The 56752-nt window shown below is 39.2% G+C and overlaps 6 protein-coding genes across 7 annotated transcripts; 3 read left to right on the forward strand and 3 right to left on the reverse strand.

Annotated features, from left to right (window-relative positions):
* The first annotated feature begins 19112 nt into the window (after positions 1-19112).
* Positions 19113-21621, forward strand: LOC140816954 (uncharacterized). 2 transcript variants are annotated; one of them, XM_073176476.1, is made up of 3 exons: positions 19113-19604; positions 19768-20310; positions 20382-21621. In XM_073176476.1, the coding sequence occupies exons 2-3, from the start codon at positions 19942-19944 to the stop codon at positions 20913-20915; spliced, it is 903 nt and encodes a 300-aa protein (XP_073032577.1). In that variant the 5' UTR covers positions 19113-19604; positions 19768-19941; the 3' UTR covers positions 20916-21621. The 2 variants fall into 2 exon arrangements, with proteins under 2 accessions (XP_073032577.1, XP_073032576.1); XM_073176475.1 differs by lacking the exon at positions 19113-19604 and having other exon boundaries at positions 19612-20310.
* Positions 21483-23324, reverse strand: LOC140816062 (uncharacterized). Its single transcript, XM_073175129.1, has 3 exons — positions 22635-23324; positions 22416-22544; positions 21483-22274 (listed from the first exon to the last, which is right to left on the reverse strand). The coding sequence occupies exons 1-3, from the start codon at positions 23322-23324 to the stop codon at positions 21483-21485; spliced, it is 1611 nt and encodes a 536-aa protein (XP_073031230.1).
* LOC140816063 (uncharacterized) lies at positions 22946-26806 on the reverse strand. Its single transcript, XM_073175130.1, has 2 exons — positions 25680-26806; positions 22946-25569 (listed from the first exon to the last, which is right to left on the reverse strand). The coding sequence occupies exons 1-2, from the start codon at positions 26804-26806 to the stop codon at positions 23502-23504; spliced, it is 3195 nt and encodes a 1064-aa protein (XP_073031231.1). The 3' UTR covers positions 22946-23501.
* Positions 26807-38898: 12092 nt separating this feature from the next.
* LOC140816064 (uncharacterized) lies at positions 38899-40016 on the forward strand. The gene is made up of 2 exons (XM_073175131.1): positions 38899-39332; positions 39668-40016. Exons 1-2 carry the CDS (start codon positions 38899-38901, stop codon positions 40014-40016), a joined length of 783 nt encoding a protein of 260 aa, XP_073031232.1.
* A 3202-nt stretch (positions 40017-43218) lies between these two features.
* Positions 43219-45264, reverse strand: LOC140817239 (UNC93-like protein 1). The gene is made up of 2 exons (XM_073176879.1): positions 44034-45264; positions 43219-43961 (listed from the first exon to the last, which is right to left on the reverse strand). Exons 1-2 carry the CDS (start codon positions 45200-45202, stop codon positions 43742-43744), a joined length of 1389 nt encoding a protein of 462 aa, XP_073032980.1. The 5' UTR covers positions 45203-45264; the 3' UTR covers positions 43219-43741.
* A 3196-nt stretch (positions 45265-48460) lies between these two features.
* LOC140816065 (uncharacterized) lies at positions 48461-49015 on the forward strand. The gene has a single exon (XM_073175132.1). The coding sequence runs from the start codon at positions 48461-48463 to the stop codon at positions 49013-49015; it is 555 nt and encodes a 184-aa protein (XP_073031233.1).
* Positions 49016-56752: the final 7737 nt, after the last annotated feature.

Below are 56752 nucleotides of genomic sequence, written 5' to 3' on the forward strand. Positions count from 1 at the left end.
ATCGTACTGCAGTATACAAGGTTCCACAGACTTCACTGATATCAAACATGTCCCTAACGGAGAAGAAACAGACACTACCGCAGAAAATGACTCAATTGGTAATGCACGACTCAATGCAAACCTCTCAGAAATAAAAGTATGCGATGCACCAGTATCAATCAGCACATATGCAGGATAACCAGAAATAAAACAGTTACCTGCCACGACATCATCAGGTGCATCCTGTGCTTGCTCCTCTGTCAAAGCAAATAGTCGGGCCTGCTGTCGAGGAGGCTGGCTCGCTGTCTGGCCCCCTCCTGGCCTCAACTGAGACTGGGGAGGCGGTGCTGTCTGGAAGGAATGAACGGCAGAGGGTCGTCTCCCTGTCTGGGCCACTGATCCAGATGACTCAGCTGCCTGTGATCCCTGGGCACCTCTCTGTGGACACACTCGAGCAAAGTGTCCATGCTGCTTATAGATGCGGCAGTTGCCGAACACTCCTCTGCACTGTTCAGTGGAATGCTTCCCTCCTCAAGTGCTACAGTATGGTCCTGTATAACTCTGGCCCTGACTAGTCTGTCTAGAGCCACTCGAACTAGAGGAGCTACTTCCAGCTTTCTTGAATTTCTTCCCTTTAGCCTTCAGGAAGTCTTTCTTCCCACTTCCACTGCCGCTGTCAAATCGGGGAGCTGGTGGAGGCAGCTGTGATCTCGGTGCTGGAGGCACAAACGAAGCATCTTTCTGTCTTATCAATCCGGCTTCAGCTCCCTTAGCTCGGTTCAGAGCATCAGTGAAATTGTTTGGCCTTCCGGTATTCACCAAGGTAAAAATTTCAGGATTTAGACCATTTATGAACTGGTCTGCAACGGCCTCATCACTCCCAGCCACATGAGGGGCAAATCGGAGCAGAGTAGAGAACTTAGCCACATAATCCTCAATGTTTAACTGGCCCTGTCTCAAGTTTGCAAACTCGGCTCCCTTGTCCTTCCTATATGAAACTGGAAAGAACCGTAGATAAAATTCAGTCTTAAACACATTCCAGGTAATGGCAGTACCTCGTAATTCCAAAGCCCGTTTTGTCGTGTTCCACCAGTGTTTAGCCACGTCATGCATCTGGTGTCCGATCAGTTTCACCCTCTTTTCCTCAGTATATTCCAAAGATTCGAACAACGATTCAATATCGTCCAACCAACTTTCACATTCCACGGAATTCTCCGTCCCTTTCAAAGTCGGTGGATGGAATGACTGAAATCTTTTCAACAATTGCTCCATTGGAGTAGGGGTCACATCCATAGGAGGATTCGAGGTACTCCCCTGTTCTGGCATTCTTCTCGGAGGCATATCTGATAATCGAAGAGGTTAGTAATTCCGAATACCACTTACTAGTTTCAATCCTCCTCGGATCATCTTACAGCTGATCCATTCCAATAATATACAATACCATATCAATATCAGATAATTCAGGTATCATATATTAAAACATGAATCATGCTAGCAATCAAAAGCAGGAAAGAAAATCAATCTACCCCGCTCACTAGCTTCTATCTCAGTCTAAGGGATCTATCGCTCTGATACCACCTGTTGTGGGGACCCGGACGCTAATCAAGTTCTTAATCATCATTGGGACTAATTAATCAATTATAAAACAGGGTCTAAAAATTTTTCTTTTTAAAGTGCGGAACGTAGTGAAACTAAAACATATATACATATTAGTATATAAAATACAAGTCCTGTATTACAACACATTTATTCACCCTAGGGTTTGACAACTACTATCAAGTGTTCAACCCTATCTTTACTCCAAGTCCGGTGCCACCACTCTAATCACGATCTCTCTCTTCATCTCCTGGACCCTGAACCTGTCCCACCTGTTGTCAAGTACACATACAGACAAGACCACAGCCGGATAAACCGGTGAGAATATACTCCCAGTATAAACCAACGAAACATGCAATCATATAAACAATATAAAGCATGTAATCAGGTAACAGATATATGTAACAAAATCTGAAACATAATCAATATCAACTGTCGACAATACTCGTAGCTACATCATTCAGACTAGACTCAGTCCTAGTCTAGGGATCCCGATTCCAGAAGTTGGCATGCATGTATCGACTAACAGTAATAGAAAAGACTTCAGTTCTATCCACGCCGATACGGTATCGATCAACAGTAATAGAAAAGACTCCAGTTCTATTCACATCGATATGATATCGATTACCAGTAATAGAGGAAGCTATTATTCTATCCACATCAATATAGTACCGATTAACAGTAATAGAAGCAACTCTAATTCTATCCACATCGATATGACATCGATTAACAGTAATAGAAGAGCTACTAATCTATTCACATCGATACAATACTGATTAACAGTAATAGAAAAAGCCACCATCCTATCCACATCGATAGCCAAACATCCAGTGACAATCTTTGGCACATCCACCAATACACAATCTTATGACATCGTGCAATGTGCCCGTGGTGATTCCACCACTAACGGCACTTCTGTCATAAGACTACTCGTCTAATACATGCTGTCTAAAATCAAGAGAACAAGTATATCAATCAACTCAATGCAAATATCAATGCAATAAAGTAAAGTATGTGATTTAGGGAAACTCAAGTCTAACCGACTCAAGTCGATCTCCCAATACCACATTGACTTAAACCTTTCGTTCGTCGGTTTCTGGCTCAGTCAAAGTCCTGAACTCACAATCTGTCTGGTACTGACAATATCAATAATCTCATATCAATATACTAGTCAATTCCATAACAATCTGATCAATCTGGATTTAATTCAAAATCAACCGGTACAATTTTAATATCCCCGTCAATACCAATTCACCAGATAACAGTTACAATCTATAACTCATATCCAATACAATCCGTAATCCCGCCACAATTCAAATCTGCCCGGTATCAACCGATTATAATCAGAAATTCATAACAATTCCATAATCAGTCTATTTCTTAATCTGACTTCGATTCTACGATGTCTAACATGTCAAGAACATCATATATGAGTTCCATTCAATTCTGACAATATCATAATTTTAAATGATACCAGAAATCAATAAAACTTACGTCCAGTAATAGCTGTCGACTAGAGGAATACCGTACTACGTCCGGATTTAATTTCTGATAACCAAATCAAATTTTCGATCGAAATGAAGTTGGGAGAATTTGCAGAGGAATTTCGTGTCTTTGTCTCTGAATTCGAAGTCAAATACATAAATATATATATCAACTTTGCATGAGAATCAACGTGGCAACCTCTCAAAATTTTTGCCCAATTTCCTCCAAATTTACGAAAATGCCATTGCCATCCCATAATTACGAAAATGCCATTGCCATCCCATAATTACGAAAATGCCATCCATAATTACGAAAATGCCATCCAGCAATGTCATTCAATAATTACCGATTACTGGGATTAAAATTCCGAGCATTACAGATTTTATACTGCTATAAACCTAAAACGCATTTCAAATTCATATTTTCAAAATTTAGTCTACACAAATATTTCTTTTTATTCACAAGAGTCAACTATTTCTGTTACCTCACGAAAATTTGAAGGTCCACGTGAATAATATGTATGCAAGTTATTAAATTTCTTTTATATTTTATTAAATTGTTTTAAAGCATTAAATGCGTGTTTATTTCATGAATTTGTGTTTTAATTCATGGTTTATTTAAAGTTTCATGAATTAAGGTTTTAAATTGCATTTCGCGCTCGAACGAGAAACGAAGACCGGTGATATTCAGGAAAAATACTTTTATTGAAAGATTAATTTAATTGATTAATATGATGTGTTTTTAAGTATGATTTTTAAAAATGGATCTTGGTTGGTTATTTTTACCCGTCGAGTTATATTTTTAACTAGTACGCAAAATTTAGCGAGTCAGATGGCATTTTGGGGGCTCAGACAATATTTTCAAAAACGTACTTAAACGAAATATTTTTCGGAAATATTTTTGGGCTTGTCGGGTTTGATTTAGTGCTTAATGGGCCAAACACTTCTTTTATATTCTTTAATCTTTATTTTTGGCACATTAGTACATAATTAACTATTTTAAAAACCCACTAAGAGCACCCACATTGGTGCATGAACATTAATGGGTGTTATGTGGGTGCATGTGTTAATAAGAATGAACGCATTATTTCGAAATTTGCGACGGTTTTTCGTAAACCGTCGCAAACTGAAAAGCGACGGTTGTTAAACAACCGTCGGTGCGACGGTTTTTCAAAAACCGTCGCTAAATTATCGTAATTCGTTTTCATTGTATTTTGTGTTTTTTTTAAAAAAAATTTGTTGTATATTATTTTAAATAAAAGAGTCCAACATTTTTTTCATTTCTTAATAATATTTTAATGAATATTGGAATTAAGTTAATTTTAAAATAATAATACTATTTATTTTTAGTAATATTTGTTGTAAAATAAAAAAAATGAGTAAGTAGACAGTGTGACCCGTAAATAATGAAAGTTGATATCAAATGAATGTGGGTGTGTGTTAATAATGGGAAAGTATTAATGTAATGAATATGTGGCTCGTGGACCCCATAATTTTTGATGAGATGAAGAGTTATTAACATGGATTAATTCGAACGGATGCGGATGCCCTAAGCAAACCCATTCCCCTCTTGGCAGCCGCCCACTCCACCTATCAGCAACCTCTCCCACGTTATTTGCAGCAACAACTTCAGTAACCTTCGGCCATTGCTAGTTTCTTCAAGAAAACTTCTCCTCGTTTCACGTCTCACGTACGTATCTTCAAGCTTTTGATCATATAAATGCTAAGGCACGTCATGTATATCTTTTTCTCATCATTTACACCATGTTTATATGTTGTTGTATATGTCTTTGCATGAAATTTTTGTTGGTCCACTGTATTGAATCATTTTTGCAAAGATTTTGACATGAACATGCATTTATCTTGTGTATAAATCACGTTTTTCATACCCTTGTGCAAGAGGTTGCCGAATTTGAGTGCTAGGGTGCTGATAATGTAACGATCATGGGCCATTAGGCTGAAGAAACATGGACCTCGGCTCATACCCACGCACCACTACTGGTAATGGGTCGTTAGGATGATCCAGCATGGGCCGCACCGCCACTCATAGAATATCCAACAACTAGAAAGTGGTTTCTTTCGCATTCCCCATCACTTGAAACCAGGACCTCCAGGCTTAAGTACCTAGATTCTTAAAGTTTTGGTCACAAAAATTGTTTTAAAAATACTTAAAACATGTTTTTTTAGAAGTTAAAATTTCAGATTTTGTCGCTTCTACTTCTAGTTCTATTTAAAAATAAAACAACGCGTTTTTCAATATTTATTCAAACGTCCAAATCTTTTCTTTTTAAGTTTGTAAAAGAGACTTTAAAATGCTTGACGATAAGTGTTTTTAAGCTACAACGTTTGTATTAAAACTCGCTCTTATATTAATCAATGATCAAATTTAACAAACAAATTCAATCTTTAATACGAGTAAAATTTGACCCCATGGTTGATGTCATATAGCATATTTGTCACCAAATTGTATGTTAAGAGAAATGTTTATTATAATTATATCTTGAATCAAAAACATCGTCGACACTGTTATCGATAAAACTATAAATAATTGGTAAAACTTTGTGATGCAGCTAAAATAAATGAGTCGCGTAGACTGCACAAGCGAGATCTGACTGATTAGTAAACTTGTCCACTTGGCCCGGAAAAGAGCTCGCCTGGCTGGTAAGCGGATCCACGTAGACAATACACGGTTAATTTCGGGGCGTCACGAACACTCGTCAGGAAGCGCCGGGAGGATTCCCGGCGTAGGCACTCCGACGCTCAAGTCAGTAAACAACTCAGAGAAAAACTCAGAGAACTCAAGAGCTTCAGAGGAAAAATAAGAGCATACCTTGAATAATGAGAGACATCTTCTATTTATAGGAATTTCGAGAGTGCCTAGTGGGCTTGGGCCTTTACAAGCAATTTGGGCTTTAACATTGAATTGACCAACTAATATAATTATTAATTGGACTATCACCAAATTAGTTATCAAAAATTAAATAGGACATTACCTATCATAAGCCCCCCACTCTCGGACACTTTTTAATTAGGTGGAGTGATCGAGAGTAAAATGTGTACACAGAAAAATAATTTTGAAAAAACTTTGCTTTTTGTTTTGTTTTTGTATTTGCGATATGTTTTTATTTCAATAGCATTTTAATTACCTCTTATATTCTTTACTATCGTGATCTTCAAGAAACAGCAACTTATCTTCGGTGTGTTTGTGTAACTGACTGATGGGATTACAATCTTCAGCAAATCCCTCGAATGGAACAAACTCAGCAGATTTCACGAGATTTTGGCTCCACATCCGTCAGCAATAGCGGCTATATATATATGTATTATTGTAGTTGATAGATAAAATAAAGGGGAAAGTTGAAAAAGGGAGCATACGCCCAACCGACTTGACGTGAGTAAGTATATGTATTACTTTCCATTTTGTCGCTATTGATTTCTTAGGCACTTGCATCTCTCGTCTTCTTTGTGTTAATTATTGTTTTGCATGAAACTAATGAACGTTACTGCTCTCCACTAATGCTCATGCTTGAACACGATTTGAGTGATTACTCACACCACAACAAAGCATATGCGTCCGTGTGCGGCCCAACCAAAAAACGTGATGCCCACTAGAGTTCCAGGAGAAACAATGGTGTTCCGCCGTGAGGGAAAGAAAGCATTTCCATTTCCAGTTGAGTACATCGAACGGAAGTCCCTTATACCATCAGTGATTTCGGACCGCATCCAAGCTAAAAACACCGATCTAGGAAAGGGAAGGGAGCGTGGAGTGGCTATATTCTGGCATGTACTCGATTTTGTTTCGTACTTCTACTATGTGAGGGGAGGAACTGTGATCTAGTGCCGAGTCGGGGAAGATCGAGTATCACGCGGCTATGGCGAAGGCGTCACAACCAGTACGCTAGTCAGGAGTTAATGGGCGAAGAGGATATGAACTCGATTCTGAGACGTCGTGCGATATGCTGGCGATTGTTCCAGAAAAAATCCCATGACGGTGGACAGAAGTGAGGTGCAGCAGAACCATGTTTAATGCTGGCTCTACCCACACGGCCATGGACGAGATCCAACAAAAAGAGGAAAATGTTGGTCTACCCGAGAGGCGAGCCGCGAAGAACCGACCGCTTTAGGGAACCGATGGAGGAGACCCAAGACACCACTGGCGCCGCGAATATGGGGTGACAAAGGGAGCCCGAAAAACTCCACCAAAATCATGGGCGTCCACTCCAATTTTACCGGGGTGCTGAAATATCCAAGGATGAATTCCGAAACCTGATATGCTGTTGTATGACGGTTGCTGTGACGCTTGATTGATAAACAATCACACACTTGCTCTCCGCGAGAAACAAAATTCCAAAATACGAATATAAATACACATATATATATTTACAATCATATTTTGGATTTGAGTTCTTGGATGTTGTGTGTCGGAGTTTTGATAAATTTTTTTACCAAAATATTTCTGCAGGTTCTGTTCCTCGTGGAAAAGAGTACTCTCTGTTGATGGCTAACCATAGGCGTAGCCAAATGTCCCTAAGCGGTTCTAGCGAGAATGACGATTCTGGCTATTATTTTTCAGAGTCGGATACTTCCCAACCCCTCGGTGGGTCATGCGTTGGGATTAATCCTGAGACTCGATCTTTAGCCTCATGTGGACTTTCCAAAAAATATCAGCCATTAAAGAGTCCTTTATTGGAGGATGTCCCTGAACCGAGTGAACTTTTGGGTGATGACTTGTAGGGGTGGGCAACGGTCGGTTTGGTTCGGTTTTTGTAGAACCCGATTTCAGTACACGTATAACCCATGCATTTATTTAAATTATTAAATCATTTAATTAATTTTAAAGAAGTTTAGTCATGCATATTATTTAAATACATTATTTTTAATTTAATTACGTTTATGCAATGCACGTTAAAATATATTTTTCGAGTTTCATGTTTCAGGCGATTATTCGAGGCGGGATTGAGGAAAAGACCCGGGGACGATTTTTGGCAATTTTAAAAGTGGTATTTTATTTTTAGTTGAGTTTGGGGGTATTTTAAATAATTTAGTGAGTTTTAGTATTTTGAGCCTAAACATTTAATTAGTGATTTTTAAACTTTTAAAGTCTAGTATGGTGTGTGAAATTTTAACTAAAGAGCTTTATTTAAAAGTTAAGTGTGAGTTAGTGTTTTGGATTAGTAGACTATTATTTTAATTAAACAAAAGTTAGTCTCCTAATATTTTAAAACACACGCTACACACACAAATTACACACTTTTACACACACCTGTAGCGCACAAAACACACACACAAGTCTCAATTCAAGTTTCATTATTTTGAGAGAAAGAAAACCTAGGGTTCTTAGCCTAGAGCAGCCGCCCCCTTCCCCCTCAAATTCCAGCAGATTTCGGTCAATATTATTGCAAGAAAACGGTGCCACGTTCGTCCCGGATCAAGCCCCTCTCTATCTCCGCTTCGGTGACGCCGTTTCGGTAACGTTTGATATCATAAGGCACGTATATTCTGTTCTTGCTGTGTCGATCAAGTCATATTATGTGTTGCGTTGATTTCTATGCGTAAAAGTTGTGTATCATGTTAGTAGTTTGAGCGGATTATAGATCGGATCAATTTCGAGGGTAAAATTTTAGATCTAAAACTCGTTTTTGCTGTCTTTTCAAATACTGCGAATTTTCTGTTCATATTTTGGGAAAACTTTCAACGGCAAAAACGTAGAACTTTTCGATACCTTCGATTTGATATAAAGTACGAGATTTTTGGACGAAAAATGAGAGAGTTATGATATTTTTCGTGTGACTGCTCAAACTGTAATTTTAAGAAAAGTTTGGTATCATTGTATTTTTGAAGTTTTATGTTGCAGGCTTCGTTGGAAATCGACGGACGATCGTTGCTGCGTATAAGTATGTTAGAATTGAGGTTTGTTGTATTTTTCATGGTTTTCGTTGGACGTCGTTAGGCGTTTGAATCGGTTTAAAGTCGTAGGAAATCGATTGATGTCAATTGCATAATTGGTGTTGCATTGTGTTGTATAGTGGGCGTCGTATTTTTGAGGTGTTTGTATAAGATTGATGCAATGTTATAGTGTCCTAAGAAGGGTCTTAAAGTGTTGAACCATTATATTCAAGTGTCAACTTGGGTGTGTAGACAGTGGATAAGATTTCTCGCAGGTTTCGACGTACAGTGGCCACACGGACCCGGACACGGACCTGAGCACGGGGTCCGTGCCGTTACTTTTCACTTAGTGCGTCTAGGCAGTACGTACACGGACCCCCACCCGGACCCTCTCACGGGGTCCGTGTCTTCATGTTTCAGTCGATGCCTTCTTCCAGAGCCTACACGGACCCCCATCCGGACCCAAGCACGGGGTCCGTGCCCCTTCTTGTTCACGGCACGTATGATACAGTAGGTAGACGGACCAGTACACGGACCCGGGCTAGGGGTCCGTGTACACACTGTTTGGGGAGAATATTATTTTTGGTTCCAAGGTTTGATGTCATGGGTTAGTGCAAGGATTGTTAAGGTCATGTCATGGGAGATTATAGAAGGTCCTAAGATATGATGGAGCTCGAGAGTAAGCATCATTTCTCTACGTTTAAGTTATGCAAGTTAAGATTGAAATTCATGTTAGTATGTCGCAGCGACGGCCCCAGTCGAAGTCCAACGAATCCCACAGCGCCAAGTAAGTATGTATGACGTGCAAGAAAGTATTTTAAGCTTTGAGGTATGCTAATTGTCTTGTGACCAACGAAAGTTAAGGATTGGAAAGCGTTAAATCATGAACGGGGACCAATCCGCCCGTTAAATTATGAACGGGTTAGATCGTGGTTGTGAAGCGTTAAATTATGAACGTGGATCAACTGGCCTGTTAAATCATGAACAGGGATCTTATGTATGCGACAGTGGATACGTCCCTGTCAGCCCAGTACTGTGGTGAGTCTGATCAGGCGTTTATCATGTTAAGGGTCACTTGCTTTGAAACATCCTCCACGTAAAATTATGCAGTTAAGTATGTTGAAGTATGAAAGCATGTTTAAGAAAAGTTTATGTTCATGGCACGTCGTAGTATGTATGTTCAAGTTCAAGCTTATTTCAAGTTGAAGTTTATGCAAGTCCAATTTAAAGTTATGTATGTCCTATTTTAAAGAAGCATGCGATTTTTATTATGTAGTACTCGTTACTTCCAGTTTATACGTGTTGAGTCTTTAGACTCACTAGACTTGATCGATGCAGGTGAGTACGATGCGCAGGAGACAGGAGGTGGCGACCAAGGGGCAGGCTTGGGCTGAGTGGCAGGCTAAACCCGAGGACCGCGAGCTTATGTTTATGCAACCTTTTAAACTACTCTGATGTTTTGTTTTTTTTTATGTGAGACGTTTTGAGACAGCATTCTTTTAGCAAACGTTTATTGGATGATGGAATATTTTAACGATATTTATGTGAATGTTGGGTGACGTCCGTACAAACGTTTTATTTGAATAAAATTTTTAATTTTTCCGCAAATTCCAAGTAGTTAAGTACGGTTCGTTACAGTTGGTATCAGAGCGGTGTTCTTGTAAAGGGTTACGCCTACTGCCAGTCGCAAGAAGCTCTCGAAGTCACACCTCAAGTCTGTAAGTTTTAAAAGTTTTGAGTTATGCTATGTACTATGCATTAAGTCATGATTTCAGCATGTATATGTTTTAAGTTCAAATTACGTGCATCTTTTGTCATTGGTATTATAATCATGCATGTTGGGTTTACGTGTTGGGTAAATTATGTTAAACAGTATGCCTCCTAGACGTGAGATTAACCGGGAAGATAGGGAGGAGGACAGAGAGCCTCGAGGCGAGGAGAGAGCCAATCCTCCACCACCTCCACCACCCGACATGCAGTCCCAGATGATGGCCGGAATGACTCAGTTCTTTGCCCAGTTTATGGGTAACCAGACAGTGGCTGATGCAGGGGCGAGACCCAGAGCTGAGGCTGTCTATGAGAGATTCAGCAGGATGCACCCAGACAAATTCTAAGGGACGACGGACCCATTGATAGCAGAGGGATGGGTTAAATCCATCGAAGTAATCTTCGATTTCATGGAGTTGCAGGATACTGATCGAGTGAGGTGCGCTATCTTTCTACTTCATGGGAGTGCAAGAGTTTGGTGGGAGAGCGCATCCGTGATAGTTAACCTACAGACTCTCACGTGGAATGGGTTCAAGGAGGTGTTCTACTCCAAGTACTTCACTGAGGAAGTGCGTACAAAACTGATTGGAGAGTTCATGACACTACGACAGGGAGATAGCAGCGTAGCTGATTATGTGCAGAAGTTTGAGAAGGGTTGCCAATTTATGCCCTTGATCGCCAATGATGCTCAGGCCAAGGTGAGACACTTTCTCCTTGGGATGCGGCCGATCTTGCGCCGTGACGTGAAGGTGGTAGGGCCTATGACCTATGAGGTCGCAGTAGCGAGGGCGTTGGAGGCAGAGCAGGACATGAGGGAGATTGAGAAGGACCGCCTGGGCAAGAGGCCCTTTCAGGCACCGCAACAGCAGCAACAGTATCAGCAGCGGCCACCATTTAAGAAACCTTACCAGGGGCAGCCTGGAAAGAAACCTCACCATGGCCCACAGAAGGGCAAGGGTCCGATGCAACAGCAGGGGGCGCCTCAGAAGCCCGCCGCTTACCCAGTGTGTCCTAAATGCAACCGCCAACATCCAGGACCATGCTTGTATGGATCAGGCAAGTGCTTCAAGTGTGGTGCAACCGACCACATGCTTAAGGAGTGTCCGCAGTGGAAGCAACCAACCCAAGGGAGGGTTTTTGCCATGCATGCTCAGGAGGCAGATCCAGACACGACTTTACTGACCGGTAAACTTTTCTACCTAAGCTCAGTAGTATTTTGCCTTGCATGTGGAATTTTACTTGGGATTATTAGGATGCTAGTGTTGTTAGGATATATTTGGGTCATTATCTTGTTAGCATTTTGGGAATGACATAGGACATTGAATTTTATTATGCGTAAGGTTAACGTTAGTATTTTGGATATAAGTCGTGTTGTGCTAACGTATCTCAGGGAACATTTTTATAAAGAGATTAGCTACCACTGCACTGATAGATTCAGGAGCCACTCACTCCTTTATATCAGAGATCTTTGCTAATCACCTGGACATCAAGTCCATCGGTCTAGACTTGAACTTCTCAGTGACAGTCCCATCAGGGGAAGAGTTGTTAGCTACCAGTGTGATCAGGGATATCGATCTAGAACTACAGGGCCACCTAGTGTATGCAGATTTGATCGTTTTGCCGATGCCAGAGTTCGATATCATTTTGGGTATGGACTGGCTGACTAAGAACAGAGTTCTAATCGATTTTCAGAAGAGGTCAGTGTTGGTCAGACCGCTCGGTATGGAGCAGTTTTTATTCGAGCCGGTTAGATGGAGAAGTTTTCCTCGTATGATTTCGTGCATGCAGGCGAGGAAATTACTTTCAAAGGGATGTCAGGCTTTCTTGGCCAGTGTTATAGCAGCGCCTGACGTGCCCACTCCTTCTATTTCGGAAGTGCCAGTAGTCAGTGAATTTCCAGGCGTCTTCCCAGACGACGTCGCAGGCCTTCCACCAGATCGAGAGGTGGAGTTTGCCATTGACCTCATGCCAGGTACAGTGCCCATCTCTAAGGCACCGTACAGATTAGCTCCAGCAGAGATGCTAGAACTCAAACAGCAGATTCAAGAACTCTTAGACAAGGAGTTTATCCGCCCGAGCTTCTCACCGTGGGGCGCACCAGTACTCTTTGTGAAAAAGAAGGATGGGAGCATGAGACTATGCATCGATTACCGTGAGTTAAACAAGGTAACGATCAAGAATAAGTACCCGTTGCCTAGGATCGAAGATTTGTTCGATCAGTTGCAGGGAGCTGTCGTGTTCTCCAAAATCGATCTTCGATCAGGGTATCACCAACTGAGAGTAAAGGATGCAGATGTGCATAAGACAGCTTTCAGGACCAGATACGGGCATTACGAGTTCTTAGTGATGCCGTTTGGATTGACCAATGCTCCAGCTATTTTCATGGATCTCATGAACCGAGTATTCCAGCCGTTCCTCGATCAGTTCGTCATAGTGTTCATTGACGATATCCTCATATACTCTAAGAGCCATGAGGAGCACGACCAGCACTTGAGGACAGTTTTGCAGACTTTGCAGAGCCGTAAGTTGTATGCAAAATTCAGTAAGTGCGAGTTCTGGTTGCAGAAAGTCGCGTTTTTGGGGCATATAGTGTCTAGTAGAGGGATTGAAGTGGATCCAGCCAAAGTGGCAGCTGTCAAGGAATGGGTAGAGCCAAAGAATGCATCAGAGATCCGCAGCTTTTTGGGTTTAGCGGGTTACTACCGTAAGTTTATTCGGGGATTTTCGTCTATAGCAGTGCCACTCACTTCACTAACCAAGAAAAATGCTAAATTTGTGTGGAGTGATGAATGTCAGAAGAGCTTCGACACCTTGAAGCAAGCTCTCATTTCAGCACCGGTGTTAGCCATGCCATCAGGGCAAGGGGACTATGTGTTATACACCGATGCATCTAAACTCGGTTTAGGAGCAGTGTTGATGCAGCAGGGTAGAGTTATAGCTTATGCTTCCAGACAGTTAAAGGTGCATGAGAAGAACTACCCGACTCACGATTTGGAATTAGCCGCAGTTGTCTTTGCATTGAAGATTTGGAGACATTACTTATACGGCGAGAAGTGTCAGATTTTCACCGATCACAAAAGTCTCAAATATTTCTTCACGCAGAAAGAGCTGAATATGAGACAGAGACGGTGGTTAGAACTTGTGAAAGACTATGATTGCGAGATTAGCTACCATCCGGGAAAAGCTAACGTCGTAGCAGACGCTTTGAGCAGAAAAGTGGCAGTCATAGCACAATTGTCAGTTCAGAGACCTCTTCAGTCTGAGATTCAGCGGTTTGGTCTAGAGGTTTATCATAAGGGCAGAGCTCCTAGACTGTCTAATCTGACAGTCAAATCTGACTTACTAGATCGCATCCGAGCAGGACAGTCTTCAGATGAGCAACTACAGAAATGGAGACTGAAGGACGAAGCTAAGGGCAGTGTTTTGTACACAGTGTCAGATGGTATCGTGAGATACAGAGGCAGGATGTGGGTGCCTAGTGTTGATTCGATCAGACAAGATATTCTGACAGAGGCGCACGCATCTCCGTATTCTATTCACCCAGGAGGTACCAAGATGTACAAAGACCTGCAGATTCTGTATTGGTGGCCAGGGATGAAGAGAGACATCCGCAGATTTGTATCTGAGTGCCTCACATGTCAGCAGGTAAAGGCAGAGCATCAGAGGCCAGCAGGTTTGCTTAAGCCCCTCCCTATCCCAGAGTGGAAATGGGAGAACATCACTATGGATTTCGTCGTTGGGTTACCTAAGTCAGTCAGAGGTTTTAATTCTATTTGGGTTATAGTGGACCGACTCACTAAGTCAGCGCACTTTCTGCCAGTGAAGACGACTTTCTCCATAACGCAGTATGCGGAGCTTTATATTAAGGAGATAGTCCGTTTGCATGGTTTCCCAGTTTCGATTGTGTCCGACAGGGACCCAAGGTTTACATCGTCCTTCTGGAAGAGCTTGGATGCTGCCATGGGGACGAAGCTACTGTTTAGTACGGCTTTTCACCCGCAGACAGACGGTCAGTCTGAGCGAGTGATCCAGATTCTGGAGGATTTGCTAAGAGCCTGTATGATTGATTTTCAAGGAACTTGGGAGTCTAGACTACCTCTAGTGGAGTTCACATACAACAACAGCTTCCAAGCATCTATTGGTATGGCTCCCTATGAAGCGTTGTATGGTCGGAAGTGCAGATCGCCAGTTCATTGGGACGAAGTTGGTGAGAGAACAGATCTAGGCCCAGAGATAGTTCAGCAGACTGCAGAAGTGGTGGTCAAGATTCGTGACAGAATGAAGACCGCCCAAAGCCGTCAGAAGAGCTACGCCGATAAGAGGAGGAGAGATCTCGAGTTTGCCGTTGGGGACCACGTTTTCGTCAAGATAGCACCCATGAAGGGTGTTATGAGATTTGGGAAAAGAGGCAAGTTGAGTCCGAGGTTTATTGGACCGTTCGAGATTCTTGACAGAGTTGGGACATTAGCCTATCGTGTAGCCCTTCCGCCGAATCTGGCCGGGGTACACAATGTGTTCCACGTCTCGATGCTAAGGAAATATTTGGCTAACCCTTCGCACATTCTGAGTTATGAGCCTTTGCAGCTTGCTCCAGATTTGTCTTATGAGGAGAGACCGACTCAAATTCTCGACAGTCAGGAGCGCAGGCTCCGGAACAAAGTGACTAAGCTAGTCAAAGTTCAGTGGCTGAACCAATCAGTGGAAGAGGCCACTTGGGAGTCAGAGGCAGATATGAGACTTCGCTACCCGGAGTGGTTCGGTAAGACTTAATTTCGAGGACGAAATTTATATAAGTGGGGGAGGAACTGTAGAACCCGATTTCAGTACACGTATAACCCATGCATTTATTTAAATTATTAAAGCATTTAATTAATTTTAAAGAAGTTTAGTCATGCATATTATTTAAATGCATTATTTTTAATTTAATTACGTTTATGCAATGCACGTTAAAATATATTTTTCGAGTTTCATGTTTCAGGCGATTATTCGAGGCGGGATTGAGGAAAAGACCCGGGACGATTTTTGGCAATTTTAAAAGTGGTATTTTATTTTTAGTTGAGTTTGGGGGTATTTTAAATAATTTAGTGAGTTTTAGTATTTTGAGCCTAAACATTTAATTAGTGATTTTTAAACTTTTAAAGTCTAGTATGGTGTGTGAAATTTTAACTAAAGAGCTTTATTTAAAAGTTAAGTGTGAGTTAGTGTTTTGGATTAGTAGACTATTATTTTAATTAAACAAAAGTTAGTCTCCTAATATTTTAAAACACACGCTACACACACAAATTACACACTTTTACACACACCTGTAGCGCACAAAACACACACACAAGTCTCAATTCAAGTTTCATTATTTTGAGAGAAAGAAAACCTAGGGTTCTTAGCCTAGAGCAGCCGCCCCCTTCCCCCTCAAATTCCAGCAGATTTCGGTCAATATTATTGCAAGAAAACGGTGCCACGTTCGTCCCGGATCAAGCCCCTCTCTATCTCCGCTTCGGTGACAGCCGTTTCGGTAACGTTTGATATCATAAGGCACGTATATTCTATTCTTGCTGTGTCGATCAAGTCATATTATGTGTTGCGTTGATTTCTATGCATAAAAGTTATGTATCATGTTAGTAGTTTGAGCGGATTATAGATCGGATCAATTTCGAGGGTAAAATTTTAGATCTAAAACTCGTTTTTGCTGTCTTTTCAAATACTGCGAATTTTCTGTTCATATTTTGGGAAAAACTTTCGACGGCAAAAACGTAGAACTTTTCGATACCTTCGATTTGATATAAAGTACGAGATTTTTGGACGAAAAATGAGAGAGTTATGATATTTTTCGTGTGACTGCTCAAACTGTAATTTTAAGAAAAGTTTGGTATCATTGTATTTTTGAAGTTTTATGTTGCAGGCTTCGTTGGAAATCGACGGGCGATCGTTGCTGCGTATAAGTATGTTAGAATTGAGGTTTGTTGTATTTTTCATGGTTTTCGTTGGACGTCGTTAGGCGTTTGAATCGGTTTAAAGTCGTAGGAAATCGATTGATGTCAATTGCATAATTGGTGTTGCATTGTGTTGTATAGTGGGCGTCGTATTTTTGAGGTGTTTGTATAAGATTGATGCAATGTTATAGTGTCCTAAGAAGGGTCTTAAAGTGTTGAACCATTATATTCAAGTGTCAACTTGGGTGTGTAGACAGTGTATAAGATTTCTCGCAGGTTTCGACGTACAGTGGCCATACGGACCCGGACACGGACCTGAGCACGGGGTCCGTGCCGTTACTTTTCACTTAGTGCGTCTAGGCAGTACGTACACGGACCCCCACCCGGACCCTCTCACGGGGTCCGTGTCTTCATGTTTCAGTCGATGCCTTCTTCCAGAGCCTACACGGACCCCCATCCGGACCCAAGCACGGGGTCCGTGCCCCTTCTTGTTCACGGCACGTATGATACAGTAGGTAGACGGACCAGTACACGGACCCGGGCTAGGGGTCCGTGTACACACTGTTTGGGGAGAATATTATTTTTGGTTCCAAGGTTTGATGTCATGGGTTAGTGCAAGGATTGTTAAGGTCATGTCATGGGAGATTATAGAAGGTCCTAAGATATGATGGAGCTCGAGAGTAAGCATCATTTCTCTACGTTTAAGTTATGCAAGTTAAGATTGAAATTCATGTTAGTATGTCGCAGCGACGGCCCCAGTCGAAGTCCAACGAATCCCACAGCGCCAAGTAAGTATGTATGACGTGCAAGAAAGTATTTTAAGCTTTGAGGTATGCTAATTGTCTTGTGACCAACGAAAGTTAAGGATTGGAAAGCGTTAAATCATGAACGGGGACCAATCCGCCCGTTAAATTATGAACGGGTTAGATCGTGGTTGTGAAGCATTAAATTATGAACGTGGATCAACTGGCCTGTTAAATCATGAACAGGGATCTTATGTATGCGACAGTGGATACGTCTCTGTCAGCCCAGTACTGTGGTGAGTCTGATCAGGCGTTTATCATGTTAAGGGTCACTTGCTTTGAAACATCCTCCACGTAAAATTATGCAGTTAAGTATGTTGAAGTATGAAAGCATGTTTAAGAAAAGTTTATGTTCATGGCACGTCGTAGTATGTATGTTCAAGTTCAAGCTTATTTCAAGTTGAAGTTTATGCAAGTCCAATTTAAAGTTATGTATGTCCTATTTTAAAGAAGCATGCGATTTTTATTATGTAGTACTCGTTACTTCCAGTTTATATGTGTTGAGTCTTTAGACTCACTAGACTTGATCGATGCAGGTGAGTACGATGCGCAGGAGACAGGAGGTGGCGACCAAGGGGCAGGCTTGGGCTGAGTGGCAGGCTAAACCCGAGGACCGCGAGCTTATGTTTATGCAACCTTTTAAACTACTCTGATGTTTTGTTTTTTTTTATGTGAGACGTTTTGAGACAGCATTCTTTTAGCAAACGTTTATTGGATGATGGAATATTTTAACGATATTTATGTGAATGTTGGGTGACGTCCGTACAAATGTTTTATTTGAATAAAATTTTTAATTTTTCCGCAAATTCCAAGTAGTTAAGTACGGTTCGTTACAGTTTTAGTCTACAACGGTTCGGTTTTTCGGTTTTCGGTTTTGAATATCTCTAGTCCAAAACCAAACCATTTTATTACGGTTCGGTTCGGTTTTTCTGTAATACGGTTCGGTTTTTACGGCCGGTTATATACGGTTGGCTAAAATTTGTTGAGAGATAAAATTATATGTCACTTTATGTCTTTATATATATATATATATATAAAACATGTCTTGTGTATAAACATGTCATACGAATATAATAACTATATATAACTAATTAACCATGTAAACACGGAAAATGCATGAATCCAACGGAATATTCAGTAATAAGAATGATAACAAGGTGTCAACCAGCTCGAATGGAACACAAATAATCTTACGAAATATTAAAGAAATATATACAGAAAAAAAGAGAACGTCGACTGATGAGTGGTGAGAAATAAGATAAAACGATCGGATTGAAAAATTGAGGGTTAATGATACTAAGTTCCTAAATCTTAATATGCTCATTATATATAAAAAGACTTATATTTAACAATAATATGACCCATTATATATAAAAACCTTATATTTAACAAAAATATGGCCGGTTCGGTTTTTCGGTTTTTTTGGGGCTTAAAACCGAAAACCGAACCGAAAAACCGAACTTTATATATTTTAAAACCATAACCGACCGAAAAACCGATAAAACCGAACCATTTAAACCGAATTATTCGGTTCGGTCGGTTTTTTTCGGTTTTTTGGGTTTTATGCCCACCCCTAATGACTTGGGCGATGCTCTGACTAGTCAAGATCTTGAGAGTTTGCGTGACGTGCTTAGGATATCATCGGAGTGCGACCTTAAGGTTCTGGGGCCTAAACATAATTGTCACAACCGACCGCCGGGTTATTTCACTATTTTTCTTGAACATTTTACCAACGGTTTGGTGTTTCCTCCACAAACTCTGTTAGTGAACTTGGTCGACAGTTTCGGTATTAGCTTTAGTCAACTATCCCCGAATGCCCTTATAGTCTTTACGGCCTTTTGCCATAAGGTAAAGGAAATTCAAATGCAACCAAGTGTTGAATTGTTCCACTCACTCTTCTCGGGACGAGGAGTAAACCAGAATCATTTGTTTACTTTCAACCTCGACCTAAATGTAAATTTTTGTCTCGAATACCTTCTCCAAGGAATTTTTGGAAATCCCAATTCTTTTATGTTAAGGACTGCGGGTGGGGAATACCTGCGGTTTGGAGCTCGGGACTTCGGAAGGTTGCAATGACAGAAACTCACCATGGCTGCAACTTCAATGCCGAGACTTAGGTCTCTTTGAAGAGTTTTTTAATATTGGGAGTTTAAATATCGCTGGTATATATATATGTATATATATATATTTATATATATACAAATTTATTTATTTAATTATTCCTTGCTTGCTGTTTCTCCTTAGCCTTTCTTTTCCTTGTCCGCATTATAATTTGTTTTTTTAAATCTTGTTATCCGACATCTCTGACCCATTGTCTATTTGCAGGCAACAAGTTCGACTTGGCAGCGATCCGGGCTCGCAAGGCCGTTGTAGGGAGGCGTTCCCCGATTGCGGGGAATAGCCGAGCACCTACAAGTCGCGCGGCTCTAGAATCTCGTGAGATCATCCGAAGAGGGTTCCCTCGAAACCGCTCCGAGCATTTTCGTGGGCCTGAGTCTAATGCGCCAAAGAAAAATAACTTTTCGCCGTCAAACAGAGTTTTGGAGGCTCAACCTTCGAATGGAGGAAAAAAGGATAAAAAAACGAGGTCACGAGGTGGCGCAAAAGAAGGATGCTGAAGAGATATCAAAAAATGTCAAGAGGGTCCGTGCGGATGATCAAGGGACGTCTTCCAAGATTCCGCGTGCTAAGCATATCTTCGTAGATGGGGTCAATCATAAGGAGAAGGCTGACTCTTTTTGGGACTTAGAAGACCCAGAGATTGGGTGGAAGAAGGGACGGAGCATTGTGGGGGACCATGACATGGTCCATTTGGTGTCGTTGCCTACAGATTCATTTGCGCACTCTCTTGCGTGGAACTCGTGTCAGGTAGTGTGTTGATTATGTTAGCATCTTGCTGATTTTGTCGGCGTGCTAATTGTTTATTCTACGTGTTGCAGGGTTTGTCATTAGCATGTGATGTGCGAGTTCGGGAGGAAAAATTGTGGAACGATCAAGAGAAGTGGCGAGAAGAGGTTTCTCGGGTGAAGGAGGAGAATTGCCGTCTTGTCGATGAGAAGAATAAAATCAGTGCGGAACTTCTTCAAGTGCAGAGAAAGCTTGCTGACAAAGGAAAAGATCTTGCAATCCTTGAAGAGAAACATTCTGCAGAGTTGAAGACCGGTGGCCAGTTTCTTGAGTCTGAGGCAGGCAAGACTTTTCTGAAAAATGTTGAGGAAAAAAGTGTTCGAACGTTCAAAGCGTCTGATGCCTTTCGCGATGACGTTCTTGATCAGGCCATGACGATTCATGATGATGTGGTGTTGGATTGCCGGGATCAGTTGAGGAAGACTGGACGTGTGCCGGAAGAGGTAGTGATGATGATTGAGCCTAGCGTCTTGGAAATAGGTAGAATCTCCATTGACGATATCCCGTTGGGCGATGCCGAGATGATCGAGGCATTGGATCTTCAGGCTGCTGAAGAAGAAACATAGTATTACGCCGCACTTACCGTCATTCTTTATATTTGATTTTCATTCGTTATTATTGTAGTTACTCTATTTGCTTTTATTTTTGGTACTTCCATATGTACTGGATAGTTGTTTGGGAATTAACGCTCTTCATTCTATATATCTGCTGGATTTGTTTACGCGGGAGCTTCGTGTGTTATGTTAACGCAATGCTTATTTTATATTTGGGAGGGGATCAATCTCCCAATATGCTGTCTCAAGGGGAAGTCCTAAACCCCCATTAAGGGTGGTGAGGTATCCCGGGACTTATGTCGTCGTTGACCTCTTATAGTGTCTGTCATGCCGGCTATCCCGCGATGTTGGCCAGACCTCTTTTATTTTCTTTCGGGAAACCTTTGACGACTACATGGGTATATATGCGACGATCTAAGCATTAGCGCTTGGAGCATTACAAACAACTAGTAATTGCTACTAAAGGAGAGAAAATTGACAGCTTTATTGAAACTCGCAATGGTGGAATTACATGGAGAAAAATGCAAAAACTTAAACAACAAGATATAAACTTTTATTATTTTATTCAGCTGCGTCCCTCTACGGGTAAAACTTCCTCAAATTTGCTACATTCCATGGTTGAGGTAGTACTCTCCCATCTTGGTGTTGGAGGCGATAAGTTCCTATCTTGATTATCTCCACTACTTTGTAAGGGCCTTCCCATTTAGGGTCGAGTTTGCCGACGGGGTGCATGACATCCACTTTCCTCATGACCAGATCGCCTACCTGGAAGGCTCTTGGTTTTACTCTATCAATGTAAGCTCTAGCCATGCGTGCTCTGTATCTCTCCGCTCGGACTGATGCTTCATCTCGCAGTTCATCGATCATATCCAAAGAGGCTCGAAGGGCCTGATCGTTCTCGAGTTGCATGTATTGTTTTACCCTTAACGAGGTCTCTCCTATCTCGGCAGGGGCTACAGCTTCGACACCGTGTACTAGATTGAAAGGAGAGTCCCATGTCGACGTGCGAGGTGTAGTTCGGTATGCCCACAAGGTGCTTGGCAATTCTTCCACCCAATTGCCTTTAGCCTTGCCGAGACGGGTCTTCAGATGCTGCAATATAGTTCGGTTAGTTACCTCTGTTTGCCCATTGGCTTGTGGATTTCCAACCGATGTAAAGAACTGCCTGATAGAGAGACCTCCACACCACTCCTTTAATTTTCCTCCAGAGAACTGAGTGCCATTATCCGAGATCAGCGCTCGGGGAATCCCGAATCTACACACTATGTTTTTCCACAAGAAGCTTATCACTTCTTTCTCCGAAATTTTCGCCAACGCCTCTGCTTCAACCCATTTTGTGAAGTAATCTACGGCAACTATGAGAAATTTTCTCTATCCCGTAGCTGGGGGAAAAGGTCCTACCAAATCCATTCCCCACTGGGCAAAAGGCAGGGGACTTTCCAGTGGTTGCAGCAACGTTGCGGGTTGATGGTAGAGATTGGCATGCTCTTGGCAAGCTCGACAGTGCTTCACCAATTCTAATGCGTCTTTCTTCATGGTAGGCCAAAAGTAACCTTGTCGTAAGGTTTTCCCGGCCAATGCTTTCCCTCCTAAGTGGTTTCCACAAATCCCTTCGTGGATCTCGCGGAGAACGTAATCAGCCTTGCTCGGAGTTAGGCACTTCAGAAATGGTTGACTATAGCCTCGTTTGTAGAGCTCTCCATCTATGATTGTGAATCACGCAGCTCTTACCCTTAGCTTGCGTGCGACGGCAGGATCTTGAGGAAGATCGTTGTGCTTCAGGTAGGTAAGAATTTCGTCTTTCCAACTTGGTTCTTGTCCTTCTAAGCACAATATATTGCATGTGGTCTCTTCTGCTTCCTCCTTACTGATTGTCAAGAAGGTGATCTTCCTACTGTCGATGTTTGTACAAGAACTAGCTAATTTAGCTAGACGGTCTGCCACTTCATTTTTTGCCCTGGGCACTTGTTTTATGTCATAACTCTCTATAAGAGCGAGTAACTCGTTGACCCGAGTCACGTACTCGGTCATCTTTTCCTCTTTGGCTTCATAAGTTCCCTTGACCTGGTTAACGACCAACTGGGAATCACTATGCACCACTAAACTTCTCGCTCCAGCCGATAGAGCCAACTTAATTCCTGCTATGAGCGCTTCGTACTCGGCCTCATTGTTTGATGCAGAAAACAGCAATTTGATAGAATACTGAAATATATCACCTTGAGGACTCTCTAGCACCACCCCGGCTCCACTCCCATGCACGGTGGAGGATCCGTCAACATAGACCACCCAAGTTGGGATGGAGCACTCTGCTTCATTAGTCGTCATTTCAACGAGAAAATCTGCGAGGACCTGTGCTTTAATAGCTGGGCGAGGTTGAAATTCAATTCCAAATTCGCTCAGCTCAACAGCCCACTTAACCATTCGTCCAGATGCCTCTAGACCAGATAGCACTTGCTTGAGAGGGTGATTGGTAAGCACGACCACTTGGTGACATAGTAAGTATGGGCGTAATTTCCTCGTTGCAGTTACTAAGGCTAGCGCTAATTTCTCAATGTTGGTATATCGGAGCTCTGCCCCTTGCAATGTCCGACTGACGTATTATACGGGTCTATGCTCTCTTCCCACATTCACCACGAGCACAGCACTGATCGCGTCGGACGAGGTTGCCAGATAGAGCAACAACGTGTCCCATGATTGGGGCTTTGTTAGAAGTGGTGGTGTAGTCAAATACTTCTTCAGCTCTTCGAATGCCTGCTGACATTCCTCCGACCACTTGAACCCCTTTCCCTGTCTTAGAATTCTGAAAAAGGGCAGACCTTTGTCTGCAGCTCTAGAAATGAAACGATTCAACGCAGTCATTCTCCCCATTAATTCTTGTACCCCTTTCACACTTCGTGGCGGACTCATGCTTAAGATCGCCTTTATCTTCTCGGGGTTTGCTTCTATTCCTCTTTGTGAGACCATGAATCCAAGGAACTTGCCACCCCGTACACCGAAAGAACATTTTTCCGGATTCAGCTTCATTTGATACTTTCGTAACACTCCAAAACATTCTTCGAGGTCATACACATGCTTGACTGCCTGAACACTTTTCACAAGCATGTCGTCTATATATACTTCCATGTTCCTCCCAATCATGTTTGCAAACATCTTGTTCACCAATCGCTGATATGTTGCTCCAGCGTTCTTAAGTCCAAAGGGCATCACCTCATAGCAATAGATCCCTCGATCGGTGATGAAACTTGCTTTTTCTTGATCCTCGGGTGCCAATCTTATCTGATTGTACCCTTGGTGGGCATCGAGAAAACTGAGCAGTTCACATCCTGCAGTCGAGTCAACCAATAAATCGATTAGAGGTAATGGGAAAAGATCTTTGGGGCATGCCTTGTTTAAATCAGTGAAATCTATGCAAAAACGCCATTTTCCACCGTTTTTTGGGACCAGAACAACATTTGCCAACCACTCCGGGTATGACACAGGTCTGATGTAGTTGGCTCTTATGAGTTTTTCAACTTCTTCGGCTATACGTTTGTTTTTCTCCGGGCCAAAAGACCTCTTTTTTTGCTTAATTGGTTTCATCTGTGGAGTCACATTAAGATGATGGAGCGCGTACTCAGGGGGTATCCCAGGTAATGGCCCGTCACCCCAGGCGAATGCATCGGCGTTGCGTTGCAAGAAAGCTACTAAAGTGCTCTCCACCCCTTCTGATAGATCGGATCCGATCTTGAGGGTTCTTTTCGGGTCACCTGGTACTATTTCAATGCGTTTGAGAGCCTCCGCTGCGGTCATTATTTCTCTATCCTCTGACTCTCCCTCTACGAGGTATACTCCATTGTCGCTTGAATCTTGCTCAAGCTTTTGCTTCTTCCCTTTTAAGGAATCTATCCCGGGGCCTTGCCTCCTCTGAGTTTCCACCGCGTCTTGCAAAATAGAAGCATGACATTCTCTAGCAAGCCTGCTATCTCCAACTGCTTCTCCTGCTCCGTCAGAAGTCGGGAACTTCAATTTCATGTGATAAGTGGATGCGATGGCGCGAAACAAGTTTAGGCTTGGACGGCCTAGTATTACGTTGTAGGCCGAGAGAACTTTCACCACTAGAAACTTTACCATTTTCGTGCTCCGCCTTGGATAAGATCCCAATGAAATGGGTAAAATAACTTCTCCCATTGCTTCAACCACTTCTCCTGCAAAACCGACGAGAGGTGTTTTCACTTGCGCTAGTTGAACATTGCTTAGACCCAGTTTCTGGAATGCCTCATGAAAAATGATGTCTGTCGAGCTTCCTGAGTCTACCAATATTTTTTTCACCCAAAAATTAGAAATCGTAGCAGAAATTATTAAGGCATCGTTGTGCTCTCCCCGAGGGGATTCCAAATCCTCACCCCCAAAAGTCATGTCAACATCTGTCATCGATACCTCGTTTATCGGATGATTTGCGGCTAAGTGCGAGGAAGTGTGATCTGCTCTGGCAAGGCGCGCGAGATTCTTTCTTGCACGGTTTGAGTCCCCACAAGCGGGCCCTCCAGTTATAACAGATATGATGCCCCCAGTGGGCAGGTTCTCATCTCTATGCTTGGCTTTCTCGTTAATCTCACCTTGTTCACATCTCTGCCCACGTGGACGATCGTCGTCACGATGCCTATTGTCTCGCTGCTGACCGCGACGCCTATCCATGAGTCATTTAAATATCCTCGCTTGATCAACTTTTCTATCTCGGCCCAAAGGCTGAAACAATCCTCGGTAGAATGGCCTTTATCTTTGTGGAAACGACAATACTTGTCAGATCTCTGACGCTTAGGATTTTCCTTCATTGGACGCGGGGGTTGCAACAAACCCTGTTGCTCTGCCACTACCAGTATCTCTGGTAGACGTGCCTTCAAAGGAGTATACTGGAGCCGTGGGCTTTGAGCTGTTCGCTTTTCCTCTCTCCTTTCCGGTCTCTCTTCTTCCCTTCTTCTTTTCCCCAAGTACCGCGGCTCGATAGCCTCCTCTATTCGTATATATTTCTCAGCTCTTTCCAACAATTCCTCCAATGAATTAGGGGGTTTTCCAGCTATCGATTCCTTGAATTTCCTGTGACGGAGGTTCTGCTGTACTATTCCGGCTAACAGGTCATGGTTAACATGGGGAACTTCATGCAAAGCCTGCGTAAATCGCTGTACATACTCTCTCAGGCCCTCACCGTATTTCTGAATTACAGTAAACAAGTAAGCTGTAGTTTTTGGGTACTTCTTATTGATAAAGAATTGGTGGAGGAAACGCTGAGTCAGGTTCTCCAAACTATCTATGGTCCCTGAGGGGAGCTTGTTGAACCAAGCAAGCGCTCGGCCAGCTAGCGTAGTTCGGAAGATCTTGCAGTAAGCGGCATCGCTGATAACGTACAAGTCAGCTTTCGCATAAAATTTGTCGAGATGTTCTTGCGGGTCGCCTGTCCCATCATACTCTGGCAAGTTGGGGATTTTCATTCCTGCTGGCAATGACCCAGCCAATATGGCGGTGGTAAAAGGGCTCCGCCGAGCAGGTAAGACGGCTAGGCGGATATCTTGTCCACTCAAAGTGCGCGATCCCTGTGCGTAAGTAGGGAGCGTGACACTTTCTCTATGTTTATGGGGTCGATGTGTTCGACCATCTGATTCAGCTTCTTTGTGTGTCCCATCCTTGTTCCCTAACGTATTGTCAGGGTCATGAGAAGATGAATTGTCTCCAGGAGTTGTCTCACCGGTATCAGTATGTTGGCGGTGCGCTAGCGCCTGGGCCACTGCTTCGGCCGCGGCGCCAGTGGCTGTCTCTTTCACCAAGGCCTCCAACGCTTCGCGGGTGATGAGCATCTCTTGTTGCGGAGGAGGCTGAGGCGGGCGTCCCTCCCTAGTAGCATCGCGAGAAGAGTGCGAACGAGTGTGCATCCTCGAGTGACGAAGTAACCTTCCCACAGACGGCGCCAAGCTGATGCAGCTAAAATAAATGAGTCGCGTAGACTGCACAAGCGAGATCTGACTGATTAATAAACTTGTCCACTTGGCCCGTAAAAGAGCTCGCCTGGCTGGTAAGAGGATCCACGTAGACAATACACGGTTAATTGCGGGGCGTCACCTGCATCACGAACACTCGTCAGGAAGCGCCGGGAGGATTCTCGGCGTAGGCACTCCAACGCTCAAGTCAGTAAACAACTCAGAGAAAAACTCAGAGAACTCAAGAGCTTCAGAGGAAAAATAAGAGCATATCTTGAATAATGAGAGACATCTTCTATTTATAGGAATTTCGAGAGTGCCTAGTGGGCTTGGGCCTTTACAAGCAATTTGGGCTTTAACATTGAATTGACCAACTAATATAATTATTAATTGGACTATCACCAAATTAGTCATCAAAAATTAAATAGGACATTACATATCACTTTGGAAGATGATGATCATATTCATAATAATAATAATAAGAACAACAATAACAATAAAAATGAACTTTCATAGATGGGTAAAAACGAGTGTGAGAAGCGTGGGTAATTTCATCGGGCCGGGTTATATTCTTTCAGAAAAGGGTTATCCCTGGCTCTGGAAATATCTGCACACTTAAAATAACAGAGATCCTTAGTGGGGCGCCAAATGTTTTCTGGCGTCACCACTCTGACACTCAAGTCAGTAGTTCTCAAAGAGAGTGAATATTTTGTTTTCAAGGAGAGATATCTGAAATATTGTTTTAGTAATAAACAAACCTTGATATTTATAGGAGGAAAACTAATGATAATTTTGTTTTTAGTACCCAATTACAATTCACGAATAGATGGTCGTCCATGCTTCTGTTTTACTAACACTGTTAAGTCTGACAGGCCCATGCTTGCTCCGATTGAGTCCGATCATTCTTTTACACGCTAAAGGATCTCCTAACGATGACCAAGTCATGGTACCCCATACTTACAATTTAAAAATAACACATATATTGGATTGTCTGGGCCCTACCCTCTCGGGCTCACAGATGAAATCCACCCTGGCTACCCGAGATCTCCTGGCTACCTGGGTTTTAAGCCGGTGATGACCCAAGATCTCCTGGCTGCCTGAGCACTAAACCGGTGATGACTACCATCCTGGGCTCATAGATGGAATCCACCCTGGCTACTCAAGTCTTCTAGCTTCTCGTGTTTTAAGCCAGTGATGACCCGAGAGCTCCTGGCTGCCCGGTTTCTAAATCGATGATGACTCGACAGAATATAGGATATTTCCTAGGGTATCACTACTCCCTCCCTCAAATAATTGGGTTAGAGTCCTACTCGCTGTCCTGAGTGTCAAGAAACGAGTTTGAGCGGGAAACTCATAGGGCATAGGGCTGATGTGAGCATGAGGTAAGCCCTAGTAGTCGAAAGGTCAGATATCGCTTCGAATTCTGCGCCTGCCTGTCCGTATTCCTTGCACCATTTTGGAGGAGTATCATGGTCGTCCCTTCATGTTTAGATCAACGGTTTAAATCACATTTCCTCCGCCTATATAAAGCAACAAACTCTCCACCACTTTCCACTTTCACGCTCTCGATCCGGGGCAAAGGATAGCAGTCTTTGGGGCATGATTTGTTCAGGTCCAAGAAATCTATGCACATCCTCCAATTCCCTGTAGTTTTCTAGGACTAGAACCACGTTTAATAGCCAAGTTGGGAATTAGACTTCCCTGACTTGGCCAGCTTTCAGCAATTCTCCCACTTGCTCCGCTATCACCATGTTCTTCTCTGGTCCGCAGTGTCTCTTCTTATGTTTTATTGGTCGAGAGTTTGGACATGTGTTTGATTTGTGCTCCACCACTCGGGATTAGATCCCGGTCAGCTCTGCGGGGGACAAGCAAACACGTCCACATTTTTCCGCAAACAAATTATTAATTTAGATCGGATGGATGAATTTAAATCTTGGGCAATTTTGGTGCTTCTCCCGGGATCCCCTTGGATTAGGGTAATCTCCTCTTGCTCTTCTTCGACAACCGTCTGCACTTCTTCTACCGCATGCACTTCTCCTCTGTCTCCTATCCTGCTTTCATACTCACCCCTTCTTGTCCTCTTTTTCTCCACTCTAACAATCTCGGCATAACATCTTCTGGAAAAGGGTTGATCTCCCAAGACTTCCCCTACTTTTCCTTTCATAGGAAACTTGATCTTTTGATGGTAAGTGGAGGCGACAGTCTTAAAAACGTTCATAGCTAGCCTCCCCTGTATGACGTTGTATGAGGAAGGTCCACTGACCACTGTGAATGTGGCCATCACCAATTTCCTCAAGTCCTCAGATCCAATGGTCAAGAGGAGCACGATCTCTCCTTGAGGATGCACTATATTGCCAACAAACCCGAATAGAGTAGTCTCCACAGGCTCAAGTTGGTAATCTTTTAAATTCATTTGATCCAATGCCTCTTAGACTATCACATTGACAGAACTGTCCGAGTCCACGAACACCCTCACTATATCGTAATTTGCATTTTTAGCTCGGATGACTAAAGCGTTATTATGAGGTAGGATGACTCCCTGTAAATCCCGGGGTCCAAACTGATGGTCGGCTCTTCCCCTCCACCCGAGACATTCACATGTAAAACTTCCGTCGGCTCCAGGCTTTTCGGGCCCAGTTAGAATCTCCATCGGTTTATCCTCAGAAGATCATCTTAATTACCACCAAAGTTGGGGAGTTCTCTCTGATCTTCCCTTCCCAGGCCCTTTCTGATTTGATGGGCCTAGAGTGATTCCCTCGCAAGAATTCAGAGCTCGGGGCTTTGCTGGATGGTAGTAGCCCCAGATTCTTGGGAACCAATGGCAGTCTCTTTGCTCTCTTCTCCGCCAGACTTGCTACAATAGAATCTGTCCTGGGATGATTTCTCCTTATTTGTTAGCATTCACTGGTGGCATTCCTGATGGAATGCACAAAACTTCAAGGCTGGTCTTGCCCCTAGGGAGGGTGGTGGAAGCTAGCTCCCTTATCTTCGCAAAGATTTACAACTTGGTCTCTTGATTTTTTCAATGGAGCGTTGCTAGAAGAATGCCCCAGGGGGTTGTCCCTCCGGACTCGTTCCTCAACTCTCCCGGGCTGATTGCTTTTTTCTTTCCTCATTGCCTCTCTTTTGCATCTGGGCTTCCTCCATGTTGATGTATTATTCTGTCCAAGAAAATAAATCTTCAAAATCCCTCGGTAGCTTTTTCACCAAGGATCGGAAGAAGTCCCCCTCCTGAAAGCCCTGGATAAACGCCGTGGTCTTAGTTTCCGGGGTACATGAAGCCACTTCCAATGCCGCTTTATTGAACTTACGGATGTAAGATCTCAATGACTCCTCCCTGCCCTGCCTGACTTTGAACATGCTAAAAACAGTCTTTTTGTACCGTTTTTTGCTGCTAAAGTGATGCAAAAAGACGCTTTTGAAGTCCTCAAAAGTTTGTATAGTTTGAGGATCCAACTTTTCAAACCACCGCTGGGCTGAATCTACCAACGTAGTTAAGAAAGTTTTACACTTGATCTCATCGTCATAACAATGCATCATGACTATGTTTTCAAAGCGGGTCAGGTGCTCTTCCGGGCCCGAGTTCCCATCATACTCTCATATGTTTGTTGATTTAGTGGGCTGGCATGGCAAGGGCTCATTGACTATGTAGGTGGAAAAAATACACCCTCTTGGTCGATTTTGGGAGGTCCAAGGGAACATTGCATGTCCTTCAAGTTTCTTCACCTTTTGTCTCAAGTCTGCTATCTCCTCAGCACAGTAATGGCCTTAGAACCTTCCTGGGAACTTTCTTCTCCTTCATCTTTCGCTTCTTCCCGAGGGTGATATTCCTCCCAGGGTGCTCGACTACTTCCGGGAGGTATTTTTCTGCCATAGCCTTCTGAATAGCTGCCGCTATCCACCAACTTAATTGCTCCGGATTGTGTGATATATATGATCCTCTCAAAAAATTGTTTCATCTATCTATTCGCGTTTAGCCAAAATCCAAGTGAAAATCATGAGCAAATCCCTTTTTGTTACCTATTTTATTAGTCCGGATACATTAGTTTTACTTCCATGAAAAATACAGTGATATTACACTATAATGATTTGACAAGCGATTATTTTAGGGGCATCAATATATATGTTATATGTATTGGATTATTATTATTTTTTTAATCGAATTACATGTGTTTAAGTTTTTATTTATTTAATGTTTTCTTCTTTTATAAAAGAAATGTATTTGAGTGAAATAGTGTTTTGTAAAAGAAATTAGTGTGTTTTAAATATTAAATATCCCTATCGATGATATATTACTTTAAAAATAAGAATTACAAATTGATCGAGATCATAAAATATGGGCAAGGTTGACCCGTCTCACAGATTAAGATCCGTGAGACTGTGAGACGGTCTCATATGAGATCCACTCTTAAAATTTATGATCTCTTACCATCATTGATATATCAACGTCACCCAATTTGTGATGCGCCCAGTCTTTTTTCTTGATCTTTTAGACTTTTTGATTAGATTTTGTTGGATGGATGTATTGGATATATATAGTTGGTTTGAGATTTTCCTAAAGTGATATTTTTAAACAAGGGTTTCTTACCTATATACTATAACCGCTAAGATACATTTATATACTGCCCAAAGCTCCGAACCAAAATCGACCAATTCCCTGCTGGAATAATTGAGAAGATCGACGTTAGTAATTGTGACAATATAGAAGAAATATTTAGTGATGATGGAAATCGCCATATCATATTCCAAGAATTGAGGAAACTGAAACTAGAGGATCTACCATGCCTGACAACATTCTACAGAGGTGCTGAAAGCATCAAGTTTCCAAAGCTGGAAAATTTGACGATTGAAAATTTGCCAAGGCTGAATAGTTTTGTGCCAATAGATTCATCAGAACCCACCCACGACCATCATTCTCTTCATTTATTTTGCAATAAAAAGGTACGTCTTTTCTTCGTAATCCCGAAAAACCCACCTAAGTATTTTAAATTAAATACTTCATCATTATAATTGTTATTGGGTTTGAATAGTTGTAGGAATATGTATAAGATTCATATACTGGCTTTTTGTTTTATTTTATAATCATGGCAATTGCTAAAATAGAATTGCTTTGAGATTTTGAGCAATCAATTAATTGTCTTTTAATTTGTCTATCTTTTGCAGGTTGAAATTATTGGCCTAAAGACACTTAATCTCAATGACTTTCATAAAATAAGCAAGATATGGTGTCGCCACATCCCAACCAATTTCTTTCATAATCTTGAAAGGTTGTTTGTATATAAAGTTGATGGCATCAAAAACTTAATATCATCTTCAATAGCAAAAGATCTTGTTAATCTCAATAGACTACATATAAACTATTGCAAAGAGATGATTGATGTCATTGAGGAGGAGACACATATATCAGTTAACTCTGTTTTTCCTAATCTGGAATATTTGGTAATAAGATACAATGGTAAGTTGAGAAGTTTTTGCCAATGGAAGCACGCATTTAAATTATCATCACTTGTCGATGTTCAAATAACCGGTTGCCATCTGATGAAAACTTTCACTTTGGGATCGCTAAGTACGCCAAAATCATTGATATATCAACGTCCCTTGTTTCACACAATTTCATGCTTTCACTTTCTTTTTTATTCTTTTATTTTTGATGTAACAGCTTGATGAATAAATAACATGGCCAAATCGGAGGATCAGCTAACTCAAAATGGGCATTCTATTTATGTGTTGCAGCTGAACTTCACCAAATGTTCATTAATTGGATGCGCATTTATGCTGTAATTAAAATGCTGCCATTACTGTTGTATTATTTATTAACATCAGAAGGAGAAACTAATAAATTAACCACAAATGCATGCAATGAGTTTTTGTCTGTAAAAGAACCGCCATAATAAATAAATCCATTAAAATTTTGTGTTCTCTTTTGCAGAGCATGAGGAAAAGTTACAATTTAACCAACTTCACTCACCTACGTTCTCCAGGATCCATCCTCTCACAAAGTAATACACAAAATCACAAAGATTTTCAGAAGACTTTAACGGCGAGACGGCACGCACATTGCCTTCCTTCCCATGTCTTTCTCATACAACATTGCGGGCGCCAGAGTACGCTCATAAAAAGATGGATACGATCAAGTTTGTTATGGCCGAACCTTAAAACAGTTTAGCCGAATCAAAGAAGACGTTATCTTTAGCCGAACTTATTTAGCAGCGGGATATTGACATTGTAACTATATATAATCTCAAAATCTGGCTGGAGGTCGGCCCATTGTTAACTTTTTATATTAGATCCACTAGATTACTCGTAGAGTATTACGAATGATACATCAGTTATATACCTTCAACGATAATGTACATCGAATAAATACAAGATAGTAACAGGATTAAAAGCAAAGCGGTGTTTTTGTCAAACAGCTTATTCATTGGTTAGCCTGAAATCTACACAAGATCATTTTGTCCCTCATTCAACAATAACATTACACCTCTTTGTAACCTTTCTTATTCAGTGCTTCCAAAACACGATCTTGATATTGCAAGAGCAATAGAAGAGAACACAGTAGCAAGGAAGTGAATCTTAAACGAGCCTCACAATTACGCCAACATGGTCTACACTTCAGAAACCGAAATGACAAAGAGGGAGCTGACTAAACTACTGCACAAATTTTTGAAACATAGAACCATTCCACGCAAAATCTTTGCTCTTTATAACAACCAAAAAATTTAAGATGTCTCTTTTCCACTATGGGTATTCTATTTAGGATGTTGCATTCAAATGGCGTTGATCTAAAGCAAGAAATTGCTTTATCTCGCTTATAACCGTTCCAACCGAATGAATATTACTAAAAAGTTATCTATTTTCTCTCTGAGAGCAAAGTCGAACCCAGTTCTTCAAATCCAAGGTGGATCTTTCAAACATCAAAATGGAAACATATTTAACATTTGGGACAATTTTCTATTTGATAGCATTCCGTCTGAACACCTTATAAATCATAATCTCAGTCTTTTGGCTTAAAAAATGGCACTAAAGCTTTCTTTCCATAACAAATTGAACAGCCCACAGTTCCAAGGCCAAAGCACTTTCAAGTTACTTAGAAAGTAAATTAGAAATAGCCATTAGTTGATGCAATTGGACAGATAGATATTCTTTAGACCAATACAAATACATACAGAAAAACAATCTGAATCATTCGTCACCACATAAAAAACCATACAAGTAGAAAGAAATATCCTCTGAATGTCAGAAAAGAATTATCTACTCAGATTAAGTACATCAAAAAATCAAATTGAATTCTAACCTCAAATATCACAAAATAGTCCAACACAACGCATTCAGAGAAGCCCTGAAATCAAAGAAGCCCAAACAATACAAACACCCCGAGTAATATGAGCCAAACAATGTGAACCAACAAAAGGGCCTGTCGCGCTGTGCCCGATCCGCCATTGCCAACCTCACAAACTCCCAATTTCTTGACACGTGCTCCGGCGCAGTGAGCATCGGGGCATCCACACCAATAGATGACGCCGTCATCCCCGCAAACCGGATCAGGCCGGAAACATTTCACCGGGCAGGAATTTTGGTCCGTATTCGACGGGCAGAGGTCATTTTCCTGTGGATCGGAAGGTAGCTGTTTGATGACATCAGCGTCTGATCGGACAGTGGGAGCGAGAAGGGTGGAGAGAAGAACAACGAGGAAGAAAACTGAGTAAGATGTTTCGGTGAACAACTGCATATCGGGGAGCTTTAAGATATCAATTAAAGCTCACCGATTGAAAAATATATCCTTTGACTCGCACCTCTCCACGATAGTGATGAAAATGGGTTCTGGGTTCAGCGGAATTGGATTAAAAGTGCAAGATTTTCCATTCTAGGGTTTTGCTCTCATTGGTGGGAAACGATTTGTGCGTTGTCAAGAAAGGGAGGAATTTCTTGTGGAAGATGTCAAGAATGTGCTTATTCCGTTCCTTTCCTGCAAACCGTTACAATTCAAAAGATTGGGTCAAGTTATTCTAAATGGACTATAATTTCTTAATTTAAAAACTGGGGATTTTTTTTAAATTAAATTTGTAATTAAAATTTTAAAAAATTTGTTGTACGTTGATTATATATATTTATGCATAAATTTAAAAAACGAAAATAATCAAAGTAAAAAATATCATCGTTCAGCCTTTAGTTCATGGACGTAGTAATTTTGTGCTAAGTTGCAACATGTGTAGTCGTTATATCATGGAAGACAAAAACTTGTGTGAGATGGTTTTACGGATCGTATTTTGTGAGACGGATATCTTATTAGCGTCATCCATGAAAAATTATTACTTTTTATGCTAAAAGTATTACTTTTTATTGTGAATATCGATTGGGTTGACCTATCTCACATATAAAGATTTGTGAAACTGTCTCACAAAAGACCTACTCATCATGGAAACAATCATCTACCATGATCCTCGAAGCTTCTATCATTAGACAAAACAAATTTGTTTAAAAAACAATGTAAAATATTATGGAACTTGATTTAGTTTCAATTGTTTAATATATAATACCGATATCTTATGCAGTTTATTTTTTTGTATTTATTCATAGCTCAGGTACTTTTCTTCCGTATTAATATTTTAAATAAAAGTATTTAATTAAAAACATAAAAGAATACAATAATTTGTTGTAGACATCCGGCCATAAAACATTTGTATTTCTTCTCTAACTACATAACCCAACCTAGAGTACTAGGCATACACGTTTCATATTTTTTGCGGACTTAAGATTTTAAGGATGACAACGTGGAATGCACCGACTTTATTCGTCGTCGGTTTATATTTTTTTTTTTCAATTTTTGTTGTTGTCGAAAGACCATATAACAATTCACATTCTCATGGGATACAAAAGCAGCATGTACCATTTTTTTACAAATCAACCCTCACAAGAACAAAAATAACTATAATTAAACATAAGGCTCACAAATTGGATGAATTTGTGAGAAGAAAAATGAATGAGTTGAGGTTGATTGAGTTGTATTATTGGCTCTTAATAACTTCTCGTTCCAAAAATGTCTCTAATTTCTTGAAATGCATTGGAAGTCTTTATTTGAACTCATTACCAAAATGACTCGGAATGGTTGATTAGTAGGTAGAAAAAATCTTGTTATAGGTCACCCAATCCATCTACAATACAACCGGTCTCTCCTGTTATTGTCAAAACTAATCACTTCTGGGAAAAGATAATAAGCCCAAAATGTCGGTCCAATGAGGATGAATATAAAAGCCCAACTCTAGGTTAAACCAACAATAAATTATGAGTTACGACTTACGACTTACGACCCAATCCCACTAAATATTTGCTATTTTGAGATATCCATAAAATCAATTCAAGAATTTGATTCTTAAAAAATAAATGATTTGGGGAACTAAACAGCTTTGGTACATGCGTACGTACAACTTGATTTTGACTCCGAATTTTGTTATAATTCGATTGAATTGCATCTAATTTGTGTTTGGAATGGAGTTCACAAATGCACGTCTCATAATATTATCAAATACTTTATCTGAAATTAAATTATTTGGAAGCACAATATCCTCATTATATTGGTCTCCATGCACTGCTCATTGTTTAGATTTTGTATAACCCGTAACTTAGACTACGTATAAGCCATGAATAATTCTAGTATTTTAAATTAAAATGATTTTATTGCATGATTATTTAAATGATTTTCTTTAAAGTTAATTATTTTATGCAGTAGTTTAAATTTTTATCTTTTCAGTTAATTCAGTGAGTCCGGACTGGAGTTGGAGTTTTGAGATAAAATTTAAAATTTAGAAAACATTCCCAGAGTTTATTTTAGCTAACTAGTAAGTTAATTTAAGTTAAAAAGAGGTTTAAGAAATTATTTTAGTAACTTGAGGTAAGTAGGAAATAAGTTCATTTAAGTTCCTTAATTTTTATTGTTAATTCACTAAATTATTTAAAGGATAGGTAAGGCTCAAAGGTTTAAAATTCACTAACTAAACAATATTTCCTCTCCATTTATTTGATTAATTTTCGGCCACCCCTTAGATAATCAAACAATTCTTTGACAACTCACCACATTTGACTCTTTCTTTATTATTTCTTGACATGATAATCTTTTCATTTATTAAACCCCATTAATTAATATTAGATCATTATATTAGCATTGGTGGACATGTAGAATCGGTCACCTTACCTTTTCTCTCTCCAACAATCATTTTTGATATCCAACCATTTCAAATTCAAAAGAGAGCAAGACTTGGTCTTACCATCCCTTTTATATTGCAACCCCTTCCCCCTCACTCACCTAACCATCATTCCCCTTCCTCATCACCGAAATTCAGAGAGGATTCATAGTAAAAATCGTGAGCCTCATAGCAAGAAATAGGAGAGAAAACCGAGAAAGAAAACAAGGTAGCGAAGCACTCCGTCTCCTCTGCGCTGCGTCGTCGATTCGTTCGTTTTCCTTTCAAACGAAACCAGGCATGTTTATATTTTTATTGACTCTTCAATCAAGTCACATTATTATTTTAAAACATCGCATATACACAAATTTGAAGGGGAAAACCGAAATCGAAACCAAGGTGCAGATTTTCGGTTTTCCCTTGTGCTCTCAAGTTTTTGGTTGTTTCTGTCGCTGCAGGGTATGGCTCTATCCTAGGCTCCCAAGAATGCATCTAGACATTTACTAGGACATGTTAGGATCATATTGGTCCAATGGTTCAAGCCCATGCATGCTGAAAATCGAAAAAATGACAGCAACTCCACCTTCATGCCATTTGAGTCTCGATTTCTGTCATGTTGCTGTCAAGGGGAGAGTTGCTGATATTGGCTGCCCTAGGGGCCTATATCCATGGTTATAACACCTCCCTATCATGTCTAAGACATGACCAAGTCGCTCTTTTGAGGCTTGGTCCATGGTTGAATCAGTTTTAATTAAAGAAACAAGAACAACCCCTCGGCCCCTTCCCCTAATTCATGTATTGTTCGGTTTTTGGTGGAATGGTGTGGATCTTGGTTGGTCTCTGGCCCTTAGCCACGGTTCAAACCATACCCTAGGATGTGGGTAAGAGGCTCTGGTTGGTGGTTCAAGCCCCAATGGCCGGTAGTCTCGAAAACGACACAAGGAAGCGAAGACACGTATATTCTGTTATTTCTGCATCGATCTCGTCATATTATGTGTTATGTTATTTTTATGCATAAAAATTTATGTGTAACGTTCGTCGTTTGAGCAGAAAATGGTTTGGATCAGTTTTGAGATAAGTTTTAGATCTGAAAACTCGTTTTTGCTGTCTCTTTTAAATACTGCGATTTTTCGGTCGAGATCTCAGCATGTGAGGCCTGGGGCTGAAGAGGGCGGGGGGTGATCGCCGGTGCCATCAGTTGCACGGACAATGAGCGGCTCCTGGCAGGCTTCTAGGTGGAGGGAACATGAATGAACCGACCCACACGGGAATGAGAGGGATTCCGAGACTGTTCAATGTAATGGACTGTACAGTTGAAGAGGGCTTAAAAGATTTGATATATACTACTCATACCACGAAAGTGCATCTTCTTTTTGGTAGCTCATCACATAAGAACTCCAAAGTTAAACGTGCTTGACTTGGGGCAATTTTGGGATGGGTGACCTCCTGGGAAGTTTCCTAGGGTGCGTGTGAGTGAGGACATAAGCACGCTGGAAAGACTCGTCTTGATACAGTGAGGACAGTCGTCGAATCTGGGGCGTTACAGATTTAATGTTTGAAGATTTAGTTAAGCTTCTATATATATATATATATATATATATATATATATATATATATATATATGTATGTATATATATATATATGTATATATATATATAACAAGCCCCAAGTTTTAAACATGATGAGAGAATTCGCAAGACAGAAAGATATGGTTAGAGCAAGAAAAACTCGTTCTGCAACTGCTTTTTTGACTTTCAAGCGGTTTCAAAATCACAAGACAAGTTTGAGGAAAATGTTTATATCTGAGAAATGGACCACCAGTAGATTTGCAAATGAGGCACCGAGTAACGGGCAACATAGGTTATACTAATGCCTTCATTTTGGAAGTCGGTTGTTTATGCTGTTAAAGTGGGTGGTCCTGTTGTGAAAGTTCTTCGATTGGTTGATGGGGAAAAACCCCCAATGAGCTATATTTACGAGGCAATGGATCGAGATAAAGAAGCTATTGATGTTTCATTTGATCACAAAGATGATAAATACAAAGATATTTTTGCTATAATTGATCATAGGTGGACGATACAACTCCATCGACCTTTACATCCTGCTGGACATTTTTTAAACCCAGAATTCTTCTATTCGGATTCTAATATAGAAAATGATAATGACGTAGTAACGGGTTTGTATAAATACATCGCTAGGATGTGTGAGCCCGAGGAGCTACAGGATAAGATCATGGACCAATTGCCAATGTCCAAAAAGACCGATGCCCATGGCAGTAAGACAAAGAGACAAAAAATCACCAGGTAATCAATATTTTTTTTATTATTTGATAATTGATATGTAGTTTTAATGTTCAATTTTTTATTTTGTTTCAAAATAACCAGCGGAATGGTGGTTGGCTTGCAAGTGTTCGCGGTGAAAGTTCTAAGCCTCACTTGTAGCTCATCTGCTTGTGAATGAAATTGGAGTGTGTTTGAACATGTGAGTACTAAGTATAAGTATTTAATGAAATATTAAATAAATTTATTATTTTAAAGCTGAAATTAATTTGTATCAAATATGTGCAGCTTCATTCCAAAAGAAGAAACAGACTGGAGCAAAAAAAATTGAATGATTTGGTTTATATCAAATATAATAGGGCTTTGAGGCACCGATATGATATGTGTGATACGATTGACCCTATTTCTTTGGCCGATATAGATGATAGTAATGAATGGTTGATGGGAGAACTAAATTATAATAGTGGTGACGAAAATAATCTCGTGTTTGATGATGATTGTTTGACTTGTGGTGAAGTTGGACAAGCTTCTGGTGTTGATGAAGATGCCTATAATTTTAGATCTCGAGGTCCATCCTCTACAAAAGAAGCATCGGTTAGTACGAGTACATTAAATACGTATAAAAGAAGATCCACTATCCATCGTTATAACAATGAAGATGATGAAGACATTGATTTTGGTGAAAACGATGAGGAATCAGAAGGATAAAAATCTGGAGCTTCAGCTTTTGAAGATGATGATGATGATACAGTTGGAGAGGATGAAGATGGATTTGATGATTTAGATTTTTGAAGTTTTTTTTCTTAATATACTATGATGCACTTACGAATTAATAATGAATTTTAGATGATTGAAGTTTGTTTTTTGTTATGATTTATGCTACATTATCTATTAATAGATTTTTATTTTTATTATTTGTTATTTTTGTAAAAAAGTATTTAATTTAAATAATATAAATACTTTATATATGTTGAATTTTAAAATTTGTGTCAAATGCGCTTTACTTCGACAAAGAGTGTGCTTCGCCTCGCGCCTCAGGCTTCAAAGTACCCTAGCACTAACACGCCTTGCGTCCCAAATAACTATGATTCTTTTCCGAGTTAGGGGTGAGGAAAAATACTGAATTTTCGGTATATCGAGGTTATCATATCGAAAAATATCGATTTACCGAATTTTCAGTACGATATGATATACAATATGCATTTTTTTAGTATGATACGATATACCACCATAGTCTGAGTGGCATAATGGAGAGAAAAAAAAGGGTCGACCCTGGACGCAACAATAAATACCCTCCCCAATTATAATCTAAAAAATTCTTTTAACACTTTATATGAATTTATACTGTCGATTCTATATAGGAAAATGACTGATGTCACGGGTTAAACCGATATGTCATCGAACTTAATGTTATGATTTATTTCATTTAAAGACTTTTCTTAAAACATATATGGAGCCCATATAAATTTTAAAAATTAGTTTCCGTTGATCCGGGTTTTGAACATAGTTCGTTACAATCGACACACATCCACGAGCTCACACCCAACTATCAAGCAAATCTACTAAACTTCAGTATCATTACAATCATATAAGGACTTAAACAATTAAAAGACTCCGTCTTTCTTATGACGTCTTAATGAAAAACACGTTCAGTATACTCCACTTAGCAAGTACTAATCGTCTTCAAGATCCGCCAACTCGAACTTCCTTCAAAACTGAGGATTGTTCTCTCCCGAAAACTCAAATTCTTCTCCTGAAAAATGTCTGAATGAATATAGTATAAAAAAGCAACAAGAAATAATCAACAAACCGCTCAGAAAGATTTGACAATGAAAGCTCTCAACCTTCCTTAGCGCACATGGCCACACTCGACAATAACATTTCTTTATATAAAACATCTTATTATATCCAAAATAGACATTATCATTTCAAATCTTGCATCATATCTTATCGTATCCATCAATATAATATGTTCCCGTACATCCATATTATCTTCAACAATGAAAAGATATATATACAACAAAATATTTCCTTCAATTATCTCCTCATCTCCAAAATTTTCAAATCAATATTTTAAATTTACTTATCAAAATAACTTCAAAAATTAAGCCAACAAAAAATAACATCGAACAGTTTCCAAAAAAAAATAAAAAAATTCGGTCGCCATTTTCCTTGTGATATCTCTTGTTGCAAAAACAAACATAATTAATGCATTGTTTATTTACGAACATCAAGAATTGTGATTCGAGTAGTGGCACAATATCTATTGTTGACATTATATTATATGGTTACCGTTATTTGATAATAAAATACGCATAAAACCCCCATCAATATTATGTATAATAATAGTTAATTCACACATATATTTCAGTTTTGTTAGCATATAATCCAAAAAGAGCTAAATAAAGCAAAGTATTTATGAGCCATAAGTCCAACGAAAATCCTCTTCTTGGAACAAGAAAAAAAACATCCTCCAACCGTAATAACTACCTTCTAAAACAAGGCCTCCCGCTTTCCAAACAATATGCCAGCCGAAAAGATCGTCCACAACCTGGCTCCCATGTTCCAACATCTTCACACCTATATAAACTCCACCTTCTCCTCTTTCAAGATTCAGCCTCAATATCGGAAAACAAAGAAAAATAAGTGCATTAAAGTAAGTAAAAGCTTTTTGTGCACCACCCTCTTTGCTCGCTTAGCTCAATCGTCCCACCAAACCCGAGAATAATCATGGGAGGCTGCGCGAGCAAACCCAAGGACTTGGATACCAAGGAGGCACCCGCCCCTGTTGAAGCACCTGCCTCTGCTGAGGCCCCGGTTGTCCCAGAAAAGGCTGAGGCCGAGGCTGTTCCAGAGGTAAGCATTCTTAATCTACCTAGATCATGTCACTTACTTTTAAGAGTATTTCATGGCTAGTTTCTTATTTGCCTTTGCGATAACCGAGCCGATATTTGCTCCTGGAGGGAAGCTAGAATTCTTTATCAGGCTCAAAACACATTTGTACATTGTGTATCATAAAATCATTCAAATGCCAAAGAAAATGTATGGAGGATGGTGCTACCACCTCCACCTCTGTTGATCACAGAAATAAGCGATATTCTATACCTTCCTCTTTATCATTAAATTACTGACTCTTAGTCCTCACGTTTTTTGCGATGATTTACGTAGGAAAACAAAGATGGAGATGAGAAAAAGGAAAAAACTTTGGTAGATCTATCTGAACCAGCTCCAGAAGCCACCACGGAGGAGACAGCAGCAACCGAGGCTGTCGCCGTAGAGGAAAAGAAAGAGGAAGCAACAACTGAGGAAGCTGCCCCAAAATCTGAGAACTGAAATGATGAAGAACCAGTAGTTAAAGCTTAAATATATCGATTAAATAATAAATAATAAAAATGAGGGTTAGAAATGATTCTGTATTGCGTTATTTATCATTAGGTGAAATAAATTCATAGAGGCTCGAGGAATAAAGCTGTACTGGCACAAGAATTATGGTAGTTATCTGAATTCATTTTGCAAAATAATTAAAATCTGTGTTTTTATATAGCTTATTAGGACTTTCTTTTGGAACCAGAGGTGCTTTCAGTAATAGAGGTCGCTATCATTCTCCTAACAATGTGCTCTCAATTAAGATCATAGCATATAGTAAGAAACTGATAAAGAAAATTACGAGTAAGCCGTGGAGAAACGATAAATAACTCATGACCGAACATAAGCAAAACTAAGAACGATCGACATCTGAATAAGACTCAAAGAGTTGATTCCATGCGATTATATTTATATATACTCAAGAGTTGATTCCATGCGATTATATTTATATATCACATCGTTTTCTAGTCCACGCCCTCTGTTCTTTTAGCTGTTGGAAGTATTGATGTTATATCAGGAGATCACGACGTGTGAAAGAAACTGGATAATCAAGAAAATGTGCCGAGATCATATAAATTACTTATTCTATGATCCTCTTAGAGGTTATATCGATCAAAGTTCAAGCAGCACATAATTCACCAGGCATGAAAGTTTTGAGCATTTCTGAAGTTGAATATTACAGGAATTCCGAAATCGATTAAAGAAACGTAGCTTAGCGAAGCGTTCAAAATCAAGGATTAATTCAGAAACTCAGAGAAAGTTTTATGATATACTTACTTGAGGGTCATTGATCTGGTAGATCACACCTCAACTCTTATGCATAGTAACTGAAGAACATAAAACCAAGTGGATCACACACAAAGGGAACGGTAACTTTTATTGATTGAAACCAAATAAACAAACAATAGGAAACAAAAAAATTGCAAAAACATGAATTGATCAATCTTCTCATGAGGGTACTTATCACATTGAGGTTCACGGCGGTCTCACGTAAAATAAAAAATTATAATTTTTGTAAATAAAACTTGTACATTCAGAAATTAGATGATAAACATGCCACGATATCATCAATGAATGCCAGGGAGCGCCACACTGTCCTTAGTTTCTCCATCAGTTTCGTCGTCGTCCTTGACAGCTCGCAAGATCAGTATAACTAACAAAGGATAACTTATAGTGGTGAGTGCCCAGTTTGTGATAAGTTCATTCAGAAACGGCACATTATGTGCGTCGATTTGCCAAGCAACTGCGCCTCCCGCACTCTGCACTCCCTTGTAGAATCCTACGTACCTGTTGAAAAAGAAAAGCTAACTCACCAATTCTTTATTACATAATTGCATATAAAGAAATATAAACTGTTACCTGCTAAGGACCTCAGAATCATCAGCCAATGCTCCGATCACCCAATAGACCATACTCTGAAACATGGCATCAAGCAATCCGTAACTGAAATACAACATAAATGGCCCTGCAAAATTACTCCCTCCCTTGAAATCCAGCTTCTCGGTCGGCAAATGGCCACGCCTGTAATCCAGCTGCTTGGCTAGCCCTCCACCCCATATAGCAGTCCCAAGAACAGCCACAATCCCGATACCAAGCAACCCCCTAGCCCTCCTACTCTTAAAACTGAAATCCATAACGTACCCAATAAACACAGAACCAATCATCTGTGCACCCCAGTAGAATATATTGTTAAAACCTCTTGTCCTAAGATTGAACAGCTGCCCATTAACATTATTAAATTGGTAACTATAGAAAAAGTTACTAGCCCAAGAGGCAGGCACCAAGAGCAACATCCTCCAGTCAAGAAACAATTTCAGAATCTCACTAGCCTCCACCGACACACTCGAGTATTTAATATTCGTGCAATGCGATCCATCATCACGCACGACACGGCTAGGGTGTAATATTGACAGAGATAAAATAGTTCCAACGGCCATAAAAAGCATGAAACCAATATATGTACCATCATTGACGGACTGTGCATCAGTCCTATGGTAATTCATTACAAAAGGAATCAAACCACCCACCACACCACCCAAGTTAAAAATACTCCAAAACAAAGAAATATAAATACCCTTTCTATTATGCGGCGGATACGATGTCATAATGGCACCCTGCGACGCCCACAGAAGGCCGGCGCCGATCCCAAGGACCCCGCCGGCTACAATGGCGAATGCCTGGTGCTGGTAATGATTGTAATACAGAAACGAGCCAGCATACAAAATATACGTGGAGCAGCCGCACACAAGTGTGAGCTTTGGGCCCAAGATGTTGTAGATTCCTCCGCCCAGAATACCGAACACCGCGAAGGTAGTGTAGAGTGCCGTATTAGCGTTGTTCGCAGCATTCGGGTTCACCTGCCCACCGCCGCCCATGCCCGACAGCGCATTAAACATACCCGGGCAGCAGAAACACACAAACCCGATCAACGCAACCTGAACAAGAGGAGAATTGTAGCGGAAAACCGATCGTTTAAAGGGTATCCCTTCCGACCCTTTTGCTGTCTCTTCATCTCCTTGCAAACCCATCTCGGTTTTCGATCGACAAGAGAATATGCGGGATTTCGCAGTGCCGAGAGTCTGAGCGGGGATGAGAATTTAATCTGGAATTGTTGAATAAAATAATGCGTGACGATGAATCTGATACGATTGTTTTAATGGTCCCTTTTCTTGCATCAACTGACAACTGGATGAGATTGGTAAGATCAAAGGATCTGTTGCACAAACACTAAAAAATGCGATTCAAAGAATATTTTATGTCAACTTCATCAAAAGGCATAATAGTAATTAACTTTGACAAAAAACATCCTTCATCTCTACTAAACTTTTGGCATTTTTTACTCAAATTTCCAACGTCAAATTCTTGTTATGGTATATATATAGCACATATATGCATTTGTCTATCTAATTTTGGTATATTTTTGTTTATTGTCATAATTATCTCAATCTTATCTAAATTTAACTACAATCAATCTCAATCTAAAATATTATAATTAAAAATAACCATGATTATGATTACAAAAATCATCTTTAGAATTTTTAATTTTTAGATCTTGCATACAACACATTTGGTATAAACTTTCTTGTATGTTGTTGTCAAAGGGAAGGATTATGTCCTTGTTTTCTCGGATGCGATAGCCAAAAACCATCGTCACACACATTGGGGAATAACTAAAAACATGCCATCACACCTATAAATTGTTTTTTTTAAAATATAAAAATATAATAATTAAAATGACATTGGTTGTGAAAGTTTGGGTAGAAAGATGGGGATGAAAAAGTATTTGTGCAGAAGATTTTGTTGGAATTATTTTGTGGGCTTGCATAATTTAATTAATTGTACATGAACACGCTATCTAATAAAGGGCCTAATAAAGTGATCTAATTAATTATGGGTTTCCAAAGTATTAAATAAATTGGTATGATACACCTTATGTGTAGAAACTCAGCTCAATTAGGTCTTCTATGATGGGTTGAAGACTGCTAAGGTTATATAAGGTTATGGTCCCCGAGGCACAGAGAACATAACACAGAATACATACGGCACACGTATTCTAGATCTCTCTCCTTCTCCCATCAAAGGCAAGAATAAGGTGGTCGATTCTCTGTTGTCTTGGAAGATCCATAACTCCGACGCTATATCGAACAATGGATTCTGGTACGTGTTTACTGTTTTTCATATTTTCTGATAATTCGACATGAATTCATGTCGTGTTGTGATATATTGATTTAATCACATGATTTATAGAGATTTATTTTATTAAATCTCTAACAAGTGGTATTAGAGCAACGTTCATGTTGAATTATTAGAATTTTTTTTATTGATGGATCGACAGAAAAGTATGTTTTACTCTCAGATCTGAGACGATTTTCTTGTCTATAAATTTTTTGGATTCAGATATGATTTTTCTTAAAATTTTCTGAATTTGGATATGAATAAATTCATACTCTTTGGATCTAGAATTTTCGGAATTTTCATCCAAAACTCAGATTTATTTTCGAATTTAAAAAAAAAATCGAAAATTTGAAATTTTCGGATTCGGGATAGGCCGCCGGATTAAGACAAAATCGGACGTTTTCCGGCCACTTTCCGGCGACTATATCTTAGGAGTTTTGTTTGCAACACTCAGGCGCTCCATAAAAATCAATTAATTAGCCGTAAAAGCTTCCGTAAGGATCGAATTTTTTACCTGAATCTCGAAACTTTTATCCGCGTGAATTCAGTCCCTTTTTTGCTGATTTCGATCGTTTTGTGTGCGCTTTGTGGTCGGAGATGTTATGGAGGTGGTCGGCCGTGGTAAGGCGACGGCTGGTCATGGTCGCTGTCAACTGGTTTGGCCGGAATTAATGGCGGCGGCGGATTTGTGAGTGGGGCTAGGGTTTCATAATTTGGGCATTTTTGGATTAATTTAAGACCTTGTTTGGTTTCTAATTTTGAAACAGATTTTGAAATCCAAAATTTTGACCATTTATTAAATTTTGACTTCCGTAATTCTGATTTGTGAAATTAAATTAGAACATTTCAAAATTTAATTGCATGAAATAAAATTAAAATGTAATTATTCGTTATTTTATCGCCTTTGTTTATTTCGATAAAATATTTGGGGATGAATAATTATGAGGTGCAAATATTTTAATTCTTGCAAATTTGGTCTCCTTGGTTTATTTGGCCCAATTAAAGTAAATTAAATTTTCTTGTGAAAATTTTAGTTAAGTTGATATCTTGTATCTCAAATTTGGTTAAATTTAAATTTCATGTTAATAAAGTGCTTTTTTGAGATATATAGATATTATTCAAGTTCAAAATAAATTGTGTTTTAATTTATGCGAAAAATAGTCGGTCCAAATGAAGACTATTTTTTGGCCAAATTTCAAACACAATAGATGAATTTAAAGTGCATCTAGATCTAAACGGAAATTAATCGGCCCAAAGGAAGATTATTTTCTGGCCTGATTTTAGATTCAATATATCTTTTTCAAGTGTATTTATATCTATGCGAAAAATAGCCGGCCCAAAGGAAGACTATTTTTTGGCCAGATTGCAGACTTTAAAAAAAATGTGTTTATATCTATGCAGAAAATAATCGGCCCAAAGGAAGGTTATTTTTTTGGCAAGATTACAAGCACATAATTATATGATCTTAAAGCGTGTCAAAACTATGCAGAAATTAATCGGCTTAAAAGAAGATTATTTTCTTGCCAGATTGTAGACACATTATATGATATTAAATTGTATTAAATTTATGCGAAAAATGATCGGCCCAAAGGAAGGTCATTTTCTGGCCAAATTTTAGCACAATATGTGGTACTAAATATGTGATAATTTCGGATTTATCCATGCATGCAATTGTCGGTCCAAAGAAAGGCATATTGTTGGCCGGATTTATTATCAATATTTAATAACCATGATGTTTGAGTGTACCACTTACAAATTGTTATTTTTGTTCAAAGACTAATTATCAATGTTGTGCTAGGTACATTTTTTTATGGGCCCACCACCAGCATGCTTATATTTTGCGATTTATTTAATTTAAATATATGTATGGACTATATTTCATTATGAGTTTTTTGTTCTATTTTGTTATAGCATCTTCTATATCTGCCAATCTGAACAACATTCTAGTACTTAATGGCTCAAACTTCAAGAAATGGAAAGAGCATGTTATGATAGTGCTCGGCTGCATGGATTTGGACTATGCGCTAAGGGAAGATCGCCCCGCACTTTTGACCAGTTGAGGAACTGCTGATCAAAAGGGTTCTTTGGAAAAGTGGGAGCGATCAAATCGCATGAGTCTGATGATTATGAAACATTCCATTTCAGATACTATAAGGGGTGCAATTCTTGAAGAAAATGATGCTAAAAAGTTCCTTACTCAAATAGCAGATCGTTTCACTGCAAACGAAAAGGTCGAGACAAGTACTATTCTGAATAAACTTGTCTCAATGCGGTACAAAGAGAAAGGGAACATAAGGGAGTACATAATGGAAATGTCAAATCTTGTGACTCGACTAAAAGCATTCAAGTTGGAATTGTCGGAAGACATAGTCGTGCATTTAGTCTTGATCTCTCTGCCTGCGCAATTTAATCAATTCAAAATAAGTTATAATACCCAGAAGGAAAAGTGGACTTTGAATGAGCTTATTGCGCAGTGCGTTCAGGAGGAGGAGAGATTGAAACAAGATGTGATTGAAAGTGCTCACTTGACATGTAACTATCAAGGTAATTGCATCAATAAGAAAAGGAAATGGAGCAATAAGGAAGGAAACTCTGGGACTTCACATCATATGGAGCAACAGAAACAAGATAAAGTGATCACTTGTTTCTTTTGCAAAAAAGACTGATGGGCATGTGAAGAAGGATTGTCCCAAATAAGCCAATTGGCGTGCAAAGAAAGGGTTGCCTAAGGAGCCGGTTGCCAACTGATGGTGAAAGATACATCTTATGGAAAATGACAATAAAACTGTTGGTGTTTTTTCTTTAAAGCTTTATTTAGGAACTGCGTTTTTTATTTTCTGGTATTTGAATTTGAAAAATGAAATTTGATTTTAGTTTCATGTTTGAACAAATCAAGTTTTTCTTTTATCCATATGGTATTTTCAATTTTTCGAAATTCAAATATGTTTGGTATGTGTTCCTTGATTGATTAAAGCTTGATAAATTGAACATCAATATTTTAAATGACATTGAGATTATGCATGCATGAAATTTTGAAGTTAAATGCAAATTAATTTTTTATGTTGACTTTAGTGGGAGTGAGTAAATTAGAAAGTCAACATTGAGAAATATATATTGATGTTTATGTGTACATATGTGATGGTATAAATTTTATCATGTGGTAATCTCATTCGGATTTATAGAGAACATTGTTTAGATATTGTGAACATCATTAGAATGTTGAGCAGATATTTAAGAAACCCGACATTGGATTATTAATCGGGTTATGCGGTACATAAAATGAACTAAAGATTTTATGCTCACACATCGGAAATCTAACATTTGGAAATAGTTAGATATTTGGAATCCGAATAAAGTTGCGGAATTTTATCACCGGTAATGATCATTGGTCTAAGAAACCACTGAGGATCAATTGTGATAATAAAGCCGCTATATTATACTTAAAGAACAACTGAAACTTGTCAAAGTCAAAGTATATTGATATGAAGTTTCCAGTTGGAAGGAAATAATTCAGAGTGATTATGTGTCAATTGAGCATGTTATTGCAAACTCTATAATTGCGGATGCGTTTGTCATGGGTTGGCCACCCAAGATTTTTTGGGCATGTGACACACATTGGTGTTGTCCATATAGTTCATATGCCTGTACAGTGGGAGTTTGTATTTTGTTTAAGCATTGACTCATTTGACATGATTTAAGTTTCTGTACAGACTAAGGTTTATTTGAATTACTCTGAAATAAAGTGATGACTTTCATTGCGGTTTAGCATTTGGTTGAAAGTCTATTATTGGACGCTTTGAGTCATTAGGAGAACCAGTTGTAAATGCAGGTTTTATTCTAGGATCACATTTATGTATTTCCATGCTACACATCCATACTTGATCTATGTTATTGATTATGCTAACATTGTGATCATTGATGGGTCTAGTGATTTTAAATGTAGCGATGACTGCTTTGGTTCAATATTGGTATAATTGATAGACCAGATTGTTAAGGAATATTTTGGTTTAGATAGCAAGATCTCAATCCAGTTTTTGCATGTACAATATCCGGATAACTTATGTGGCCCAAGTGGGAGATTGTTGGAATTATTTTGTGGGCTGGCATAATTTAATTAATTGTACATGGACATGCTATCTAATAAAGGCCCAATAAAGTGATTTAATTAATTATGGGTTTCCAAAGTATTAAATAAATTGGTATGGTTATGGTATGTGTTTACTGTTATTCATATTTTCTGATAATTCAACATGAATTCCTGGCGTGTTGTGATATATTGATTTAATCACATGATTTATAGAGATTTATTTTATTAAATCTCCAACAGATTTAAAATGAACCCATGTTGGGATTCATTTGAAATCCATCAATAACTCGAAAAATATCTTTTAAAATTTGAAATCCATCTTGAAGCCTATTTTGTCGGCAAGTTATTTAGTCAAAAAATTCGACAATATATTAGGTAGCACTACAAGAAATTTTTGCTTCAACAACACACATACGACAACGGTTTTTCTCTAAAATCGTTGTCTTTTGCTTTTTGAGAAAGATTTTAGTGAAAACCGTTGTCGTATAGCATTTTTAAGCAAAAGAAAAACTTTAGAAAAACGTCGTCTTTGAGCGTTTTTTTAAGGTCAAAGACAACGCTTCTATAAAACATTGTGTATTAGCGTATTTTTTTTGGATAATCAACAACGGTTTTAGTTTTCTAAAACCGTTGTTAATTAGCGTTTTTTTAGGGACAAAGACAACGCTTCTATAAAATATTGTGTATTAGTGTGTTTTTTTGGACAATCAACAACGATTTTCTAAAAACCGTTGTTGATTAGCGTGTTTTTTGGACAAACTACAACGGTTCTTTTAAACATCTTGCAAGTATGTTGAATCTGATTCATTCAAATGTTTGACAAGCACTAGTTGTATCCCTAGGAGGAGTGAGATACTTTTTCTCGTTCATTAATGATTTATCTAGAAGATGCTGGGTGTATCTAATCAAGAAGAAATCAGATGTTTTTCAGATCTTCCAAGAATTCAAAGCGCGAGTTGAACTTGATTCTGAAAATAAAATCAAATGTCTGAGTACTGACAATAAAAGAGAAAATACCAATGACGAATTTGATGCATTTTGTCAATATGAGGGCATCAAAAGATAGATCACGATTGCTTACACACCTCAATAAAATGGAGTGGCAGAGTGGATGAACATGACATTTTTGGACAAAACAAGAGCTATGTCGAGGACTGTAGTTCTAAACAAGTCATTTCGGGCGGAAGCAGTCAAAATTGCTTGTTATATTATCAATCGTTATCCTTCAGTAGCGATTGATCTGAAGACTCCGATGGAGATGTGGACTGGGAAGCCGAATGATTATTCTCATTTGCATACATTTGGAAGTCTTGTGTACGTTCTGTACAATGATTAAGAAAGATCAAAATTGGATTCGAAATCCAAAAAATGTATCTTTTTGGGTTATGCTGATGGAGTTAAGGGGTTTCGCTTGTGCGATCCTAATGTCCACAAGCTTGTTATTAGCATATATGTTATATTCGAGGAAGATAAAGTAAAGAGAGACAAAGGCATGTTGAATTAAGAAACTATTATATTTCGGGTGGAAAATAAGACGGACGAAGGTCAAATTTCTTTTGAAGTAATACCAGAGCACGAAGAACAAGAACATGTTGCATCTGAGGTTTCCAATGTGAGGCAGTCAACTTGAGACATAAGATCACCAGGTCAGAATATTGTTTATGATAAGAAGATGGTAAGCCATTGAGTTTCCACGAGGCTACTCAAAGGTCAGATGTATCGTTGTGGATGATAGAAATGCCGTAAGAATTAGAGGCATTAGAAAAAAATAAAACTTGGGATCATGTTATACTACCACGAGGAATGAAAGCCATTGGTAACAGATGGGTCTATAAGATCAAGCATGATGACAATAACCAAGTGGAGCGGTATCATGCTAGATTGGTGCTAAAAGGGTATGCTCAGAAAAAAGAAATTGACTTCAATCTCATGTGGTTCAGCTCACAACAGTCAGAGTAGTGTTGGCATTATATGCAGTGTTTGACCTATATCTAAAAACAGCTAGATGTGAAAACTGCATTTCTTCATAGAGATCTTGAAGAAAAAATCTATATGCTCCAGCCAGAAGGTTTTACGAAAAAAACAATGAGAACTTGGTTTGCAGGCTGAACAAATCTCTGTACGGTGTCAAACAGACACCAAAGTATTTGTACAAGAGATTTGATTTCTATATCATGAGCCTTGGATACAACAGACTTAGTGCCAGACCCTTGTACATATTTCAAGATATCTTGTGATGATTATATCATTTTGTTGTTATATGTGGATGATATGTTGGTAACAAGCCCAAACAAAGATCGAGACCAAGGATTGAAGACACTGTTAGCTAGGGAATTGATTTGAAGGATTTGGGAACTACAAACAAGATTCTAGGTATCAAATTTCACCAAGACAGAAGTAAAAAAATTATTTTGCTTTCCCAGAAAAATTATTTGAAGAAAGTATAGCTACGCTTCAACATCCAAGATAGTAAGCCAATTTTGACCCTTCTTCCTGTTAAATTCAAGTTATCCTCCGAAATGTGTCCTATCAGTGAAGCAGAGAAGATGGAGATGTCTCGAGTATCATATGCATCAGCAGTGGGAAGTTTAATGTTCACTATAATCTTTACAAGACCAGATATTGCTTAATTCGTGGGAGCAGTTAGTCGGTATATGACGAATCCTGGAAGAGAGCATTAAAGTAATGTTAAGAGAATCTTTAGATACATTAAGGGTACCTCAAATGTTGTATTATGTTATGGAAGATCAGATTTTACACTCAGGAGCTATGTCGATTCAGATTATGTAGGTGATCCTGTTAAGATGAAATCTACTACTAGTTATGTGTTTACACTTGCAGGGGGAGCTATAAGCTGGTTTCAAAACTGAAAACAGTTGTGGTATTATCTACAACGAGATAGAATACATGAAAGTTACTCAAGCTTGCATGGAGACAATATGAATTAAAAGGCTATTGGAGGAGATCGGACGCAAACAGGATAATATTACTTTGTTTTGTTACAGTCAGAATGTCTTGTACATCACAAAGAATCCAGTATTTTATTCCGAGACTAAACACATTGGAGTTTAATTTCACTTTGTGCGGAAATTAGTAGAAGAAAGAAGTGTAGATATGCAGAAGATCCATACAAAAGATAACATAACTGATGTTCAGATCAAGCCAGTGAACACAGATAAGTTTGAGTGGTGTAGTTCATCAAGTGACCTAGCAGAAACGTAAGCAGCAAGTAATGGTAAGATTGAAATGATGTGTGGAGATGTATTTGATTCTCAATCAAATCTCCAAGTGATTTAGTCAAAAAAGTGGACAATATGTTAGGTAGGTTGCATACATCATTTAATGAGGCAACAAAGAACACATTTTTGGCAGCGACTTTGAAATATGAATTCAGACGAAGAACTGCATCTATAAATAGATGCATTCTTTCATAATTCAATTATCCTTTAAGGTCTAAAATACGATAACGTAATCTAACTTCATGCAAATCTAGGAAAAATGATTAATTAAATAGTTTTAATGACATAAATTAATTATGGTGTGCATGGTTACATGTTTAAAATATACTTTTATATTAGAATGCATTAAAATTGTGTTATAAAGGTTATTCGAGACGCGATCGAGGAACGGAGACCGATGAGTGAAAAATGAAAATATTTTCATTAAATGATTAGTTTTAATTATTTAATATATGGTATATGTTATATGATATTTTCGAAAATGAAGTGTTTTGATGTGTTTTTATAGACCGAGTCATATTTTAAACCGGTATTCGATTTTCGAAGAAAATTTGAACTTTTCGATAAATCGGCTAATATTTTCACAAATTTTTCTAAACAAAATATATTAAATATTAACTAATGGATTTAATGAGCCTATTATAATTAGTTAATGGCCTAAGCTTGCACCATGTGTTTTAATTAGAATAAAAGTCTAAAACCCTACCCTCAAGCCCCATAACCACATGCCCCAACCCCTCAAAGCACTAGGAATCTTCCTTCAGCATTCAAGCACACACCACACATAAATATTGAGAGGAAGTCGCAGTTTTTGAATGGAAAATCAGAAAGGTCCTCCCTATGTCGACGTTCTTCGTATCTCAACTTGTTTTTAGTGCGTAATAAACGCAAAGACATGCCTTAATATTATTTTTCTCATCTATAACACCATATTATATGTTTGAAGCATGTTTGTATGAAAAATATATTGCCTTTGTTTTTTTTTATGCCTTATTATGCTTAGAACATGTGTTTTATAATTTAAAACTCTTGTTAATGGTGAATGAAGGGCCTGCCAGGGCTTTGGGAAGGGATTTTTCTCCACACGTTTAAGGGTCTCTAGATGCATAGATAAGGGCTAGACGCAAGGGAAACAAGCTGGAACGAAAAATGGGATCATAGGGCAAGGGTTAGACTTTTTGGGGAAAACTAGGAAGTGGGCTATGCAAGTGTCTTCCAGGCGAAGGGCTGGGCTCGTGAGGGTCCTAGCCTCGAACCATGGTGGTCCACGCAAGGTTTGAGAGGATAGGAGTGGAAGGGCGCACGGCTAGGGAACCACGTAGCCACGACCGCGTGCAAGGGAGAGAACCATGCACGTCCTCGTGCATCGCTCAAGAGGGCTGGACTAGGAAGGTCTTAAGGGGCTCGGTCTTGGTCCTAGGAGGGTTTTTCAAGGTATGGTCCAATGAGTTAGGGCCTAGGTGCGAAAGAATTGAGGTTGAGGTGAGCTAGGGTTCGACTAACCTAGGGCAGAAAATTCGGTAGCAATTATAGGCATGTACAATGCTTTATTAGGCTTGAATTGGTTTGTAGATGGTCTAGTTAGGTGTTAAAAAGCTTTGGTTCAAATTTGGAAAAGTTTGCTTAAGTTTCGAGTCAATACGAGTCAAACCGAGATATACGTCTAAGTTTAAATACGAATTGAGAAATTAGTCAAGATGCTTAAGTTTATGTCTAAGAAATATTTATGGGTGCATTTTAAGGTGTCATGTTAAGTTTGGAATGATTTGGGTCGTCTTTTAAAGGTATAAGGATAAATTGGGAAAGTTGGTTTCAGGGGCAAAATGGATTTTACACCTGAAAAATGTTGGATATCCTGGTAGTGTCCCGAATGCTGTAATAAATGTTAAAATGTTTATTTCAAATGTTTATGGAATTTTACGATGAAACGTTAATGCTAAAAGACATTTTTCACGCTTGGTTTAAAAGAAAAATGATTGATATGTGCATGAATTTTTATAAGTGATGGAGATATGAAAAGTTAAAGGAGGTGAATTGATTGTGAATAATACAATGATACGATGATATGTAAGGCCAATGCTTAGTTAAAGGGTGAGAGGGTCGCTGATGTCCCCGCCGCCCGGTACCGTGGTAATATGTAGATAGATCCATCGGCCTTCAGTTATTACGAAAGTTATAACTGAGGATCTGAATTCATTAAAAAGGGAAACATATACGTATACGATGAAAGGAAATATGATATGATACGATGAAAGAAAAATGTTTAAGTTTATGTTCACGAAAAGCTATTTTAAGTAAAAGTATTTTTACTGTTACTTGTAAATATGTATGTATTATTTGTTATCATGGTTAAGGTTTGCTAAGTCAATAGACTCATCGATGCAAGTGAACATGATGTTAATGCTAATGGAAGACTTGATGGTTGAACTGGCTGGATTGAAGGTGCACATAACTCGAAGATCATCGCTAGTTTTCCGTAAAAAAAAATATTATTATGATTTATGATTACTTAAAGATTTTTATGTATTATATGCTTTTGAGATGTTTTTGAGAGGATATTAGAGTTAATTTTATCTTTGGAATAATGTTAGGTTAAGTTGATTGACGTTTACGATTTTATGTTTGAATGCTTTCCTTTGAGATTTTCAAATATTAGGTTGGTTGGTTCATTTTTAAAGTCGCAATATATATATAAACTATATATATATATATATATATATATATATATATATATATATATATATATATATATATGGCCGAGAGTTGTACGCTTATTTATATATATAATTTTTTTTTGTGTATTTTAAAGAAAAATCAGTAGTGTACGTTTCATATGCCTTCATTGAATTCTCTATCATCTTATAACATTTAAGTGATTCGTTCTATAATATTTGCGAGGTGTTTGTTCTCTTGTATTAAGAGAGTGTGTGTTCTCTTTGGAAGCACACCATAAAATATTATAGTTGATTTCTTTTCATATACCCTAATAATTTTTAGGGATTTTCTACGTAAATCTCGGTGTCTAATTTATTCTATATTTTCATATTTATTATAAGTTACCATACATGGGACCAACA

The sequence above is a fragment of the Primulina eburnea genome, chromosome 16 (genome assembly GCF_022965805.1).
Source record: "Primulina eburnea isolate SZY01 chromosome 16, ASM2296580v1, whole genome shotgun sequence".
Classification (NCBI taxonomy): domain Eukaryota; kingdom Viridiplantae; phylum Streptophyta; class Magnoliopsida; order Lamiales; family Gesneriaceae; genus Primulina; species Primulina eburnea.

What these genes read in the sequence shown, in the direction of transcription:
- LOC140816063 (XM_073175130.1), bottom strand. Translation starts at nt 26,806, where the DNA reads ATGCACACTCGTTCGCACTCTTCTCGCGATGCTACTAGGGAGGGACGC. An exon ending in AAGCGTCAGAGATCTGACAA is followed by an intron (nt 25,570 to 25,679) that starts GTATTGTCGTTT and finishes ACTCATGGATAG; the next exon opens with GCGTCGCGGTCAGCAGCGAG.
- LOC140816064 (XM_073175131.1), top strand. Translation starts at nt 38,899, where the DNA reads ATGCCTTCATTTTGGAAGTCGGTTGTTTATGCTGTTAAAGTGGGTGGT. An exon ending in AAGAGACAAAAAATCACCAG is followed by an intron (nt 39,333 to 39,667) that starts GTAATCAATATT and finishes CAAATATAATAG; the next exon opens with GGCTTTGAGGCACCGATATG.
- LOC140816954 (XM_073176476.1), top strand. Translation starts at nt 19,942, where the DNA reads ATGCGCCAAAGAAAAATAACTTTTCGCCGTCAAACAGAGTTTTGGAGG. An exon ending in TTGCGTGGAACTCGTGTCAG is followed by an intron (nt 20,311 to 20,381) that starts GTAGTGTGTTGA and finishes TACGTGTTGCAG; the next exon opens with GGTTTGTCATTAGCATGTGA.
- LOC140816062 (XM_073175129.1), bottom strand. Translation starts at nt 23,324, where the DNA reads ATGGTTAAGTGGGCTGTTGAGCTGAGCGAATTTGGAATTGAATTTCAA. An exon ending in CCGTCGCACGCAAGCTAAGG is followed by an intron (nt 22,545 to 22,634) that starts GTAAGAGCTGCG and finishes ACTCCGAGCAAG; the next exon opens with GCTGATTACGTTCTCCGCGA. An exon ending in AGAAAGACGCATTAGAATTG is followed by an intron (nt 22,275 to 22,415) that starts GTGAAGCACTGT and finishes GCTACGGGATAG; the next exon opens with AGAAAATTTCTCATAGTTGC.
- LOC140816065 (XM_073175132.1), top strand. Translation starts at nt 48,461, where the DNA reads ATGAGTCTGATGATTATGAAACATTCCATTTCAGATACTATAAGGGGT.
- LOC140817239 (XM_073176879.1), bottom strand. Translation starts at nt 45,202, where the DNA reads ATGGGTTTGCAAGGAGATGAAGAGACAGCAAAAGGGTCGGAAGGGATA. An exon ending in GATTCTGAGGTCCTTAGCAG is followed by an intron (nt 43,962 to 44,033) that starts GTAACAGTTTAT and finishes CTTTTTCAACAG; the next exon opens with GTACGTAGGATTCTACAAGG.